Below are 72089 nucleotides of genomic sequence, written 5' to 3'. Positions count from 1 at the left end.
GGTTTCCTTCATTTCTAGAATTATTGTTTGATTTTTTTTATAATCTCTATCTCCTGATAAAGATGCTTAACTTCTTCTTTTATCTGTTTATGTAATTCAATTTCAATGTGTTCTTTCACTGTTTGAACTCACTGTCTCATATCCTCTTTAAGGTTCCAATCCATCTGTCTAAGGTATTCCTTGAGTTCTTTATATGACCGTTTTTCTGATGACTCTAGGTCCTCCTGAATATTTAGGCTGTCCTGCATTGTTTGTACTCCTTTTCTGCCTTGCTTTTTCATGCTGCTCATGTTACTTCTTGTTCTGTTTGACTGCTGAGTTACTGTTTACTCCTATAAATTTATTTGATGCTTGGGAGGAAAGGTATTAGAAGGGAAGGGAAGAAGTCACTGTTGCCACTGGTTTCAATGAAGTTATCCCCTCCGCCGCATTCTGGTGACGTCAGTTCTCTGCCATGGTTGTATCCCATGCAAATGGCGACAGTTCGTTTCCCTTTGCCGGGTGACCAGTGCAACGGGTGGGTCCTGACTGGCTCTCCCATACTCATGGAGTATGCAGGTCTTACTCTTCATGATATTTTTGTTGCTTTACGTGATCATTGTATCTGGAAATATTGTCATTGTGACCTTAATCATCACTGACCCTCATCTCCATTCCCCCATGTATTTCTTTTGGGGCAACCTGTCCTTTGTGATATGTGGCTTTTCTCAGTCACCACTCCTAAGATGATCACAGACTTTCTCAGGGAGAGCAAAACCATTTCCTTTGCAGATTGCATGTGCCAAATCTTATTTGCCCATTTCATTGCTGCAAGTGAGATGGTGCTTCTAGTGTCCATGGCCTATGACCACTATGTGGCCATCTGCAAACCACTTCATTACTCCACCATTATGAGCCTGCAAAGGTGCACTGGGCTGGTGGTTTATTCCTGGACTACTGGCTTTGTGCATGCCATGAGTCACCTGGCTGTGATAGTGCAGTTGTTCTGTGGCCCCAGGGGAACAGACAGCTTCTTCTGTGATATGCCTCTGGTGATCAAGCTGGCCTGCATGGATTCCTATAATTTAGACATTTTAATGAATGTTGACTGTGGGTTTGTGGCTGTAACCTGCTTTATCCTCTTGCTGATAATCTACACATATATTCTTCTCAGTGTCTGCCAGAGATCTAAAACTGGTGCATGTAAAGCCCTGTCCACCTGCAGTGCCCACATCACAGTTGTGGTTATCTATTTTGTGCCCTGTATCTTCATTTATGTGTGGCCACTCAACATCACCTGGTTGGACAAACTTCTTGCTGTGTTTTATTCTGTTTTTACACATCTCCTCAATCCTGCATTTTTACATTAAGAAATAAAGAGGTAAAAAAAGGCTTTGAAAAGACTCAGGAGTTATTATGTAGGTTCCCAGGAAAAGGCTTAATGCCCAGAAATTCATTGCATGTAGTTTAAATTGACAATACACTGACCTTATAATATAGATTAAAATTCAAGGGATATAGTTTACAGCTATAAATAGTTCCAGTTTCCATATACATCTGTAGATTTGAGGCAATGCAGAGATCTTAAATTTTACTAATCAGCCAATGTTGTGAATTATTTCCCTGAAATCCATACAAGAACAATCCTTCGTTATGGAAAAATTATCTTTTCAGTCTTTCCACACCACTAATAATATGAAAAAGAACCTGCAAGCAAGCATAGTGACTTTAGTGTTCATCCCCACTGCGGCATGTATCAGTACAGGACACCAAATAAAACCTCATTGTATGTGAACCACATTAGGCATGTCTGCTAAAATGGTGTGGATTTTTCTTGGTGGGACATGAAAGCATTCTAAAATAAGATTCTCATATTTGTTCATAGCTGTGTGAATATACCACTTTCAACTTACACACATTTATAAGTGAGTTTTATGGTATGGTAATTCTATCTCAACAAGATTATTCTTTAAAAATCCAATTCTAAGAGTACTCCCATGGAACTTTTCAAAACATGAAAGCTATTACTTTCAATTTATTTGGTGTGTAGGCTTTTTCTTCGTTTGTCAGGCCTAGCATGGCCCAGGGGTGTCACTGGGACTTTAGTAATCCTCTTGGAGAGGAAGTCAGGTGCGAATAAAAAGGTCTTCTGTTGGCTGAAGCTTCTTTGAGCAGTGTGAGGTTCTGGTTCTTCTAAGGTAGGGAGACTGCTGGGGTAAATCTTTCATGAGCAACATCCAGTTGTTCCCACACTTTGGACTTCTAGGTTTTGTCTGCCAGGGCCCTGATCTGAACATAACACCTGTTGGGAGTTTCCCTGAGGATTCCTTGGGAGGTTGGCAAGGGCGGCAGGGGGAGGTCGATAAGGAGGGGGTTCATCTGCAGGATCAAGAAGAGGTTCTGAAAGCTCAGGAGGGGAAGGTTTGGAAAGGGGGGAATGGGGGGAATGTTTACAAGCTAAAAGTACCTGGTGAGGATTACAGGAGGAACATAGTTCGGGGGGGAGCGGAGGAGGGAAATAGCCTCTATGTAAGGGATCTCCTTCCACTTTTTTGAGCACTTGCAGAAGTTATAAAGGTCACTAAGAATTTAAGGATATAGAGACCCCTCTGGGGGCCATTGGTTTTGATTGTCTAATTGGTAATATGGCCAATTCTTGCATACAGAATTTGATGAGAAGTTTTGGTTTGATGTCTGGAGTGAGGGACAACTGGTTGAGGTTAGCCAGAAGGCATTTGAGAGGGGAATCAGCAGGGAGGGAAGAAGAGGCTCCCATAATGACTCTTGACAAGAAGAAAAGTGGTGAATGGCCTGGACTGGAACAGATTTTGGTTGAGTTTCCTACAGGCATCCCTGAAAGAGAAGTCAACCAAAGAGACTCGGGAGAGTCGGGCCGGGATGGCAAATGAGTCATTACCCAAGAGCCCAATCGGTGAGACCTTCTGAAGGCCGGGAGTCACAGGCCACCTGACGTCAGGGCTTTTCCCAGGAGAGGAGAAGGAGAATTTGGAAGCAGAGAGTCAGAGAGCACTTATTCTTCCGTTCCTATAACTTGTCATCTATGAAATGGGTATCCAGTGAGTCCACAGTAACTGTGAAAGTCGTGGTGGGGTGCGTTCTCTCCTCCAAACTAAGTGTCAAGGGCCTTGCTTGAAGATCACAGCCAAAGCCTTTGCATATAGCCATTTGGAGATGGACTCCCAAAAAGGGGATGGGGAACTCACTGATTGTCGATCAGAAGGAATCACCTATTGGAGAGCTGATGTTGGGTGGAATGTAGCAGCGCTCAAAAAGGTGAAGGAGGAGGGCAAACCTTGAGAGAGGGGGTCCTCAGAATGAGGAAACTCCCCCTCCCGGGTTTCAGCACCAGATGAAAAGTCAATGCTCGTCATCCGAGATTAAAATGCACACACAGAGATAGCAATGACAAAAATGAAGCACTTTATTGCAAGCTGCTGCCAGCTTATATAGGGAAATGAAAGTCAGTTATCCTAAAACAGGAACCCCCTGGGACCAATCATAGTAAAGGTCAGGTCATCATCTGTGGTGCATGGGATTCATGGGGGTCAGGAGCTGTTCACAAGCCCAGGTGGGTGAATCAACTGAAAAATGTTTAAAATAACGTGTTATCCGCCCATTGGCAATTTGCCTGCCGCCATGTTACATTCATGGACCCATTATGAGAAAAACCCAAGGAATCCTCAGGGGAATCTCCCAACAACACCCATATCTGGACTAAGTGCTTATACATTTCTGGAGCTGTGTTATTGCATTAGATGTTAAATGTAGGTCAATACTGTCCCTTCACCACAGGAAATAAGCTTCTGGTTTTTTTCCTACCAAATATTTCTTCAGGCCCTTACACTGGATCTTTAAGTACTTGTTTATAGCCTTCTGTTCACTATCCCTCTGAAGGGATTCCTACAGTTTAGCAATGAGTAAACAACTCCCCTATAGGAATGGAGTAGCTATTCCTAGTCTTTGAACACTTGAATCACTTCCCACAGGGGTGTTCATTTCCAAATGAATATTTTTTTCCAGTGAGTTTTGGTGGCAGGCTAAGGCAGGAGGATTGTGGTTTCAAGGCCAGACTGGGCAAGTGGAAAGAAACTAAATTTAAAAACAAGACTAAAAACAAAGACCATTTTTTTTTTCCCCCCAGGATCATCAGTGAAAACTTTTATCAATCAGGAATCTTCTTCCAGAATTGGAATCCATATAGTCCCTGGGACTGAGTCTTACTTTTCCACCAAGTTGCTCAGTGAATCAGCCACAAATCCACATTTACCACCTACTTTCCCAAGCTATTCTCCTACCTAGTTGTGTAAGCTTGGCTAATCCGAGAGGCAGACATAAAGCTGGATTCCAGTATACTCACACAGGGAAAACAGCAAGATAAACAGAATTGATACATGAACAGTATAGAGATATGTCTAAAACATTATTTATATTGATAAGGAGATATTTTAAACAAGTGTAAATCCTGTCAAAGTTTTATTTAATAGGAATAAACAAATAGAGAAATGAATATTTAATGATAGAAATAAGAATAGTCATTCTTTCTAGTGATACTAACTGCAAAGTGGATTAAGGAAACTTTTAACATTGAGAAAAATATGTGGTAGTTGATAAGTGTGGTAATTTCAGATACATTTATGTGGGGAAAATTTTAATCTTTTCATTTAAGAGTTTGCACCTTAATATCTGCAAATTAATTTTCATATAATAACAGGAATTAAGAATGGCAAAACAAAAAAGTACTGGTTTAAAATAGTTTAAAATGTTCAGGGTAGATATTTTCAATATACGGGTCAAAAAAATTTAGATATAGTATTAATTATTAAAAAGCAGTGTCTTTATTTCATTATCATAACCTCTTTTTAAAAATCTCCCCTGAGGTACTTTTTAGCCAACTCTATATTATGATAGTCAGTGACTCATTATATTCTCCAAGGTCAAAGGAGGCAATTGGGAATGGAATTCCTGTTTTCTGGGCTTAGGGAACATCTTGTTATTTATTTGTAGTTTTTCATTTTCGTCCTTTGTCTTAACTTGTATTAAGTTAAGACAAAGGACGAAAATGAATGTAATTTGTATGTAATTGTGTCTTATGTGTTAAATTTAATCCACCAATGTATTTTAATTGATAGTGTTTTCTAATTTACTATTTCTTAAAATTTTCTCCATATTATTTTTAATGGTTGAGAATAATTCATCGTAGGTGTGTTTCCTAATCTAGTTAAATAATAAACAATGGAGTAAAGAATACTCTTGCAATCAAATTATTACACACATCCTATTTCCCTCATTTTAAGCCCCTGGTGCTGGACATTAAACCTAGGGCTTCTCACTTGCCAGGTAAACACTCTCACCAAGTCACATCCCAGCCTTGTCCTTAATTTTTTCTTTTATTCATTTAATTGATTTTATTTTTTTAAATACACGACAGCGAATGCATTACAATTCTTATTAAAAATATAGAGCACAATTTTTCATATCTTTGTATATAAAGTATGTTCAAGCCAACTTTATTTTGTTTTCTTTTTGCATTACAATTCTTATTACACATATATACCACATTTTTTCATATCTCTGTTTGTGTATAAAGTAGATTGACACCCAATTCATGTCTTCATACATGTACTTTGGATAATGGTGTCCATCATATGCAATCATCCTTGCTAATTCCTTGCCTCCTCCCTTTCCCTCCCACCCCTCTTCCCTACCTAGAATTCATCTATTCCTCCCATGCTCCCCCACCCTATCCCACTTTGAGTCAGCCTCCTTATATCAGAGAAAACATTTGGCATTTGTTTTTTTTTTTTTGGGGGGGGATTAGCTAACTTCACTTAATAATTTGTTATTTCTTTGCAATGAACTTAATTTCATTGCACCAATAAATTAAATTTTTATGTAATCTTTGTCTTTACTGGCACAAAAGTTTGAATAAATTATCATTCATTTTGATTTAGACCAAATTCATTATGGTTTAAAACACATAACTTTTCATCTATGTCTGTGTATGTATATCAAATTTCTTCCCAATCTAAGACACAGAGTCATTAAGGAGAGAAATCCTTTCCTGTAACTAGATAAAGCCACAGTCTTCTTATTTGACCAGTTGATGTGTTCAGCAGCTCAAGAAATTGGGTTACAGCAATTTCATTGTGAATGAACAAAGATGAATGGGTAACAGAAGCAAGACCAGAGGTTCAATTTATCTAAAGATGTACTGATGTTCCATTAAAAATAGAGGTTGCACCTCATGTTCCAATGTGGAAAGGCGGTAGACATGGCTGCTTCTTTGAGATTCAAATGTCTCCTACAATCATCTATGTGGTTCCATCTTCACTACTAAGGTGACTTTTAATTTTAGAACTTAAAGACTGGTTTTGAGTTATAATTCTTAGGTCTGGAATAGAGTTTTCTTTTAAAAAATGATTTAACAATACACTTTTTCATAGGATCAAACATCCACCTAACAGAAATAAAACAGAAAAAAATGAAAAAATACGTAATACATATCTAAATAATGTTATGGATCCTAAAAGAAACAAACGATCATTGTAAAACAATGAAGTATGGCTAACTTCAAAACCACATTAGAATTTAAGAACTAAAGTAGAAAGAAAGTTTCAGAAAGCATAGAGCTAACTTGAACTGTGGAGGACATGCTATAGTGGGGCTCAGAGAAGACAGGTGCATGGGAGAGAGAGGTAGAACAGAACCTCCTAGCTAAGCCTTTGATGTGCATTGCTGCCTCTGCTTCAGCCAGCCAACATCAAATTCACACCTGAACCAACAGCATCTGCTCAGCTTTACCAATGTGAATTTGGGCTTTCTGGGTTTCTTTCCTATTTATATCTCGCCCTCTTCCAGCTTAGGTGGTGGAAACGGGGTTCCCCTTGGTGGAATGGGCTGGGTGAGAAATAAAAGCTAAGAGAAATAAAACAGCAAAAAATCACAGAACACAGAAAGTAATTTCAAGAGTGGGGGCAGGACGGGCAATTCGATCATACAGATCAAGCTTCTATACTGACAAAATGGAGCCCGCGCCTGCTTTATTTATATTAGGAAATAGCAAAGGCCTTCCATAGAATGTTCTTCATCAAAAAAGGTTAAAGATAGGTTGTCCAGTTCCCAACAGGTTACACCCATCTCCTGAGCTACTATGGGGGGACTTCCTAGCAGAGCAGAGATAGAAGTCAGGCACTTTGGGCAATCTATTGGGAGGGCCACGAGTAGTTGAATAGTTCACAATACCAAACCAAAATCTCCCTGGCCACCATACCTGGAGATGACTCTCATGTAAATCGCAGATGGCTTCCTCCACTTACATCCCCTTCAAACTCCTGGGTATCAACTGCTTTTAATATTAGTAATTTATTATTACATAAAAGAAGATTTTGAGTCACCCATTCTGTTACACTATCAAAAACTCTCTGACTTTACAAAAATATTCGATTCAACTTGTCCCATTTATACCTCATTTGCTTTCCTGAGTAAAAGAGTCTGTTTGCTATATATCTGAAAAAGATGGAAGTGATATTTATTAAAATTAACTGCAGCTACTGGTTCTTAAATTACAAACTGAAATAACTCATTTTACTAAAATTAAAAATGTGAAATATATAAATTACAAAATAATCACCCTGATAAAGAAGTTCTTCATTAGACTTGTAAGCTCTACTGTTCTAATTGGGTAGGAATATAGTTGGTCAGCCATATATAGCTCCAGAAGATGATTTATTTATCATTAAGAAAATGGAAGTGGCACTGAAGCAAAACTTTGACAAGTTTTAGAGGAGAACACCTGACCCAAGGATTTCATATTTAGGTAAACTGCCAGCGATGGTCTGGGTATTTGTAGTCTCCTTAACTCAGGTTGAAATTAATTCTCAAAGCTATATAGTATTTTGCAGTGGGGCTTTTTGGAGGTAGGTAGACCAGGTCATGAGGGTGGGGCCCCCATGACTGCATTATAATAATAGGGAGAGAGACCCAAGGTAGAAAGCTTGTTCTATATCACATGCAGACAGCCCACAGAGCAAGAAGGACCTCACTAGAGGCAGCTGCCTGATCTTGCACATCTCCATTTCAGAACTGTGAGCCAAATAAGACATCATTACTCAGGAGAAGATCAGAGAGAAGAAAGTTGGGAAAAAGAATAAAAGCATGTAACTTTCAAAGCAACAAGGGATAGAGTGAAAACATCAAGTGACCCCTGTTATACTTTGACTATATTCATAGGAATTGTTCATTTATTTTACATAAATTAAAACCTGATAAATTTCAGAAAAAAATAAGAGGAAGATGCAGGTATGCACACTAATGCTGACCTTTAACTTTCATTTCTGAACTTTATTCTTCACACACACACACACGTACATATTTTGTTTTAAGATGAACCCAGCCTAATTCCATTTTAAGATTGAGAACCATCTCATCACAAAGTCATGAAAAATTAATTTCTGTTTTACTATAAATTACTGAGATTTCTAAACTTGTATGGAATTCCTGCCCATGCCTTGAACTCACCCATGCCTGGCTCTCCCTGACCAGATAACAACCCTGTCTGAAACCTAGTGTCCCCTTAGAAATTCTAATGTTGGGATCTAAATTTACTCCCTACCTTGAAATATCATGCCATTTAGATCATTAACCTACTATCTGCCTTTATATTATGGTTGTCAAATTCCTTTTAGCTGTAACTTTTCAAGACACCCCTCTTTTGCAACTTTTTGTGCTATAAAATCTTTTTCCTGGGGAGCTGGGGTGCTGGTCTCTAGTCTGGTGTTTTCAGGAGAGACAGTTGCTGGCCAGCTTTTGTGTACACAAATACAAGCTTGCTTTAATTTGATTTAACGCAAAAATCAAACAGTGGTCTTTTCTTTGTATCATGGTTCAACATTTAGTTAGAAGAACAATAATCAATAATATAAGTAATAATAAATACTGGTAAGGATATGGGGAAAAAGATATACTCATACAAGTTGATGGGGCTACAAATTACTACAATGACTTTGAAGAGCTGTATGGAAATTTTTCAAAGATTAGGAATAAAATCACCATATAGCTTAGCTATCACATTCCTTAGTATTTATCGAGAAGATTTTAAATCAGCATGCTATATGATACAGGCACATCAATGTTTATAGCAATACAACTTACAACTGCAAAGTTTTGGAACCATCCCAGGTGCTGTTCAACAGATTAATGAATAAAGAAAATGTGATACACATGCACAATGGAGTTTTATTCAACCATAAAGAATGAAATTATAGCATTTGTTGGGAAAAAGGTTAGGTAGGAGCTCAGGGACATCAGGATGTTGGTGACAAAGTATTAGACAAAGAAGGAAAGGACACCCTTGTCTGGAGACCTGTGGAGAAGACACAAAAAAAGAACAATCAAAGATACAAAAGAGTAAGTAGACAGACAGGATGGAGTAGAGAGAGTGAAGTGAAGTGTAAATGAGAAGTGCAGAAGTGAAGTGTCTGTTCCTCCTGGCCTGGGAGTTTGTTAACTCAAAGAACACATACCTCCATTATCATGACTATATTCTAATTAGTATTTCTTTAACCCAAGTGCTAGCTAACTGACGTAAGGTCCAGGTTAGTACAAACATGGAGCCCCTTCTCTCCAAGGACTTTGCTAAAGAAACCAGGCAGGGCCTGCATAGTTGCCTCAGAGGGAGGAGGCTAGGCATTCTGATTGTGGGAATCAGGGCTCCAGTTATCCGCTGGGAGTTTGCTCACTGGGGGAAAGCTCCCCTGACTAATTCCACTGTCAGAATACTTACAGTGTCTGATCCCTGTTTATAATAAATCTCATTACCATGAAAACTCCTCCCACTGAGGACATCACCATGACAATTCCCATCAATGAGGAATTATGACCATGACAACTGCCCCCCACGAGTTCAAATTTTAACATGACCAAAAGAAGTAAAATGTGTAGTATTCTAATTAGGTTTTCTAACCTAACCAATGGTGGGAGGAAATTGAAAATTATTCTAATCAGATATCATAAGATAACCAACAGGACAAAATATTTTTAGTTCTTCAATCACAACCATATAGGAAATAGACCACTCCAGAGTTCAGGATATGTGACCCTAATTTCCAAACTTTGGGGCCTTGAGCCTCTCTCTCTTGCTTGGGCCATCCCTTTCTATCTATTTCCTCCGCGTGTTTCACTCAATTCTTTGTATGAGACACCAAGGACCTATACTGTTACTAGACATCCCAATGGTAACAAAAGGGTGGAATTGCAGAATATAATGCTAAGTGAAGTAAACCAGATTCAAAAGGTCAAGGTTCAATGTTTTCACTCAAAGTGGAAGTAAGAGCAAAGTCAGCAAAAAGCTCCCATTTAAAAGTAATGAGTTTTCTCCACACAGAAAAGATGAGGTTTGAGGAGGTAATTGTTTCACCTGATGTAATCATTACAGAAGATATACATCTATCAATGTTACTTGGTGTTCCATTCATATGTACAAAGTTATATTTTTATGTACTGGTTAAGTGACAAGTGGGATTACACCAAATTTAAAAGCTTCTGAAGCACAATGAAGAGAATAATTTATAGAGAGAAGAGACTACTTAAAAATGGGGGAAAATCTTTGGCAACAATTTTCTGACAGAGAATTAATATCTACAACATAGGAAACACAAACATCAATAAAATAAGCATTTCAGTTAAAAATAGGCAAATGACTTGTGTAGACACTTCTCATAAGAAATAAAAACAGCCAGTAAATAATTATATGAAAAAAAAATCCTAGTGCAATGGTGCACACCTGTAATCCCTGAGGCTCAGGATCCTGAGGCAGGAGGATCTCAAATACAGCCTAAGCAAAAGTGAGATGCTAATCGACTCAGTGAAGCCCTGTCTCTAAATCAAATATGAAATAGGGCTGGCAATATGATTCAGTGGTCAAGTGACCCTGGGTTCAATCCCTGGTACAAATTATATAGAGTGTTAACTTAGCATGTGTGAGCCCCTGGGTTTATCCTCAGCACCACATTTAAAAAAATTTAAAATAAAGATACTGTGTCCATCTACAACTAAATATGAATTTAAAACAAAAGAAAAACTATGCAGAATTTTGAATAATTAAATATTTTCTTCTATTTAATTTTCTTAACTGAGAAATGGAATGTAACAAAGCATATATGCTTTGTTACATATATATATTTAGCCATCAGTGAAATTGAAGTCAAAGGTAAAATGACATTCCATCTCATCCTAGGTAGAATTGCTACCATCAAAAGAACAACAGCAGCAACAACAACAACAAGATAGAAAATAATAGATGCTTTGAAGAATGTGGGGGAAAAAAGCAACACACTATTGGTTAGAATTTGAGTTAATACAGCTGCAATGGAAGAGTATAGAGCTTCATCAAAAATGTAAAAATGGAACTTCCATATGATCCATTTATTCAATTCCTAGGTATATATCCTTAAGAAATGTAGTAAGAGATACTGGCAGATCCACATTTATATCAATACTGTTCACAAACTATTTACAATAGATAAGACATGCAATCATTCTATGGGCCCATCAACAGCTGAATGGATAAAGGGAATGTGGTCTTTATGCCAGGGATTGTGATTCAGCCATAAAGCAGAATGACATCCTATCATTTGTAGTAAAATGAATGGGAACAAGTGAGCAGCATGGCACACAGACAAGTAGAGCATACTTTCTTTCACATGTAGAAACATAAGCAGAAAAAGCTGAAAACAGGAGAGAAACAATTAGTGATTGATAAAGAGGCAAAGGGAAGAAAGCAGAAGGATGAGGGGAGAGGGTAGAAAAGGAGATGGACATGATCAATAGTCAATGTATATTCATGTATAGAAATACCACAATAAGTATCACTAATGTGTATCATTAGTATTAGTAATTCTAAAAGGTAATTTTTAAAAACTTACACATGAATGCACACTGAAGTATATCTTTATAATGTTATAAAATTGCCTAACATGAAAAAGTTTCTCAGAGGTAGAGATTCTTTTGGACTAGTAAAGCTTTAAGATACTACTTTTAACTAATTCTAATGTACTATGTTATACACTGAGAAATGGGAGCCAAAGAAAGTCTGTAATTATATAAAAAAGGAAAGAAAAACTCCACAAAAATCCAAAATTAAGAGAAAGACTTTGTCTTTCCAAGGATGCTCCCTGGCTCCCTCTCCCTCTCTCTTCAGGCTCCTTCCCTTCTGTCATCATGACTTTCTGAGTTCACCCATCTCTTTGGGCATCATCACTCTTTCTTTTCCTCTTTACTTCTATATTTTCATATGTATTTTTGTTTATTTGTTTCTTCTGTGCTTTCTTTTCCAGATTCTGATATGTTTAACTTTTACTACTGAGGATCTACTCTACAGATATATTTTTCTTGCAAGATTACTTATATATATTCAAAGTTATTAGCAGCATAGACTCTAATAGGAAAGAAATCCCTACAAATATCATCTTCCTTCCTTTACCTCTTTTATTCACTTTTCATCATCTCCTATTTCCTTTCTGTCTGAACTTGACAAACATTTGAATGAAAGAATACTTGACTGAATATTGTATTTACTTTGTAAAATTAAAGTTCCTTATTTTAGTTTTAATGTTGTTCAGAATAATGCCATAGTTCTTTTTCATGTATAAGAAAAACTAGGTAGTGATGGGATAGTGGCTGAGCGGTAGAATGCTCACCTAGCACATGTGAGGCCCTGGATTCCATCGTCAGCACCACATTTAAAAAAATTTAAAATAAAGATACTGTGTCCAACTATAACTAAAAAATAAATTTAAAACAAAAGAAAAACTAGGCAGAATTTTGAATGATTAAATATTTTCTTCTATTTCATTTCATTAATTGAGAAATGGAATGTTACAAAGCACATTTTTAGAAAAAAATCTATAACTATCAATACAAAACGTGCAATAGATTATTATTTTATTTGAGAGGACAAAAACCTAAAGGCATTGATCTCCAAGACACCATGAAGGTCTTTAGATAAGCATAATTCGTTATTTCTTATTCATTATTTAGAAACCTAATGTATTCTCTTCATCTTACTCTTTTGCACCAAAAATATGCGGATACTATGATATTTATTATTGATTCAGGACCACTATTTAACTTCCTAGATGAGATCTATGACTTCTTATCCCAGATATGAGTTACATATCTAAAATAACCTGTCTAGGCTTACTGCTTTCATTATGCCTGATTAACATCTGACATTCTATTATCACTGCCACTAACAAATTGTCAAATACTACACAGATACATGTAATCCTGTTCTTGTAGCAGCACAATCAAAATAGCCAAGTTATAGAACAAGCCTAGATATCCATCAACACATGAACGGATGAAGAAAGTATGGTGTATATACACAAATGCGTTTTATTTAGTTATAAAGAACAAAATTATGTCATTTAGAGGATGGAACTAGAGATCATAATGTTGAGTGAAATGATGCAGACTCAAAATCAAGGGTCAAATGTAATCTCACATATGTGGATACAGGAGAGAAACAACAATGAGAAAAAGAGATTACAACAAAATCAGACAGACTAGTAGAGAAGAAGGTGATCAGAGGGATGAGTACAGGGAAAGGACAGGTACTAAGAAATGAAATTTACCACAGTATGTTATGTGCGTGTAGAAATACACCATAATGAAACCTACTATTTGTATATAATTAGACACTAATTACAAAAATAAAAGTGAAAACATAAATGTGGGAACCTTAATGGGCACATACTTTGATTATTTATTATTAAACATATTCTTATGATTTTCCTTGTATGCTTCTAGATGGCATTCCACTAATTCCCACTGGTAGTACTCTACAGGATGAAAGTTGTTATAAAACCGAGAGCACATTCTGTATTGCATCATAAATTAGAAGTGCATATTTTGGAATCTATGATATACAAACATGAGAACATATTTAAAGAAACTATTTAGAATGTTCTTTGAACTTCCCCTTCAGTAGGTGGAAGAGGATAGCTGTTTGAGGGTAGGATTGGATTCCTGACAAAGTGAAATTTTCATCTTTTGTACTTGAAATAGAAAAAAGAAATGCAAAAAAAATCATGCATTTATCTGGGACATCTGCTGCCTTCAAATTTATGAGAAGAGAAAAATGCTGCAGAAATAGATTAAAGGTGAGCACTTTCTACCCTGAAACTGAAATGAAGCCCATTTTATATTTAATTCCTTATTTGAAAGAGATTAAAATAAGGGGAAATGCCAAGAACTTTTGGAGATTAATTATTTGGATATTAATTTGGGTGTAATACAAATGACTGATTCCAACCTTCCCACCCCCAGAAACAAAGGTAAAGTGGAAAAAGGAATAAGAAATCCCAATGAGTCAGAAAATGTAGGCAGAGTCTCAAGACAAACTTCATTGACTTCACAAGCATGCAACAGGTATGCATATCCAACTGACATGCTCTGCCTGTGCATCTTCAATGCCAGAGGAGTTTGTGTCAGGTAAAATGTCAAGGAAGGCTAGAGGTGGTGAAAGCCTTTGGGCTCCTCTTTAGCCTACACTAACAACATTTCTTTGTCTTCCCTGCCTGAATACTCACTTGAACCTGTGACACCCTCTTGTGCAGGAACTCTTTTTGTGCAGAGGAATGTCCATCTCAGACACAGCTGTCCTCAGTCTCTGTAATGAGCACAATTTGAGACTGTCTGGAACAGAGTACAGAAATGAGACTAGAAGAGGGCAGGAAGTGAACCAAAGACTTGGGGTGATATGGAATTCCATCTGTTGGGTGACAGGGAATAGACACAGTAGAAAATGAAAAAGGAAGAATGAGAGAAACTGTGACTATCAGGTGCTACCTGTGTCTTGACATCCTGAACCTGAAGTAGCACAGGAGCCCAACCCAGGGGAGCAGTGGATGAACCATGTGTAAGTACAGGAGGGGAGCTCCAAGGCTCACTGTCCTGGGAGCAGATTCTGCAGACAGTAGGAAGTATGGATATGGAGGTCAACTGGGTTAAGTGGGTTCAGAGAAAGGAGCTCTCCAGCTACTTCTAAGGACATCAAAGACATTTTGTTGAATTTCAGATCTCTTAGACTCAGTATGTTTGTGCTAATGCATGTGGGACTATGTATTTGTGCATTCATCAAATATGAGCTCCTGTATTTTAACTATTTATTCTATAACAATATAACATTCTTGCACAGCTACTGTGCAAGAATCAGCATGATATAACTCTAAAACCTTTTCATCAGGATAAATATATCCTCATGTACATTATGTAAATTTCTACTGTACCTATCAGCCTCTAACAGTTTCCTTGTGTGGATATTTTACACAACTGTTTTGTGCTGTCTTTTTTCTTTCATACAGTATAGTGTTTTTGAGGTTCCTTCCTATTGTAACATGTATCAATCAATATTTCACTGCTTTTCTTTTCTTTTCTTTTTGGCCAAATTGTATTTGTCTATTTCACAGCACTTTTGAAAAGTATTACATGTAACTAAAAATCAAACCAGCATCTGTATATTTCACATTGCAGAATTGGTTCTAATCAGTAGTCATTTCTCTTCCATATAATCCACTACAACAGTGAACTATGTAGTCTCAAAGTATTAATTATGTATTTGTAAAATGTTTTTATATTAGACTAATACAAATACATGATTTTTAAAAACATCTGTAGTAAAAGAGAGAAATTCCACTGATTTCAGCACTCCAACAGATTACCTTGCTACCCTCCATCCTAGAATGAATACTCTCTACATTAGAGACTAGTATAGAGACTAAATATTATGTCTCAATTTCTCCAACATGATTGCAACTCTTATTTAGACAAAGATTTAGACAGAAAAGGTGACTTATTTTTGGGTACTGGAATTGAACTCAGGGGCACTCGACCACTGAGTGACATCCCTAGCACTATTTTGTGTATTAGTTAGAGACAGGGTCTCAATGATTTGCTTAGTGCCTCACAGTGCTGAGCTGGCTGTGAACTCACAATTGTCCTGTCTCAGCCTCCTAAGCTTTTTGGATTACGGGCATGCACCACCTCACCTGGCAAAAATGGGAATTATTAAGTCAAACAAAGTCATGATTTGTCATTTAATGCCTTGATGAAATATTGTCAGTTAATGAAATACCAATACTTTCCTAATTAGTTTTGACAGAGGTATATACACTCATTTAATCACTTGCTAATGGTAACAAAGAAGGAAATACATTGCAGAAAAAAGTTAACTGCAATTTAATTTAATTGTCTCCTAAATGAATATATTATATGTTGTATATGGCCAATACCAATGCACTCTGCTTTAATTATATTACTTAGGATAGTCAAATTCCTTTTTGTATTATTAAAAAATATCTGTGAGAAGGATACTATTTGGCTACCATTCTGGCATTCGGAGAAGAAGATTTTAGGTATATGGTAAGCAAATAAAGGACTACTAATTAGAATTTAGGAACAGGACATAGTGCCTAAACAGGATCGGCACCTGGTCATGTATATAACCAGGGTAATACTTCTAAGTCAAGCTAAAGGTACAGATCTTGTTTTAAGAGCCTGATGACCAGTTTAGATTGAGAATTCATAAGGCTATCTATGCAGAGCATGACATCAGAATTATCATTGCAATTCAGAAAACAAACAGAAAGATAACAAGCAGGGACTTGGGCTTCTGTAGGACTTGAAAAAGCACTTTGTTATGTGTCAATAAGAAGCAGGGACCCACACTTTGCCCATATTCTGATAATCAGAAACAGTGAATTACCATTAACAACAAAGATTAGTCATCAATAACCCCCAAACAGAGAATCTTGCTAAAGTTTATGTTGTGTGTTAGTGAATAAATTCTTAAGACATTGTAAGCAAAATAGCCTCGAGTCCTACAGAAGCACAGTTATATAGAAATTCATGGTTAAATGGAATGAAAGTGTAGTTAGAAGACCCAAGTCTTGGTGAGGAATGAGTAGAATGAAAGAAGGGTGAGCTCAGGGTTCAGGGGAATTATAGGGCATACGTTGCTTTCAGCTATGCTAATTTCGGATGTAGCAAATATTCTTTTTACTAGGAGAGGATCTATTGAGCAGAAAAAGGTTGGTCATAACAGGTAACAATTTGCTTTTTGTGATTCTCCAGATTAGAAAAAGATGGACGCAGGAAACAGCACAGTGGTGACAGAATTCATCCTCCTTGGTTTGACCCAATCTCTAGATGCCCAAATCCTGCTCTTTGTGCTAGTCTCAATGTTCTACCTCATAATCCTCCCTGGCAATGTTCTTATCATTCTTACTATAAGATCAGATCCTGGACTTAATGCTCCCCTCTATTTCTTCTTGGGAAACTTGGCCTTCCTGGATGCCTCCTACTCCTTCATTGTGTCTCCCAGGATGCTGGTGGACTTCTTCTCTGAGAAGAAAGTAATTTCCTACAATTGCTGCATCACCCAGCTGTTTTTCTTGCACTTCCTTGGTGTAGGGAAGATGTTCCATCTTGTTATCATGGCCTTTGACCGCTACATTGCCATATGTCGGCCTCTACACTATGTAACAGTCATGAGCCCCAGGGCCTGCTATGCATTGCTGTTGGCTCTGTGGCTTGGGGCCTTTGCCCACTCCATTGTGCAAGTGGCCCCTATCCTGCACTTGCCATCCTGTGGCCCAAACCAGCTGGACAACTTCTTCTGTGATGTGCCACAGGTCATCAAGCTGGCCTGCACTGACACCTTTGTGGTGGAGCTCCTGATGGTCTCCAACAGTGGCCTGCTCACCCTGCGGTGCTTCCTGGGCCTTCTGGCTTCCAATGCTGTCATCCTCTGCAGAGTAAAGGGACACTCCTCAGAAGGGAAGAGCAAGTCTATCTCCACTTGCACCACCCACATTATCATTGTGTTCCTCATGTTTGGACCTGCTGTTTTTATCTACACCCACCACTTCAGGGTTTTCCCAGCTGACAAAGTGTTTTCTCTCTTCCATACAGTCATCTTCCCTTTGCTGAACCCTGTAATTTATACACTTCACAATCAGGAAGTGAAAGCCTCCATGATAAAGCTGTTATGTCAGCACACAGTGTTCTAAATGGAGTAGAAACATGAGTAAATCAACAGTGGAGAAAGTCCAATAAAAATGAAATAAATTATTTCTTCATGCACTGAACAATGATTCATTAGGTAAACATACTGTTTTCAATCACTTTCAATTTTGGGGCTGTGTGGCATATGAAAGAGATAAACAATATCCAGGTGTCCTAGGATTATATTCAAGTGAATAAATACAGGTGAAACTTTTAAATCAGAAAAAAATGTTAACAGCAGTGCTACACTGTAGATTGACTGGGGAGGTGCTAAATACCTTGCTTTTGATTGTCAATAAGGTATTCTGACACAAACCAGCTGGTCCTTGGGATTCAGCTGATACAAGATGATCTGAAAGAAGTAACCACACAATTACCTGAGATATTCTAGGCAGAAAGGATGACTAATACAAGGATCCACAATTTTATAAGTATGATACATTTGAAGACCACAACAACAATGTAGCTTAGTGGAGTTGAAGCATTTGAAAGTGGCAAGAATCGAAAAGAAAAGAGTTTGGCAGGTAAAAATCTCCTGAAGTATTTCAAGCAATGAAAAAAAGTTCATGCCATTTAAAACTCAAATGAGGTCATAAAAGGCATGAAACTGGAGAGTATTAATGTTTTCTACTTGCCTTAAGGAAAAAGCCTCAAGACTCTGGAGGAATATGGGAAATAAAATTTCATTAAGTAGAAAAAATTCATACTGTTAAGTAATTTTATTAGAGCCTTAATTAGTTATTTTTTTCCTAAATTTGAAAAGTGTTGTGATTTCCCTCACTGTTGTGTTAATCTTGGAGAAGAGTTTGAGTTCCCTTCAAATGATTTCATCCTGAATGTAATTATGTTGGCTATTTGTTGTGTTAATCTTTATTTAGTTATAGATGACTAAACCACTTCAATTTCTTTGTTTATTTGTTTGCNTATATATATATATATATATATATATATATATATATATTCATATATATATTCATCACGACTTTAAAATTGATTAAACACAGGAAACTACAAAAAAGTTATCTAGAAATACAGTGAATAAAAAATTTCAAATGAAATGCAAATTGGATAAAAAGGAAAATAAGGAAAGGGTATTATAAATATGTAAGATACAATGGAAATGTCCTACCTATGTATAGTTGACACCCAAGTAGTGTGGGAAAAAGAGAAAATGGGAAAGATGCAATATTTGTAGAGAACTTCTACAAAGTGATAAAGGGCATCACCATGGACCACATGGACCACAAGTCTTTGGTCCATAAGCAGAATAAAGTTTTGAGAAAGAAGACCCAAACACATGAATGTAAAGCAGATAAAAGTCAATGATACAGAGACTCTTAGAAGCCACTGATAGAAGGAAGCACATATTGACTTGAAAGAATAAACAGTAAGGACAGCTTTTCCCCATAAAACAAACATGTAAATCAGAGTACAATGATACCTTGAAATTGCTGAAAGATGACAAAACAAGTCAAATTATTGTTATTAGAAAAAGAAAACCGTTTAATGTTAAGAGAAAGACATTATTTACACAGAAAATCTGTTTTCTGAAAATTTGTACTAAATCAGTATTGGGAGTAGTTCTTCAATAAAGAGACCCTAATCCTGAAAGGAAACAATAAATTAAATGAAAGAATAAAGAATACATTAACTGTCAAGTTGATACATGTAAGTATAGACTGACTATTGACTGTACAAACAGTAGTGTATTTTAAAGGTTTTATCATACATATGTACAGTACATACATACAGCATATATGTAATTATACATAATATACATATTGTGTGTATGTGCACATGACAAGAGTCATGATCAATGAAAGAAACAATAAACAAGGAATTTAAGTGTTCTATGATTCTAATATATTAAAATATTTGGTCAAACTAATACTTTGAGTAGAATCTCTGGATATATGTTTAATCTTTATGAAATCCTGTGAAATACTAATAAGAAGTCTTCTAACTGTAAAATTAAGGACAAGTTTTGAAAAAGGATTATTTGGCTAAAAACAGCTAGAAAGGAGAAAGAAAGAGTTTATGAAATAAGAAAAAACAGAAAAGTAAATATACTACAAAAATAAACATTAAAAGCTTCATTTAAATTCTGGAATTGCTAAACTTCAAGCATGAATGCTTTCCATATTTAATTAATAGGTAGAAAAAAGTTGAAATAAAAGGAAAGTTTGAAATAAAATAAATACAGTTGTTGTTTGTTGTTCATGGGTTCCATATTTGTTTATTTGCCTACTCAGGATATTTATCTGAAACTCCAAGTCAACATCTGTTATGCTTTTGGAGTGATTTGAGGACATGCAGAGAACAACAGAAACAAAAACAAAAATCCTTGAATCACCCTGTGTGGGCACTCCCAGCTAAGGTGGCACAAAGTGACACTGAGTTTTCTTTCAGATCTCTTCCTGTAACAAGTGTCCTTTTCACAGTCTGTTCACAGCACTGTTTTCCATGTATTTACAGTTATTGTTGGTGATTCTGCTGTTTAAAGGGCCCCCATCAGAGTGCTAAGTATATTCCAAAACACAAGGATTCTGTGATATGCCTTAGGGACCAATGCTTGTGTTAGTTAAGCTTCATTCAATCAGAAGTGATGCTAGTGGCAGCGAGGTCATTTTAAAATAGAAGTCTCTCTCTTTTTTTTTTTTTAAAGAAACACAGATAAAAAAAATAATGTATTGATTGTTTGATGAAAATGTTGAGACCAGAGATTTGTAGAAAGATATGTTGCATTATTTCCTAAATTATTGTCAATTTATTAAAAATTAATTATAATGTTATATTATATAATATAAATAAAAGTTTCTTTTAGGCTGCCTTTTTTAAAGATAGATAAATAATAAGACTGTAAGGATAAAATACATTAAAAAATCACAGAATGTTACCACAATAAAATACTGATGATCTCATTACAATCGTTAGAACTTAAGAGGAGCAACAGATGAGAAAATTTAATCTTCCTGAATACAGTAAAAAAAAATGGGTAAGTACTTAAACACTCATTAATCAAGAAATATTTAAATAGTGAGACACTGTCTTTACAGTCTCATGAACTTCTGTAAGTCTACATTCTTTTTTGTACAATATGTTTTTCAGAGATACAGAAAATCCAGAGGCAACAGCTGAACCTTTAAAACTTCTAGAACACAGAAATAAAGAAAATGCTATGATATCACTCTGGCCAATATTTTTTTGAATATGACCACAGGAAAACAAACAGAAAAAAAAAAAACAGAAATAGAAAGGATTGATCCAAATTAAAAGATTCTGCAAAGCAAAGAATTCAAGTAAGAAAGCATTCCAGAGTGTGAAAAAATATTGGCAACACATACATATCTGATAAAATATATAAAAATCTCAAACAACTCAATGTTAAGAAAAAAATAGTTCAAAAATTGGCAGTAGATCTGAGTAGAAATTTCTCAAAAGAAGGATAAAAATAATAGCCAATGTATATGAAAATATCCTTTATCATTAGTCATCAGGATTCACTCAAATGAGATGTCTCCTCACACCTGTTACAAAGGTTGCTATCAAAAAGATGAGAGTAACATGGAGAAAAGGGAACTCTTATTCACAATTAATGGAAAATACTGAGGGAATGTAAATTAGTAAACCTAAATGGGAAAAAAAAGTATGGGGGTTTTCTCAAAATTCAAAATAGAGCTGCACATAGTCCAGTTACCTATCTACTAACTATGTATTCAAAGAGCAATATCTGAAGATTTTTCTGCCCTCCCATGTGTATTTGGCACTATTCACAATAGCCAAGATACAGAATCAACATCAGTGTTTATCAAAAAATGAATAAAGAAATGTGGGTATATATGCACAGTGAAATAATATTTAGAATTAAAATGGGTGAAATTTTGTCATTTGTTACAACATGGATGAACCTGGAAGATATCATGTTAAATGTGGTAAGTCAGGCATAGCAAGACAAATACCACATGATCTCACTTATATGTGGAAAGAAAAAAGTCAACCAAATAGAAATATAGAGTAGAAAGTGGTTACTAGAGGCTGAGATGAAGGTAGTTTAATTAAAGAACACAGAATGTTGTTATAAAAGAGGAATAAATTTTAAAAGTTTATTATACATCAAGGAGACCATAGTTAAAAATTTATATTATGATCTTAAAAATTTCTTACTGACTGTATTTTAAGTGTTCTCACCACAAAAATAATCACATTTTCTGAAATGGCAAAAGGATATTTTAAAAATCCCCAGTGTATTTTTAACACTAGTCTCTGAGGGGTCTAATAACTATCAAATTTGTTTTCTCTTATATGTCCCTTACCAATGGATACTTTTAAATACTGTACTCTTTTCAATCCAGAGCAGACAAGTTCACTGGATGATGAAGACTAAGCATTTCAGGATTTCATAAAGTTGTTACTTCCAAAGTCCAAGGGCAACCTGGTAGGTTTCCTGACTCTGACACATTACCCTACCTTTAAACTACATACGCCACACTTTTTGAAGTTACAAATGAAATGTGTATCTAAATAATAAATACAAATGTCAAATTTCTAAAAGAATGAAGGGATTGAAAAGAGCTAACTAAATGGAAATAAATTTGAGTTTGTTTCAAATTGAAAAAATATTAAAAATACATCTTATATTGGATGCTAAGAAATTAATTTAATACTCCTAGCTGAATAAGTCATGTTTAAAAAAGAGATGTTGCATTTAAATTGTTTGCCCACACTGATCAGATTGAATGGTTTTATATTATCACATGATATAAGAATCTTTACCTACTCTCTTTAAGGCATGCAGTAATTTTTAAAAGTGGATAAATAACAAGACTGCAAGCATAAAATACCTGATCCATAGCTTAGATAGTCACAACATGTTACCACACATGATACTATTGTTATATTCATTAGAATTTAAGAGGAATGACATAAGAGAAAATCTAACATCTCTAAGAAACAGTCTAAAAATGGGTAAATATTTAAACACTAATTCAACTGGAAAACAATCAATAGTTTGGAGGTTCATGTGCTCCTGCAAGTATATTACTTAATACCTCCTAGAAATATACTGTCCAGAGGAAATAACTACACCTGATAGTCTTACTGCAAGAGTACAAGCACAATCAACAAGTCCTGGTGGCCAGTGAGAATAATCAGACGTTTCCACTTTCAAATTCTGCTCATTTAATTTTTACATAACTCTGGAAGATGGAGTCAAATATAATGGTTGGTATATGGGACACTTCTGATAAGATATTTGCCTTAATGCTAGCTATGCAAGGGAAGGGTATGTAATTGCATGCTTTTTGTGGTTAGCTAGAGACACACTGTATTTTCACATTTAAATCATGTGACTTACAGGTTAAAATTTACAAAAAAACCCCATTCCCACATATCTAATTTTCTTTTTTAATAATCATTATTGGCTCTGGTTATAAGATTCTGATACACACAAGAAAAGTTCTAGAAATAATTCGCAGGCCTCTAATAAGAATTGCACTGCAGCCCTACATCAAGGGAAAGGGGAGGCTCTGCACTTCATGGCTTAAAGTAGATCAAGTCCTGACCTCATTAAATGTAAGCCCTTTTTTTTTTTAAATTCACTTAGCTGAGTCCGCCTCAGTCAGTGTCACAATGTCTTTGATTTAATTCATCCTCAAAAATCTTAAGTTTAAATAAGCCTTTTTGAAAATAATTGAGAAGAAACAATGATCCAAAGGGGACAATAACTTTCATGAGACTGTACATAGACTGCATCTACATTTTTGTGGTATTGTCTGTTTTTTTCTTTTAATAAACAAAAATTAATGGTTCATCTCTCTTATTTTTTTTTCTCAAATTCTTTGAGAAAAGTTGAGTAACATAATAATGGTGAACTTTGGTACATCCTAGTCTTATGGAGGTGATTTTGAAAGTTCTGTGTATGGTTGATGTATGAAGACTCATGCACTATATAGAAATATCACATTCAGATTTTGAATCCAGTTTTGTAAAACACTTGCAAGCAAATATTTTGTTGGATAAATAAGCTGAATAACATTAATGTTATAGAGGCAATAGGAATCATTCCAATCTAAAACCTCTGTCTTTCTTGACATACTGACTTTAATTTCAATTAACAATGTAACTGTATTAACATTAAACAGTACATTAATGATATGAGTATTCTCTCATATACTTCCTTTCAGTAATATACAATGCATATTTTGTTTGAACACTGCTTTTTAATGTGACAATGACAAAACTTTTTAGTACATACTGAAGATAGGATATGAATGTTTTAGTCAATGAACTTCTGCAAAACTCAAAGATAAAATGTACTTCATTATTCATTTTCAAAGTCCTTCTTTATGTTCATAATAAACTAAGAATTCAACCACGGTCTGATCTGGAGCCAAACATGAAGACAGACTTAAGGGTTGATGCTCTGAATAAATAATAAACTGAAAGGCAGAATTATAGAATAGGAACACTGTCTTATTTTTCTCTGTGATTTTCTGTGTTTTCTTCTCTTTTAGACAACTTCTGACAGACTCACAAAAGTAGATATATGGATATCCTAAGTAAAAACACAAGTATTTCTGAGTTTATCCTGCTTGGACTTTCTCATTCCCAAGAAATTCAAATATTCTTTTTTGTTATCTTCTTTCATGTCTATGTAGCCATTGTAGTGGGGAACCTCCTCATTGTAATCTCTGTGATATTTGATAACCATCTTCACTCACCAATGTACTTCTTTCTGGCAAATCTATCATTTTTTGACCTATGTCTTTCCTCTGTTGGAACTCCCAAAGTGATTGCAGACTTCCTTAGAAAACGCAAAACCATCTCATTGTGGGGCTGCATGGTCCAGATGTACTTTATGCACTTCTTTGGGGGTGGTGAGATGTCTCTCTTGATAGCTATGGCCATTGACAGGTATGTGGCCATATGTAAGCCCTTGCACTACCAGACCATCATGAACTGCAGGATGCTCATTGGGCTTCTGGTGCTGTCATGGGCAGTTGGATTCATTCATACCACAAGCCAAATGGTTTTCACAGTGGGTTTACCTTTCTGTGGTCCCAATGTTGTGGACAGCATCTTCTGTGACCTCCCTCTGGTCATCAAGCTGGCCTGCACTGACACCTATGTCCTGGAGCTCCTGGTGATTGCAGACAGTGGGCTCCTGTCCCTGGTGTGCTTCATCCTCTTGGTCATATCCTACATCATCATGTTCGTCACCCTCTGGCAGCACTCCTCCAGGGCCTCCTCCAAGGCTGTGTCCACACTCTCTGCTCACATCACTGTAGTGACCCTCTTCTTTGGCCCCGCTATCTTCATCTATGCTTTTCCATTCAATAGTTATTCTGTAGATAAGTTTCTGTCTGTGTTTTACTCTATAATCACCCCCTTCCTTAATCCAATTATTTATACTTTGAGGAATCAGGAGATGAAGGCAGCCATTAAGAGACTGAGCAGTCAACAGATTGGTTCCTGTGTTTTCTCTTAGATATTGTTTGTGTCCTTGCTTATTTGTCTGCCTTCTACTGTTTTAGAGACTTGAGTCTTAAGTACTTAATCAAGTGGCTGAAATAAAAATACTAAATGATGTCAGTTAAATTCCTGCCATATTCTATATATTAAGGTATTTTAAATGTTTTGATTTAAAGTGTTCATAACAGAGATACAGTTCCTGGAAAAACAAACATTTTATAACATGAGTCTTAAGTTATCAAAAATATGTAAACAGTTTGTTTCCTTATAAAATCTTTGTAATATTTTGGTTAATGAAATTGCAAACTATTTACTTTTAGTAAGAATATCAAAGATGGTGTCAAATTTTTACTTCTACCATTGTGTTCTTTAACTTAATATTCTTAAAAATATCTTCCATTATATATAAATATTATGAAGGTTTCTTAGTGGTATTAAATTAGAATTTATAAAAACTTCCTTCAGTTCTATGGCCTCAGGAGTGTAATTATACTAATGGTATAAAAATTAGGAAAATATTTTCAAACACTTCTTTGTGCTCTGAATTCATTTCCTAAAATTCAAAATCAATGGCAGTAATAACAACTAAAACTTTTTCTGTGTCAATATATTTTTTATACTAAATAACAAGTGTTGTTCAATGTTTCTTTATATTAATTGAAGTGTTTGCAAAGCAACCTTTTTTATAGTTACTAAGAACCAGACTCTTTTTCAAGCAATATAATACATTGTTAGTGATATATGTCTAGTTCCTGTCCCAGAGCGGATTATAAGGTTGAAGTGGGGTGAGAGATCTATGTTTGTCATAGTGATCTCAGAAAACCACTGTGAGAATGAGATATTTAAACCAAGGATATAAACATTAAGAAAATTGCATAATAGGACATTAGAGAGAGGAAGAGATTTTCAGACAGAAATGTCAGTCTATATAGCTATTGTGGAGTCAAAAAGAACGGTGTCTACTGAAGATAGACCTTTATGAAGAAGTTCTATGAATTAAAGGTGGCAAGTTTAATACTGAGATTGAATACAGGTGAAGACTCCAGAATATGTAAATGGTAAATCCTCTTGTTTAATAAAAATTATGAATAAAGGAATTTTAATGGGAGGGATTAGAGATAGTAACCTTTGATTTTAATCAGCTCTGTCTTCTTAAGTGGATAAGTGAAAAAGGGAGGTGAGCAGGCTCTTCTTCTTATACTGAAACTGTTAAATGATAGTAAATTTATTGAAACTGTACAATAAAGCCTTCTAAAGGTAAATAAAAATCTAAAGTTATTAAAAAAATCTAACAGACCATTTCCAGGGTGATGTCCAATACCTGGAAATCAAGCTTACATATCTTCCCTTTTTACCCCTTTATTGTTCCCTTTTTCAATTTGGCCCTAGACCATGTCTTTTAAATTGTTTATCTTTATTTAATAACTAATACTTGATCGTAGATATAAGAATAGTTATTGTATCTACTGATACTGATTGCAAAGTGTATAAAGGAAAATTTAACTTTGAGAAAAATATTTGATAGTTGATAAATGTGATAATTTTAGGTACATTTATGAGGGGAAAAATTTCCATCTTATCATTTAAAAGTTTGAACTTTAGTATCTGCAAATCAATTCTCATATAATAGGAATTAAAATTCAATTGGTAAGAAAAAGAATAGCAAAGCCAAAAGAATGTACTGGTTTAAAATAGTGTTCAGGGTAGATCTTTTCAACATACAGGCAACAACAACAACAAAAAAATGGCACATGGTAAATACCCTATCAGTTATCAAAAAGCAGTGTATTTTTGCATTATCATAAACCTCTTTTTTAAAAATCTCACCTTAGGTAATTTCTAGCCAACTCTGCATTCTGATAGCCAGTGGCTAATTATGTTCCCCAAAGGCAAAGCAGGTAAAGGGGAAAGAAATTCTTGTTTGCTGGGCTTAAGGCACATCTTATTATTTATTTGTATTTTTTTCATTCTCCTCTTTGCCTTAATTTGTAATTTGTCTGTAAGTTTGTCTTATGTGTTAAATTTAAATCACTAATGTGTTTTAATGGATTGTGTTTTCTAATTCACTATTTCTTTGCAACAAAATAAATTTCAATACACCAATAAATTATTCTTTCTGTAAACTTTGCCTTTACTGGAACTAAGGTTTTAATAAATGACCATTCATTATGATTTAGACCACAGCTTAAAACATATGACTTTTCTGTGTATGTATATCAAATTTTCTCCAGAACTAAGAAACTGAGTCATCAAAGGAAGAAGTCCTTTCCTGTAACTTGATTAAGCCATAGTCTTCCTGCTAGAAAGAAGTTGATGTGTTTAGCAGCTCAGGGAAGTGGAATTCTACAATTTCCTTGTGAATGAACAAAAATGAATGAATGAATAACAGAAAATGGATCAGAGGTTCAATTTATCTAAAGATACGTTAATTTTCCACTAAGAATAGTTTTCAGTTATGATCCAATGTGGACTTGGGAAAGACATGACTGTTTTTTTTAGATTGAATTTTGTTTTGCAATCATCTGCTTCCTTCTTCAGTACTGTTAGGGTAGCTGACACATCTCTGAGTTCAAGGAAAAGTTCATTGACTGAGAATATCTTCCAGGCTGTCCTTCTGCAATGTGAGGCAGCCTGCCAAACTACATAGTCAAGTACAATGGAGTAGTTAAAAAATAGTCTGTTTGATTTTGAGATTGTTACTTGATTTCTTGGCTGTGGTTTTGGTAGTGAGGGACTCTTTCAGGTTGGCTCTAATGGGATGGTTCTGCCTGGGTGGACAGGTGGTGATTCTCAAAATGGAGTTACTTTGGCCTAAGGACCTAACAAATACTAGGGTGACTTTTATTTTAAACACTTAAAGACTGGTTTTGAGTATGATTCTTAGATCTTGAATAGAGTTCGTTTTACCCAGAAATGATGAAACAATAGATTTTTTTTCATATGATCAAACATCTACCTAAAAAGAAATGAAAACAGGAAAAAAATGAAGTAAAGGTATAGATATTATATATGTAAATATTATTATGGATCCTATTTTCTACCTTATGTCTTATTACCATAATATCACATCTCTAACTCTAGAATACCTAAAATTTTACTTGTTTAGCCACACAATATTTCATAAATTTTAGTTAGAGAAAATTCTCTGGAAAAAGACTGTGGCCTGATATAAAACAAATAGTTTTACAGAATACAGAACTCTCTGGTTTATCTAAAATATTAGGGTCTATATGCCACTTATTTATGTCTTATTAGCTATTGCGAACAAAACACACTGTTATACTTTTTATAAAAATGGAAATAATTTATGTATCAGAATTGGAGATAGTTTCTTAAATTACACACTAAAATAGTTAATTTTCCTAAAATAAAAAATATGAAACATAAATTACAAAAAAATTCTCAGAGAAAGGATTTTTATTAACAGCATTCAGAGAGGTGTAGTCTCTACAGTTCTCATTGGGAGGCAAAATAGTTGGTCCCTCATGTATTGCTCTAGAAAACACTTAACTATCTTTTAAAAAGGGAAGTGACACTGAAACAAAACCTTTGTTCAAGTTTGGATGTGAGGTATCACCCAAAAGCTTACACATGATACAATGCAAGAAGGTTCAGAGGAGAAATGGTAGGGTTGTGAGACTCTTAACCCAATTAATGAATTAACCCCCTGATAGGGATTAACTGGTAACTGAAGTGGTTGGATGTGGCTGGAGGATGTAGAAATTGGGGGTGTGGCTTTGGAGTATATATTTGTATCTGGTAAGTAGAGACCTGTCTCTCTGCTTTCTGATCACGAAGTGAGCTGTTTTCTTCTACCACTCTCTTCTGCCATGATGTTCTACCTCACCTTGAGCCCTATGGAATGGAATCTGCTGTCAATGGATTGTGATCTCTAAAACTGTAACCCTCCAAATAAGCCTTTCCTCCTCTACAATTGGTCTCGTCAGATATTTTAGTCATAGGAGCACAAAAAAGCTGACTAAATCAACCTTCAAGATTTATAGAGAAAAAAGAAACAAAATCCAATAACTTTACAGGAGGGAAAACTCAGCTATGCTGTGGGTGTTGTACTCTCTTTAATTCATGTCAAAATGTAATCCCTAAAGTTGGATGTTTATGGTGTATTGCAGTGGTACTTTAGGGAGATAATTAAATGAGCTCATTAGAGTGGGGCCCGTATGACTGTAGTAGTGACTTTATGATAATAGAGAGACAGTGCAGTGACCAGCATCACCTTAGGACTCTGCAGAGTCCACAGCAGGAAGAAGGACCTCACTAGGTGCTGCCACCCAATCTTGAATACCTCAGCCTTCAGAAACAAAAGCTGAATGGTCCTTGTTTCTTCATAGATTTTTCAGGTCTATGATATTCAGTTCTAACAGCAGAAACTGCCACTCAAAAAAATAGACAATTTTTTTTTAAAAATAGAATAACTCAATGAGAATTTTTTGTAAGAAATCTCTTAGAAGGAATCAAGAATAAACCCTATCTAGGAGGAATGATTTGGGGAAAAAAAGTGTTCACCCCTCCTTGAGGTTATTCCCACCAAGGGATAGATTTGTTTTCACCAACCCTTTCATGTGGATTGTTTTGAATTTGGCCAGTGTAATTCAACAAAAATGTTTTGTACCACAAATCTTTTCTTTCTTTGTCTGAATTTGTCTTTCCAAAGTGGCATTGCCATTTAAAATTATTATTTTGTGCTGCTGTCATATTGCAATATGCATAGAGCTATAAAAATTGTAATGGAAATAGGTACCAGTATTGGGATGCTACTAAAACAAAAATTAAAACATATGGCATTGTATTTGTGGTCAAGCAACAAAGGCTGGAAGGCTAGTGTTATGGTTTATATCTTAGATGTCTCCCAAAAGTTCATGTGTGAGACAATGAAAGAAAACTTAGAGGTGAAATGATTGGGTTATGAAATCCGTTACCTAGTTAGTGCATTCATCTACTACTAATGATTTACTGAAAGCAGGTTGTGGATGGAGAAGGTGGGTCATCATTGGTTTGCCTTTGAGATATTTATTTTGTCACTGAAGAATGGGTCTCTCTCTCTCTCTCTCTCTCTCTCTCTCTCTCTCTCTCTCTTTCTCTTTTTCTGTCCTTCTTGATGGCCATGTCCTGAGCCATTTTATTCTGCCACATTTTTGCCTCATCTCAGGTCCCAAAGAATGGAGTCATCCATCTATGGACTAAGACCTCTAAAACTGGGATCCCTCAAAAAACTTTTCCTCCTCTAAAATTTTTCTTGTCATGTCTTTTGGTCTCAGTAGCAAAGAAGGTAACTAAAAACAGCCATGAGTAAATGACTAGTGATTCTTCAACAGCAGTAAGGACAGTAATATTGGAAGATGGAAAGCTCTGGACCTCTTACATCATAATAAAGTGTTAGGCAACATTCTCTCCAAATTTAATATGTCATATGAAAACATGCACATGCACTTAAAGATAAGGCTCGGCCATTTTTAAACAAGTTCATAGTATGAGGTGAAGGAAATATTATGAATCATAATCTTCATTGTGCTCATATGTTTATTCATATTAAAAATAATTTTTGCTGTTTATTTAATGTTTATTTTTATAACTGTACATAAATTATAATGGTAAAAGTCAGAAATATTCCCGGCACACACCTATACAAACACTAACAATGACCCTCAAATTACATTTCTAGAAATATATTCTTCACATACATATAGAAATTTAGGTTGAATTATTATAAAATAGAGTGGGATAGATAAAAAAGTAGATAGCCTATATATTTCTAATAAAGACACAATTTTTTTTTATCTTATACAACTACAAATTGAATTGTAATCTGGCATATAAGGATCTGTGAAACTGAATGTTAAGGGAAACATTCAAGAAATATTGTAAGTAAAAATATTAGGTAAAATATGGTATGTAAATTGTTTTTCAAGTATACGTTTAAAAAGGTGAAAATGCTTTTTTTGCACTTATTGAAATAATCATGTGATTTTTATCCTTTGTTCTTTTAAAATATGTATCTAATAGAAGAAAACTTACATGGATTGGGCAAAATTATTTTGAATTTGACTTTAAAAGGACATGAAATGAAAGTAAAAATTAGACAATTGGAATTACATCTATCTATCTGCCAAATGAATTAGACCAGACATTGAACCCTTGAGGCTGCACATCATCTTTAATAACAGCTCGATTTATGGATGTTCCTTCTGGTAATTCTCCAGCCTCCTTAGCAGACAAAAGCAGATGAGGTAGAAGCCTGTACCAACCAGTGAGACCAAACTTCTGAAAACAAGCAAGGTGCCCAGGTTGCAGGGCAGCACAGGGCCAGGGGTTGTCCTGACCTTAGAGTACCCAGCACTCTCTGAAACCTTGCTCCTGCTGTAATTGCCAATTTTTAATATTTTAGATTTATTTTTTGTTTCCATATCCATTTTTTCCATCACAATTTGATGAAAATCTATTTTCTGCATTTTTAATGTCTTATGATCTTTGGCTGTTTTTTTATCAGTATGTTAATGTGTTTAATTCATTATCCTAAAAGATCATTATGATTACTGTTCTTCTACTTGGTCCACTCTGTCATCATTTTCTTTGCATATATACCCAGTAGTGAGATTGATGGACATGATCATTCAACTAATTTTTTTTAATGAAATCCCATATGGTTTCCATAATGACTGGACTAATTCACATTTTGAAAATGTAATGTGTGCAACAGTTCCTTTTTCTCCATATCCTCACCAGCATTTTTATCTTCAGTTTTTTTTTTCTTTTTTAAGTAGCCATTATTATTACAGGGAGTTGATATCTCATTGTGGTTTAATTTGCATTTGCCTGATGGCTAGTGATGTTGAACAGTTTTTCTAAGTACGTTGGCCATTTGTATATCTTCTTGTGAGATAAGTCTATTGTCTGTCTTTTAATCTGTTAGTTTTTTTAATTTTATTGAGTGCTTGGAGTTCCTTATATATTCTGGATATTAAACCATTATCAGATTTATAGTTTGCAAATACTTTTTCCGGTTCATTAGGTTATCTCTTCACTCTGTCAATTGTTTCCCTTGATGTACAGAAGCTCTTTAGTCTAAAGAAATCACATCTGTCTAGTTTTCTTTTGTTCTCTGTGTTTTTGAATTATGTTGAAAAACCCAAAGGAATGAAAAAGCTTGGCCACATTCATGGTGTGAGTCATCTCTTCTTTCTCTCCACAGCTCACCCAAGAGCAGGCAACATGGCAGAGTCCTTGGAACTTTTAAATCAGTCTTCAAGGATGCAGAGATTATTCCCTTTGCATTCTTCTTAGCTATCTATGTTGTAACTGTACTAGGTAACCTTCTCATAATGGTTACAGTGTTTTTTACCCCAAACTTGAACACCCCCATGTACTTCTTCCTAGGAAATCTCTCTTTTATGGATATGATCTTTGCTTCCTTTGCCACCCCTAAAATGATCATGAACTTGGTTAAAAAAAAAGATTATTTTCTTTTCCTGTTGTTTCACTCAAACATTTCTTCTTCATGTGATGGGTGATGTTGAATGGTACTGTTTGTTTCCATGGCCTATGATAGATATGTGGTCATTTGCAAGCCCCTACACTATATGACCATCATGAACAAGACACTGTGTACTTTGCTTTTAGTGATGTCATGGTGCTCAGGTATCATTCATATAGGACTTCAGTTAGTCTTTGCAGTAAACTTGCCTTTCTGTGGTCCCAATGTGGTGCACAGCATTTTCTGTGATCTCCCTCTAGTTAGCAAACTAACATGCACAGACACATATTTTATACAGATAGTCATTGTTGCCAACAGTGGCATACTCTCCATGGGTTGTTTCCTTATTTTGCTTATTTCCTATTGTGACCCTCATAACCATCAGGAGATGCTCTTCTACTGGGCAGTCCAAAGCCTGTTCCACTATGACATCTCATATCACTGTAGTCATTCTCTTCTTTGGTCCATGCATCTTTATCTATGTCTCGCCCTTTAGCAGACACTCCATGGATAAGTTCCTTGCTGTATTTTATACCATTATCACCCTTATCTTCAATCCACTTATCTACACTCTAGGAAACTAAGAAATGAAGACAGCCATGAGGAAACTCTGGAGAGCTTTGGTGAATTCCAGATTAAAAATATAATTGAAGAGAAATAGTATTTTTCAAATCTTTAAAAGTTTCTTTACAAGAGAGTCACTAGAGTCATATAGAAGTAAGCAAATGAAGAAAAATAATGAAAGTCAGATATTCTATCACATTTTGATCTATATAATATTAATATATAAATGGTTATTAATTTTAAAAATGATGTTGACTGAATTATAATAATTGTCAAAGACTTACTTGTTCTTCAGAGCAGATTGGTATATATATATATATATATATATATATATATATATATATATTTTTTTTTTTTTCCCTAGTATTCTGATGGCTCTAGATGGATGGGAAATAAAGGTAATCCTTTGAATGTTTTTCTGTACAGTTTTAGTAAGTGGCACTCGCTGTGGGCCTAAGTTTGGTTTTCTGTCATGGCTACCTGAAAACAGATCTATAGTAAGGCAGCACCTGCCCATGCTTCTTTCCTCAGTTCCACCCTTTTCCAAGAACTTTTCTAAGAGTCTCAAGATCTCAGGTAAGAAACAAAGAATCTCAGAGAACATCAACTGTTTCCACCATGGCAAACACCTAAATTGTTAGCCATCAAAGATCCCTGCTCCACTCTTCAATGATCCCATGCTAGCCAGGACAGTTTCACCCTTTTCAGTCATTTCTTTTACAAACCCATACAGAGTAAGATCTTTTCCCACATAAATAACCCTATAAAGTCTAAAAGTGCTGAGTGGTCCAATAAATGCACAGAAATCTACTTAAGACAACAAGAAACATGAAAAACCATGAAGACTTCCCTCTACCTAACGAAAACAAAATTTTCCTCAGTAGTAGACTCCAAAGAAATGGAGACCTATGGACAACCAGGCAAAGAATTTCCAATTACAGTTTTATGGAAGCTGAGCAAACTTACTTATAGAAAGAAATGATTAAACAATGATAAAAATTTCAGAAAATCAATAAACAAAATTTGAAATACCAAAGAATTGTTGAAATCATATAAAACATATAAAAACTTTTTGAAGGACTAACATAAAAGAAAATATAAAATACATAAGTAAAACATTTTATATCTTTTATATTTCCTAGAAGAAATATGGGAAGTTATAGAGTAAAAGTACACTTTCTTATATGAAAAAGTTAAATATTTACTCACTTAAAAAAGTATTATGAGATGTGTGCAAATGAAACCAGAGAGCAAGGGTGGTTAAGCTTATATAAGTTAAAAAAAATTACATACACAAAGTACAAAGAAACACAGGAGGTGATTATATAATTGCAAAATGATTAAGTAATGAAACCCTAACACTTTTTAATATATGTATACTAACATTGAGGGAAAGATTTTGCAAAGAGAGATAGAATGTTATACAGTGATGATTAAGGACTTCAGTACTACAATTTCAACAACGTACATATCATGCAGACACAAAAATCTATAAAGAAATATCTGCCTTAGTCTACAATGACAGCAAATGGACCTAAAAAGCACACAATCCAACAGCGTCCAACAGCAACAGAGCACACATTCTCTCAAGGGCAGGTAGCACATTCTCCAGGATAGACCAGATATAGACCACAAATCAAGTCCTGTAAAATTTTACCTTCAAATCATTTCAGGTGTCTATGCTGACCACATTGGTATGAAATCAGGAGTCAATAGCTAAGAATTTTAAGATAATTTACAAAAGTATGAAAAGTAAATACCACAATTCTAAACAAACAATGGGACAAAGAAGAAATCCAAATGAAAATTTAAAAACATGTGAACAAATGAAATGAACACATATCACACCAAAACTAAAGGGAAGCAGCAAATATAGGTCTAAGAAGTTTATAGCAAAAAATATTAGAGAGAGAGAGAGAGACAGAGAGAGAGAGAGAAAGGGAGAGAGAGAGACAGAGAGAGCACATCTATCTCCTACAGACTTCAGCAGAAAAGAATTGTAGTAAACAAATCTATTAAAGTTGTGGGATAAATAATCAATATACCAAATCTAGTTGTATTTCTACTTACTACCTTTAGAATATATAAGGTAATCCTCAAACTACCTCATTATTAATAGATGCAGAAAATGAAATACTTACAAATAAAGATTTAAGATCTTTTTTGAAAATAATTGAACATAACAGATGGAAAGATACCAAACATTTATGAATTTTAGGCATCAATCTTGCTAAAATGTCCATGTTTTGCAAAGCAATCTATCAATTCATGAATGTGTAGTAGTAAAATCTGCTATGAATGTGTAGTAGTAAAAAACATGGGTTTTGACATAAAAATATATTCACCTCAATGGGACACAATAGTGAGTACAGAAAGAATTCTGTGCCTTTTTGATCAATTTGTTTTCAAGAAAGTTGCTAACAATGGGCTGGGGATGTGGCTCAATAGGTAGCGCACTCTCCTGGCATGTTCAGGGCGCTGGGTTCCATCCTCAGCACAATATAAAAATAAAGATGTTGTGTCCACCGAAAACTAAAAAATAAATATTAAAAAATTCTCTCGTTCTCTTCCTCTCTCTCTTTAAAAAGAAAGAAAGAAAGAAAGAGAGAAAGAAAGAAAAAAAGTTGCTAACAAGTTTATTTAAGTTCTATCAATGTTCAGTATCAGTGAAAATATATTACATACCAAACATGTTGCACCACAGTTATTTCTAGTGGCCTTGTCTTTCAGATTGCATAGATTTGTGATAAAACACAATTTAACCTTTAATTTTTGGAACGTTCTTTTTATGGAAAATGTCAAGCATATATTAGAATAAAATAATGTAATGACCCCACCCCCCAAAAAAATAAGAAAGTTGCCAACGACATACAATGGGAAAAATACAGTCTCTTTAATAAAAACAAAATAAAATTTGGAGGATAAAAATATATGCAATGTTAATACAAATCAAAAGAAAATATCAATATATATTTTAATAACATGAATATTATAGTGTACAACAAAGTTAATAATATAAAATGACAATCATCTCACATAAAGAAAGTGGTCAATTAATTAGAATGAAACAATAATTTCAATTATGTTTGTCTCTAATTATAGATCATTACAATATGTGAAAAAACTAAGAAAAGTACAAGGAGAAAGAGGCACACTCAAAATACCATGATTTAAAAATGTTCAAATCTCATTCTCAATAACTTAGAGAAGCAGACAATAATTCACCAGGGATTAATTAGATATAATTGATATTTTCAGAATACCTTGAACAAAATATGAGAATACGCCTTTTTAAAATGTTTAAAAATTTTTAAATTAGACAATTTCTGGGCCATTAAAAAAGTCTCAATAACTTTTCAACTGTCACTCATATTTGTACACAAATGTTCAAAGGTTATTTGGAATAGCTAATAAAGCAGAAACAATACAAAGTTCCTTCAGGATATAAATGGGTAACAAATTACAATAGAATATTACCCAGCAATGAAGAGGAATGCTCTATTGATATAAACAACATGTTGAATATCAAAAACCATTATGATGAGTAAAATAAGTCAGATTTTTAAATGAGTACATGCTACTTCACTTTATTCGCATGAAGCTCTGGCATATGCAAAGTTAGCATATGAGTGGAGGTTGGTGGTTGTCTGTGGAGAGAGAATGTGTACAAGGACTGTAAAGAGATTCTGAGGGATAAAGGAGCTCTGAGGGTAGAGGCACATGTGACTATCTAGATTGTGGTGACCATTTCATGGCTGTATCCATGTATCCACACTCATAAAATTGTACATTTTTAAAATGAGCAATTTATTATATGTTAATCTACTACAATAAAGTTATTTTCAAACCTAGCAGGTCAAAATAAATTTACTTTAAAATTGCATCAATGTCCTTTAAAAAAATACCCTAAAAATGTTTTAGCAATTTGGCATAAAATACACACCAGTCAATATCTCATGTAATCATAGAATAAACTGACTCAGATCTAGTCATTTGACCAAGATTCCCTATTGATTCAGACAATCTTGATATGTGTTAGAGCACTGTATCACTTTGTTTGTGGTCATGTATCACATATGACCTTTCTGGCAATTGGAAATAAATTTTTTGTTTAAATATGATTATGTCTATATAGTTATAGATCAAGATCACAGTGATATCTCCTAAGTACTTATTGATCCAATGAATAACATTTAAAACTTCAATAATTTTTAACATTGGGCTGATTTGCATGAATTTTTATTTGTCCGACTTCAAGAGTATATGCAACACTTGGTATCACTCTTAGAAAGAAGATCCCAAGAGTTTTCCAGGTAACTGTTTCCATGTGTGTTTTCTGAGCATAAAGTAGAAAAATTTGGGGATGGCTTCAGGTGGTGAATACAGGTCATGCTCAGGGAGAGCACATCCACAGACACTGTCACAAGCACACTTCAGAAGAAGACAGAATCTGCTCTAAGAGAAAACTGTGTGTTTAGTAAATCATCTCATTTATTTGATTTTCTTTAGGAAAATTCTGAAAGTATTTTCATGCCTTTATTGTAAGGATGGCCCCTATGCCTAGAGATGAGAATGGCTTCATTAGCTTCTGACAATTTGAGAATCCACAGATTTTCTCCTCCTATTCTGTTCCTAGTAAAATTTCTATGGTCTTAACAACAATGTACACAACTTTAATTTGCAGTGCCTCAGAGATGCTCTTAGCAACATCTTTATAATTAAAGGTGAATAACAGATGTTCACTACTTAAGGTTTAACTTCACATTCACTCAGCACTAACTATTTGAAGATACATTTTACTTACACATTGATGTAATTTATTCTAATCTTACAAATAATATGTATCTGTGTGTGTAAAGAGACTGATTTTATTTTTCATAGTCAAAAGACAAATATTTCAAACTCTATGTATTTTACAGCATCTAATGAAAAATTTTAAGGCAAATGTTTTCATATAACTTTGTTATATGAAACTTTCAGAGCTCGCTGTATTTTAATCTAAGTTTGAACTGGTATACACTTTGGTTAATCCACGTCTATGTGACTGTACATTGATTATTATTACTTAAGAATCTGTTTATTAAATACATTCTCTTATATGTTGAAATTGATGATAAATTATGTTCCTGGTTTTGCATGCATCATAGCAAATGTATTAAAAGGTTGGCTCAATTTTTATTTTACAGGGATAAATTAAAACTTTAATCTTACGATATCTTAACAAGATGTTCCAACAAGACTTGAAGGAATCATTATATATAGGACCAAGAAATGATAGAATCCTGTCACTGCAGTATCAGTCACCATCATATGAAGTACATTATTTAATTTTTGTTATAAAATGGAATGATCAGGAGTTTCACACTCAGATATTTTTTCACTTACTAGTGCATGTAACCTATATTCCAGGTGAAACCATAATCATTGTTTAACCTTTCACCTTACTTCTCTGTTGTCCTCACTCCTTTCTTATCAGAGCACTTGCTCAGCAAACCATTTGCATTACAATTCTATCTAATGTCCAGTAAAGTCAGTTAGCTTCTTTTGGGAACATAATGGCATTCATGATTAACCAAGATTTCTCCTTGTAATCTGCCTTTTAATGTTAGAATAGAATTTCTATTAGAATGTGTTAGAATAGAACAGAATTTCAATGTGAATATCAAATTCTCAAAATTAAGTCTCCTTCTCCTCCCACTAACTGCTAATCTACTTTCTCTAGGTTATTTCAGGGAACACACTGAATAAAATGGATGAAGGAAAATAGTCCACAATGTCATAATTCATACTTGTGGGACTTGGCCACTCATGGAGTATGCAGGTCCTACTCTTCATGATATTTTTATTACTTTACCTGATCACTGTATCTGGAAATATTGTAACTGTGACCTTAATCATCACTGACCCTCATCTCCATCCCCCCATGTACTTCTTTTTGGCCAAACTGTTCTTTGTTGATATTTGGCTGTCCTCAATCACCACTCCTAAGATAACCACCAACTTTCTCAGGGAGAAGAAGACCATTTCCTTTGCAGGTTGCATGTGTCAAATCTTCTTCGCCCATTTCACTGCAGCCTTTGAGATGGTGCTCCTGGTGTCCATGGCCTATGACTGCTATGTGGCCGTCTGTAAACCACTCCACTGCTCCACCAATATGAACCTGCAAAGGTGCACTGGAATAGTGTTTTTTTCCTAGACTACTGACTTTGTGCATGCCGTGAGTACCTGGCTGTGATTGTGTAGCCTTTCTGTGGCCCCAGGGAAATAGGTAGCTTCTTCTGTGATATGCCACTGGTGATCTAGTTGGCCTGCATGGATTCTCCTGACTTGGGAATATCAATGAATGTTAAATGTGTGACTGTGGCTGTAACTGTTTTTTCCTCTTGCTGGTGTCCTAAATGTATATTCTTTTCAGTGTTTGCCAGAGATCTAAAATTGGTGCATCTAAGGCCCTGTACACCTGCAGTACCCATGTGTCACAGTGGTGGTGATCTTTTTTGTGCCTTGTATGTTCATCTATGTGTGGCCCCTCAACATCACCAGGTTGAGTAAATTTCTTGCTGTGTTTTATTCTGTTTTTATAACTCTTTTCAATCCAGCCATTTATACACTAAGAAATAAAGAGATGAAAAGGTTCTGAGAGATTCAGGAGCTATTACCTGTGTTCTAAGGAAAAGACTTTTGCTAGAAACTCATTGCATGTACTTCAAATTGAAAATACACTGACCTTATAGTATAGTTTGAAAATCAGATAATTTAGTGAAGAACTACAAATTGTTCCATTCTCTAGACACAAGTATACATTTAAGACAATTCACGGATTTTTCTTTTTTTACATTTGCACACCACACAGCTTAATGTTGTGAATTATTTCCTTAAAACCCAAACAAGAATGATTCTTCATTATGGGGAAATCAGCTGGTCATTCTTCTTATTCCATTAATGATGTGAGAAGAACCTAAATATGAACACTCATGTGTTCATCCTAATGAATAATTTTAATGAATGTGTCTTGAGTATTGTCTTAATTCCATTAAAATACTTTATCTGGTATTTTAACATTTCCCTGCCATTCTTTCATTTTACTCTTTGTGAAAATGTAACTTCTTATTATTTTTGTAGCAATATTCTACCAGGGAAAACAGAACAGAGAAAAATAAAGAAAGAAGAAACAAAATTGAATAACAATTATAACATTAGACTTTACCATGGTTTGGGTTTCATTAGCTCAAGTGAAATAAAATTAAATAATAAATTTAAAATTAATAAATAAAAATTATTCTGTTATGGGCTGGGGATGTGGCTCAAGCGGTAGCGCGCTCGTCTGGCAAGTGTGCGGCCCGGGTTCGATCCTCAGCACCACATACAAAGATGTTGTGTCCACCGAGACCTAAAAAATAAATATTAAAAAATTCTCTCTCTCTCTCTCTCTCTCTCTCTCAAAAAAAATTATTCTGTTATCTTTTCAGTTTTTCAATCATAAGGACTAAATATATATTATTTCAATTATTATTTACCATTGGCCTAGAATCCTAATATATAATATCCTTGAGGCGAGTGACCATGTCTTGGCATGTTAATTCTTTTTTTTCCCTTTAATCAACCTTATCATTTTTTAAAGTACATTACCACCCAACCAAAATGCCATCAAGATCCAATCACCTTCCTTAAAAACCCTCCTTTTAACATCTTGGCATTGGTGACCAAGCTTTCAACACAAGAGTCTTTGAGGAATGTTTCATAAACATACTACAATATCTGTTACCTAGAATTTCCAATTATATATTCCTCCCCCAAATGAAATTCAATGCTCACACTCAAAATTGCCGGTGAATAATAGCAACTTTAATCATAAATGCTCAGAAGTAAAAACAGCACAAAATACTTATTACCTGGTGAATGAATAAATAAAATGTGATGTATCTATACAAAGGGTGTTATTTGGCATAAAAATAATCAGATACTGATGTATACTAAAACATGTATGAATCATGAAAATGTCAGGCTCCTTGAAAGTCCGAAAGACATAAATCCGTTTGTATCCAATGTCCATAATAACTAAAACTTAGGGGCAGAAAGTAGAATAATGATTGTCCAGAGCTGTGGAAGTGTGGTAAAATGTAATCTTTTGTGACTGTATCATTTAGTTTTGCTTTTATTCTGCAGAATGAGAAGTGATGGAGAGAGGGAATAGCACAGTGGTGACAGAATTTATCCTCCTTGGTTTGACCCAATCTCAAGATGCTGAGCTCCTGGTCTTTGTGCTAGTCTCACTTTTCTACATTGTAATTCTCCCTGGAAATTTTCTTATCATTTTGACCATAAAATCAGATCCTGAACTTACAGCCCCCCTCTACTTCTTACTGGGCAACTTGGCCTTCCTGGATGCCTCCTACTCCTTCATTGTGTCTCCCAGGATGCTGGTGGACTTCTTCTCTGAGAAGAAGGTGATCTCCTACAGAGGCTGCATCACCCAGCTGTTTTTCTTGCACTTCCTTGGAGCAGGAGAGATGTTCCTCCTTGTTGTCATGGCCTTTGACCGCTACATTGCCATATGTCGGCCTCTACACTATGCAACAGTCATGAGCCCCAGGGTCTGCTATGCATTGCTGTTGGCTCTGCGGCTTGGGGGTTTTGCTCATTCCATTGTGCAAGTGGCCCTTATCCTGCACTTGCCCTTCTGTGGCCCAAACCAGCTGGACAACTTCTTCTGTGATGTGCCACAGGTCATCAAGCTGGCCTGCACTGACACCTTTGTGGTGGAGCTCCTGATGGTCTCCAACAGTGGCCTGCTCACCCTGCTGTGCTTCCTGGGCCTTCTGGCTTCCTATGCTGTCATCCTCTGCAGAGTAAAGGGACACTCCTCAGAAGGGAAGAGCAAGGCTATCTCCACTTGCACCACCCACATTATCATTGTGTTCCTCATGTTTTCCCCATTTTTATCTACACCCCCCCTTCAGGGCTTTCCCAGCTGACAAAGTGGTTTCTCTCTTCTGAACTGTCATCTTTCCTTTGCTGAACCCTGTAATTTATACACTTGGCAAGCAGGAAGTAAAGGCTTCCATGATAAAGTTGTTAAGTCAGTATGTGGTTTGCTGAATAATATAATAAGCAAAACAAAAAGAAGAAAACGCAGTTTGAATCAATTAAATCACGTCCTCATTCATGTGCTGAATCTATCATTTAGCAAAAACTATATTATGCTCTTCCAATTTTCTTACATTATTCTAGGCACATTGATGAGACAGGTAAGATTCTAGGTTTCTTGAGTTGCATTCAAGTGTATAAAGACAAGTAAATCTATTAAATTTATCAGAGAACTATCTAAGAAACTACTGTCATAATAATAAATTACTATTCTCATAGCAATTATGGATGTGGTTAACGCAGAAATCATTTAACTGCATTCTCCAGTATTCTTCAACCATAGCTTAAGATCATGAAAATAATCCAGAGGTATCCTAGCACTACTAAATATCATGGCAAAAAATGGAAATTTTGTATTCTGTAATCTCTGCCCACTCCCCTCATTTCTCAATATAAATCTTGTATAAGTAAATTAGAAGTCTTTAGAATATGTCATGGTCTTTTTTAAAATCCTGGAACTTAATAGATAAATCCAATGTAGACTAAATCTTATGAAGGCTAAATAGCAGCTTTAAACCACCAAACCTCTCTGTTTAGAGTAAGGCAGAGTTTGTCGGTTTGACTCTATTCTCATTTAGGGCCACACAATTTCATGTGATCTGTAAATTCTTTTGCAGTTCCTTGATGTCTACTTACTGTAAGGTACTTGTAGTATATTAATCACTGTAACAACAAAAATTATCTCTGCAGATCCAGACATATTAATGTAAGACACATAAAAATCAAAAATAAAGAAAAAATCGCAGGAAAAACTTAGATGAGGAAACACAAAGAAGCCACAGCAAGATTGACTCCTTTATCCACAACAGGAACATGAAAGCCAGAGATGGGGTGACATCTTTAGGTTGCTGAAAGAAGATAATACTCAGATAGGTATGTTCAAGAGATTTTTAAAAATTCTTTAAATGAGGGTTAAGTAAAGATATTTTCTTGTTGATAAGTGAATGTTCCTTGCAGATTATGTAAGACATATGTGGCTTAACATGCATCAAAAGAAACTACAATTCATTACCAAAAGAACTTTCAATTACATATTTCACATACTCTTTAACTGTGATTTAGTGACATTTGTCTATTTCTTTATGTATTTTTCTACTTATTTTATTAATTTTTACCACTTTTCACTAATGAGATTTTTAATTAAATTTATTTTTATCTGATATAGAAAAGCTTACAGATAGTATACATTAAGAGTGTACCATGGGATTGTTTGATACGTGTATACATTGTGTTATTTTTAACTCACAGTAAAGGTATCTATATATTTTTAAAAATATTTAAATTGATTTTATTTTTTAAATACATGACATCAGAATGCATTGCAATTCTTATTACACATATAGAGCATAATTTTTATATCTCTATGTATAAAGTATGTTCACACTAATTCATGTCTTCATACATAATGATGTCTATCACATTCAACCATCATTGCTAGCCCCCTGCCCCCTCCCTTCCCCTTCCAACCCCTCTGCCCTATCTAGAGTTCATTTATTCCTCCCATGCTCCCCCTCCCTACCCCATTATGGGTCAGTCACCTTATATCAGACAAAACATTTGGTATTTGTTTTTTCCCTATATTCTTATTTGTCATTTCTTCATAGTAAAACTTTCAAAATAATTTCTTCCAGCTTTTTGAAATGTAGAGTACATTTTTGTTATCTAGAGTCATACTATGGTTCAAGAGCACAACAAAACATCTTGCTTCTATCTCACTATAATATACTACCCCTTATCAACCTTTTCCCATTCCTCTTAACCCTACTCTCCCCAGCCTCTGGAACCATCATTCTACCGTTTTCTCTTTCCTGATGTTAGAAAAAAATGTTTTCAGTGTTTTTTTCAATCAGCATGATGTTGGCTATTATGGGTTTGTAATATAGCCTTTATTGTGTTGAGACATATTCTATGTAGATATAATATTTTTGAGGGTTTATTTTTATCATATTGAATTTTACCAAATGCTTTTCTGCATGTATGAGATACTCATATGGCTTTTGCCTTAAGTCTAATGATACATTTACAGAATTTTGTGTGTTCTACCATGAATAATCAAGAAACATACAATTCATCATGGATTCAGATGTGCTGTTGGATTGTGTTTACTGGAATTTTCTTGAAAATTTTTGAATCTGTGTTCATTACGGATATTGTTCTAAGTGTCCTTTTTGTTATATTTTTTTTCTTAGTATTGCTATCAAGGGAGACTAGTTTCATAGAATTAGCTCAAAAGAGTTCCTTCTTTTTCTACTTTTGTCTTACAGTTTGAGATAGTTGATATCAGCTCTTCTTTAAGATTTTGTATAATTCAGCAGTGAAACCATCCAGTCTTAGGAGTTTGCTTGTTTTAATCCTATTACTAATTCAATCTTGGCTTTTTTTTTTTTTTTACATTTCTATATCACTATGATTATTGGATTTGTTCATTTTCTATGTCTTTTCAGTTCAATATCACTATGTTATATGTATGTAAAAATTCATACATTTCTTCTGGATTTTTAAATTTATTGACAAATACCTATTCATAGCAGTCCATAATTCTCCTTTGTGCTTATTTGCATTTGTTTTAGTATCTTTATTTTTAGGTGATCTCTTTTTTATCTTGATTCATCTAGCTAAAAATTGTGCTTTTTAAAATGTATTATAAAAGGAGCTCTCCACTTTGATAACTTTTGTATTCTTTTTGGTCTCTCATATGTCTCTCCTCTGATCTTTGTTAATTTATTTTCTTTTTATGAATTTTGGGCTTTTTTTTTCTTTTCAACATTAGATTGTTTACTTGAACAGTTTACCTTTTTGACATATATGCTTATTGTTTTGAAAGTTATTCTTAGTACTGCATTTGCATTATCTTGTGTTTTGATATGCTGTGCTTCCTTTTATTTAGATTTTTTAGGAAATACTTAATTTTAAAAATATTTTCATGTGTCATTGTTCATTCAAGAGCAAGTCACTTAATTTTCATGTATTTGTACTATTTGAAAATTATGTGTTGTTGATATCTAGCTATTTGGACAGATTCCATTGTGGTTAGAGAAGATATATGATATGATTTCAAGATTTTTTAATTTATTAAGATTAGTTTTGTGACCTAACATATTGACCATGCTGGAGAAAGTCCTAGTTGCTGATCCGAATATATATTCTGCAGCTATTGGTGAAATATTCTGCAAATATACATTAGGTCCACTTGATCTACCATATAGTTTATCTACAATGTTCCTTTGTTGATTTTTTTTCCTGAACAATCTTTTCATTGATGAATGTATGGTCATTAACTGTGTTGAAACATATCTGTCTTCTTAGATATAATAATCTTTTCTCCTTAGATCTAAAAATCTTTTCTTCATAAAATTGGGTATTCCATTATTGGAGATATGTGTGTGTGTTTATATATATATATATAAAATTTCTTTTTTGTATTTGATTCCTTATCATTATATAGACATTCTATTTTGACATTTTTTGATTTCAAATCTGTATTGTTTGATGTAGGTGTAGTTATTCCTGCTAACGTTTTATTTCCGTTTGCATGGAAATAAAATCCCTCACATCCCTTTGTTTCAGTTTATGTACGTCTTTACTGGTGAATTATTTCTTATAAACAGCATAGGATGTTCTTAAGTTTGGTGTAAGGATAGTCTGGTGGTGAATCCTCTCCAGTTCTGCATGTGTGAGAAAGAATTTATTTCTCCTTGATGTCAGAAGGTTAGCTTTGTTGGGTATAATATTTTTGGTTTCAGTTACTTCTTTCAGAATTTTTAATATACCAGACCATTTTCTCCTGACCTATAAAGTTTCCACAGAAAAATTTCATCTTAGTCTAATGAAGATTCCATTAAAGATCACTTGAAACTTTCTCTATTTTTAGATTTCTGCCTTTGCTTTTTATTTTTGACAGTTTGAGTATACTAAGCCTTGCAGTTGACCACTTTGGTCAAATATATTCTGGATCCATTAAGTTCTTTTGATATGGATATTTCTATCTTTTCCAAAATTAGGGAATTTTTTAGGTATAATTTTATTAAATAATTTTTCACTTCATTTCTTCTCTTCCTTTTTTTAGAATCTCCATAATTCAGTTGTTTGTATATCATGTTTCATATCTCAAAAATCTTCCAAGTTTTTTTAGTTCTCTTTTTCTTTCTTCTAATTAATTTTTTTCTCCGAGGTTTTTTTAAATCTAACTAGATTATTTTAAAAAAAAAAACTCCTCTCTTTAAGCTTACAAATTCTTTATTCTGTTTGACCCAGTCTTTTGTTAAGGTTCCCAATCCTATTTTTTGTTTTATTTTATTTTATTTATTCTTTAGCTCCAAGGGTTTGGGGTTCTTTTTTATGATCACTAGCTTTTTTAAATCATTAATTATTTTTCTAATTTCTTGGAATTATCTCTCCATATTCTCTTGTATTTCATTGATTTTTCTTAAAATGAATATTTTCCAGTATTAAGCAATTCACTGATTCCTTTTGCTTTTGGGTCTATAACTGGACTATTATCGGGTATCACGTTATCTTTCTTTTTCATGCTTCTTGTTTATCTATATTGATATTTGCCTTTACTAATGTTATAGTGTTAGAGTCTGTAAACAAGTCAAAATAACACCTGGCATTTTGCCAGGGGAATGTTAGAGTTCATAAACAAGTCTGGATGGAGCACTATTAAGGCTTATTTCAAATGTAAAAAGACCTTGAGATACTGTACTAAATTGTTCAGAAGTTTGTTTTCGTAGTTGAATGCTACAGGATTTTGTTTAGCCATCCAGAGTTCCTGCCTTCGTCCCAGTGCCAGTGAAGACCAAGGTGGAAGAATTTCCAGTGTTGCTGAAAACCGGACGAGACTTCGGCTGAGAAACGGACGAAACTTTGGATCAAGCTAGCTGCCTGCAGAACTTACCTGGACTGTGATTTAAGCTAGCTGCCTGCAGAACTTACCTGGACTGTGATTTACCTGGACTGTGAGTTAATCTATTGAGACACTACTTTACCTGGACTGAGACAACAAACTGTAATCTACAACAAATTGTAACTCGGTATCTTTGCTAACGGTGTCATTGCTGGTATAATTTTTCCAAGGGCTTCTTGCATGGAGCCATCAACTGGCTTGGTATTGTGACATTTTGTATCCTCCCCTTCTGCTTGTAGCAGATTGTTTGTGGTGTTTGTGTAAAAACCACTATGGTCATTATTTAAATTAAACAAAAGGGGGAAATGTTAGAGTCTGTAAACAAGTTAAAATAACACCTGGCATTTTGCCAGGGGAATGTTAGAGTTCGTAAACAAGTCTGGATGGTGCCTGGCAAAATGCCAGAGGGAGTGGTTTGAGAAGTAACAAAAGCAAGCCATTAAGTGTGGAGATTCCTTATTGGTTGACTGATGTATCTAGTTTATGCTAATTAGATAAGCTGTGTGGAATGTATAAATACTGCTCCTGTCCTGCAATAAATGGCTCCTACTTCTGCTGTATCAATCTGCACAAGTGGTTCGTCACCCCCCGGTTATTTTGCTGCAGCCGGACTACGGCATTATAGAGTTACTTTTGTAGTAAAACACTTTAGGCTGGTGATGCGTTCTATAATGTCAATTGGGAAGCAATATAAACTTTGGTTCAAAGTGTGAACAGAACTGTGATTTTCATGTAGCTTCTCCTTTTGTAATTAATGTTGGTGATAACAGTAAGCATCTGGTCTAGGGTGAGATGTGGATTTCTTCTACAAAATGGATTCCTCTCTGTGTGTTGTATGAGATGGTTGTGGGTAGGGGGCACTCAACAATTTTCCAGGTTCATGTGGTGTGATGTCCACTTCCTTAGGCCCCAGCAGACAAGGAAAAACTGGTATAATAATAGAGGCAATGCAGTTCTCAGATTTCAAGGTTTTAATGGGGGTGGGTATGATGAGGTAGTCCAAGTACACATAGTTCAGTGGTCCCAACAGTGGTGATGGGGCACTTGTCAGTATCTGATGGCCATGCAATGACTGAGCTGCATGAGTGTACCCAGGTGGAGTATCCATCTGTGTCTGAAGACTGTGCAGACTTCATGAAACTCAGCAGCTCAATCCATTCATGGTAGGCTGTCCAGCTGCTTCCTGAAGATGTGAGTTGTTTGGGTAAGATCTTCAGCTGTTTAATAGGAGGCAGAGAAAGGTGGGTGGGTTTACTTAGCAACTTCTTCAGGTTAGTGTGGTCTCAGGATGGCACCATGAGCAGAATACTGGATGGGGTGGCACCATGTGAACTGGGATCTTTCATGCGTTAATGCAGTAGATTCCAAAACTGAGCTCAGTGTTGTAAGGGTCACAATGTTGTCCACGGTAAATTCTTTATTGGTCCATGGGAATAGTGGGAATTGCTGGGGGACTCTTGCTTATTCTTTCCTTGCCATGTGATGGCCTTCTGGGTTTATGGTTCTATTGCGGGGCAGCCAGCACCCAGCCAGGGTAGTTTCTTGCTCAGAAGGTGTAAGACACCTGCTGAAAAGAGTTTGAAAGAATTAATAAAGATTAAGACTCAGTCAGAAATTAGATCAAAGAGGAAGCAGAGTGCCTGATAGATCCTCATAGGAGCTGGAACTGAACAACCAGAAAATGGCTCCAGTTCTTTATTTAAGGGCGAGTACATCAAAGGCAGGGATAAGGTTTCAGCCGGAGAAGTCTTGTTTCTCCATGTGGCAAGGGTCTTGCAGCAAACAGGCTGATTGTCATCTTGGAAAGCCACATCCATCTCTGAGAGGCTATGTGGCTGTGTGGCTCCAGCAGGTCACCCCATCTCAGGTACTGTGTTGAACCTGATAGAGCTGGGTAGGCAGTCCCATGTAGTGGGCAGTCTCAAACCAGCAAGATTGCTGCTTAAACTTCACAGATACCAGACTTTCCTATCCATTGGCTTCTATGCCGATTTGGTTCATGCACAGTTTACAGATGGCTCCCAGCATGGTTAATCTTAACTGAGAAGAACGGGTTGGTAGATACCATGTGCTTCATTACCTTCTTCATAAGTCCATACTAGTTCTCCATGCATGCCACTCTGTGGAATCTCTCTCATATCCCTACTGCACTCCTGCACTCTAACTTTCAAGTAGAGTAATACTGTTTTTCTTCTGTTGAGGTCCTGTGTGTGTGTGTGTGTGTGTGTGTGTACGCATGTGAAAATATGCACATATATAATAGAAAACATTAATTGTAAGCAATAATTTGAATTTTATACAACATTTACTATGTCTGCTAGAGAAAGCATGAGTAGTAGAATTTATATGCCATAGGAGAGAGGCACAAATAGATCAAGCATCAATGGATTATAGAGAGAGATAATAACTGGGCTTTTCCCAGAGCCAAAAGAATCTTCTTATTGAGTATTCAGTAATATATAACTATTACTGACTGAGTCTACACCCAGTCCTTGATGATGTCATTCCAATATAGGATATTGTGTAAAACATGATATTTTTACCTCTGTCTATAAATGACTATTCTATTGTGCTGTTAACTCAGTATATTCTGTTATATAGAACGTGAAAGGACAAGTACATTCATGATAACTGACCAATTGTTGCATTTCCTTTTCAGGAAATAGGCTGCTTTGATTTGGTGGTACTAGAAGGACTCTCTTTTATCATATGACCTTAGATATTGTTTATAACATAAAAGACTATGGACATGAAAGAGAAGCATAGCGAGTCATACCCTGATTCCTGTGAAGATAAATGATTGTCTCAACTAAAATGCAATGGGCTAATGTAACTTGCTTATTTTTTGGTGGCTTGTCAGTCTCTTCAAGGAATGCTGCCATACAGGTGGTGTGGGTTGGTGTTTGCTGGTAATCAGTTGAATGCTTGTTGGGCCAAAAGCAAGATCAGTCATGGTGAGTAGGGATTATACATATCTTCTCTTTCTGCCACTATGGCTGTTATAATCATAGCAGGTGATGTCAACTAACCCAATCACTCTGTCTCCTTGGCTATTTAACAGCCTGTTTGTGATGCTCTCTAATGGATACTGCGGCCACAGAACCCAGATCATGTTGGAAAGCTCTGATCCTATGATAATCTATAGTCAAATGGTAGGGATACTAGAGCATAATAGATACCTAGGTGATGATTGTCAAATCATCTATAATTCTCTGCTGTATATAGTGTGGTCAGGCTACATAATCCTATGGATCTACACTGGAATTCTACTAGTAGGATTTGTCAAAATTTATGTGGTGCATTTATCAGGAAAGATAACTTTAGTATCATAGGTTTTCCATAGACATATGGGTATAATGGTAAGGTTACTTTTACTGTGTAATAAGACTTCTAAGGTTATTTTCCTGAATTAAGTTCCAGTAAAACTTGGACCTCCAGTCCAATAAAAGGGTTAAAATCAATATTCCCAGACTGGAATATACTGCCTCCAGTTCATAAAGAGTGCCACCAGACATCATAACTTCTTCTTAACAGTGGAGCAATTGAAGTGCAAAATATGATACTTTGCCCTTAATGTTTAGGGTGAGTTCCCAGCACATTTGCTGTGAATGGACTGCAAAAAAACTTCATAAATGTGGAAAGATCCTGCATTTTGGTGGGTTTTTTTTTTGTTGTTGTTTTTGTTTATTTTAAATGAAGTTTTTTGTCCTCAAACTTGATGGTTTACAATGACCTAATGCTGGAAGAGAAAATACTGCTTTTCTTCCATCTCATATAAGGCAGTATTGGAAACTCAAATTACCTACATTTTAGGTGACTGTGTCTCACACATCCATAACCAGAATCATATTCATGCCTGTTATTCTGCTATTAATAAACTCAGATTATGGTTATAAATAAATTAGAATTATTTCTTAGTGTGAAACAAATCCATATAATTCCAGTGTTTGTATTATAGACGCAGAAAATCATCAAAGACTGATAACTCCTTTTTTCTTTTTCCTCATAGCATGTATCTTCTATTCTCAATGTCACAAAATGCCTGTAGGAATTTCACATCTTTAATTTATATTCTAGATATAATGAAAAATAAAAGAACTGTTTAATGTCTGAAATCATTTGTCTTCCAGCCCATTATTTTCATTGTTTCATTTTATCAGCTTTGCTCTGTTACAGGATGCTTTTGTCCATGAAGACTGAATTTCCAGTGCCTAGTCGGACTCTGGTTTTCTGATAGTCACAATTGGGAGTCATGGGATGATTAATAAAGGGAGTTAGTAAGGGAGGAAGAAGTATCTCCTTCCCTGCACCTCTCACCTCCTCTGGAGCACACTGCCTCTGAAGAAGTAGTTGTATCAGGTCCATGGCTGCAGTTCTTATGTGGAAAGAATTACCATATTTTTGACTCTTCACATAAACTGTTTTAAGCAGAATAATAACTTCACAAAGTTCATATTCTAATCCCCAAACCTATGGATATTTTACATTACAATGCAAAAATAATTTTCTGATGTGATTAAGTTTATAACTTTGATTTAAGGAAATTATCCTGGAATAGTACACCCAATGTAATCACATGTCTTCAGAAGGAGGTTATGGTAAAGCTACTTCTCTTCCCACTCCAATTTAAAAATGGAGAGGCTATCAGATGGTAAACTTTGAATACCCTATACATACCCTGTTTATAATCTCATTTTATCAGCTTAGTAACAAAATTTTTTCATTTTAAATATGTGCAGTGATTTTGCTTTCACTAAGTAGCCCTCAGAGAATTGTGGAGCTGGAGGGAAATAAAGTCTCTGTGAGTCTCTACCAAGCCAGGCCCTATAATGAAGTTTCACTAAATAGCCACTCAAAAATATTGCTTTCAAGTAATCTGCCATTTTTAATTCCAAGGAACATGGTAAAATATGTTCTAAATGAATTCAGATGTCTGTTACTAAGGGGGGATTGGCAAGGAGGCACTCAGCAGTATAACTCTGACACATGGTCTATGTGCATTGCTAACCTGGTCTCTTGTGAGAAAATGGAAGTGCTGTGATTGGTCTAACTGGATACATGGCTCTTTTGGGAGAGGGTTTGAGACCACACCAAAGTCTATAGTTCATTGATTCCAAATAAATTGGTTTCAATTATCAAGGAAGAAGGACAAATCATGATTGGAAAACTAGCAATTTCTGCCATAAAGAATTAACCATCACAGTTATTCGATTTGTTTTCTATAACTTCCAGTTAATTGAATAAAGCAATGAGAAAATAAAGTGAAAGTTATTTTAATATTTGTAGATTGCTTTATATTTAACATAAAAACACAATGACCCATTGGACTTTTTGATACTTACTCACATGGTAGCATATGCCTGAAATTCTAGCCACTCTATAAGCAAGAGGATCACTTGAGCTCAGAAATTGGAGAGCACCCAGGGCAAAATAGTAAGAACTCATGCCCACCCCACAGAAAAGGAGAGAGAGATTTTTATAATTTTTGTACTTAACCCTTAAGTATATGAATAATTGCATTTGCAGATAACATAAATTACATTAAGGAATAGCATTAAATATAACAACAGAATAAAAATATACCAAATTTTATTTATGAGAAAACTATAATGACAAAACTTCTGTGAAGTATAAAGAAGATAAGTATTTAAAAACCAATAAAATGTTTTCCGGATGAAAAACTCAATTTTTCAGTTGTTCATTTTCCCTTCACTTATTGTAAGTCTAATGCTATAACGATTGAAAATCTTAAGAAATGACATATAAAAATAACTTTATTCATTAAGAAATACTGAGATATATAAGAAAAATTTAAATGACTAGATCAATATGTGAGCATTGAAGTTTCCTGATGTTGACATTTGCTCTGAAATACAATGACTAAGAATGAAATACATAGTAGTTTATTTAAAAAAAAGAAAGAAAAGAAAAGAAAGAAAGAAAGATTGAAATAGACCAAAAATAGAAGAAAATTGATAAACTCAAAGAAGATCCTTGTCTATCAGTAAATTTAAAAAATTATAAAGTAAATATTGCATAATTTTAGAGGAATCAATTAATTACAGTAATGAAAAGATACCTCATTAATTTATAAGTTATTTATTTATAAATTTCAGAAAAATTAGTTTAAATGTGAAAAATTCACTTTTGATAAAATTTAGAATGAAAATAATCTATAAGAAATCATTTATCTTGTATTAGTGTAACAATTATTGATACTTATTGTAAAAAATAAAATAATAGCCACCATACAAAATCTTATTATTTGCCTCAAGTGATACTTTTCCAACACCCCCTGAGTATTGATTTTTGCCTTTAGTGAATTACCAATTTGATAGGGGAGAAATGGTGCCTCATTTTCTGTAATGTCGAATGGTCTATTTTAACAATCCCCATTGCTTTCTTACTGCCATTCTCTGAGGAATCTAATGGCAATCAAATGAGATTCCTCCTTCATGCCTTCTATCCAGGTATACATTTATATACTGTTGCCCTTTGCAAGTCCAGAGTAGAAAATAAAGATGATGAAGATTGAGCATCCCGATTTCATAATGATTCTCCTTTGCAGTCCAACTTCAAACTGGTAAGTTACAAAATCCTCATCTATGTGACTCAACCTGCTTACTACATCTATCACACTATGTGCAGTGTTAAATATGTCCATAAATAAGAAAGATTAAAATGCTGAAATCAGGACTTATAGAAGAGATGAAATGAGGAAATTCAAATGAAATGAATTTTATCTTGCTAATATCAGGGAAAAATATGAAAATCATCATAACAATGTATATGCGAATTGAGAAATTATCAATTCAGACCAAATAAGTCTTGCTTTTAGAGATGAGAGATCTATGTATGTTTGACTTATTCAGCAATACTGATTATATTGAATTATTTTATTTTTTGGATAATTATATGATATAGAGAAAGTAACTTTGTTGTCTTTAGGGATACATCATTTCAAGAGAGATAAATAATAAAACCACAAAGATACAATGCCAGATCCATGGCTTAAAAAATCATAGTATATTACCATACATAAAATATTGATGCTATCATTACATTTATTAAACTGTCTCATATATATATATATTTATATTTATATGTCTCATATATATATATATATATATATATATTTCTATGGTATAACGAATCCCAATGTTATGTGTAATTACAATGCACAGATTTTGAAAAATTAAAAAAAAATGATAGAGAGGAATACATGAAGAACTTTAATTTTCCTATGACAACAATCTAAAAATGCCCAACATTTAAAACCCTGTTAAGGGGCTGGGGTTGTAGCTCAGTGGTAGAGCACTTGCCTGGCATGTGTAAGACACTGAGTTTGATCCTCAGCCCCACCCAAGAAAGTAAATTAAAAAAATTAAGATATTTTGTCCACCTACAACTAAAAATATGTTTTTGAAAAACATATTAAGCTGTCAAGAATATGAAGAAAGATCAAGTCTAGGACTTGATCTTTGCCAGATCCATTTGCACCTGCAAATTAACTTACTTGCATACTTAATTATAAAAAACTTCAGAAGGTATAATTCAAAGAACACAATTGTCTTAGTATGAGAGCACAAAGCAGAGTAAAAATTCTCAGCTGTGAGAAAGAACTATTGAAAGATTTCTCTTTTCAAATTCTATTACTTTAGAAGTTCTCAAGCTACTTTAAAGGTGGTTTCACAAACATGGTTTAAAAAATGGTTAGAATGCAGGTCATTTTTAATGATACAATATTTGCCTCATGATATTAACTATCATGGAAAAATATACATGGTTAAATGTTCATTTCAGTAGCAAAAATTATGATACTCTAAAAATCTAAACTGTATTTTAAAGGTTAAAATGTCTAAAAGCATACATGCATTTGATTTGATTTTTATGATATTTCATTAGGTTTGTGTCTAGACCCTGACAGAATAAAGGTATACAGCTGAGCAACAATAAGAATGAGACTCGGGAAACAGAGCAACCAGGGGCCAAAAGAGGAATGCCCTGAACTAATTGGACTGATATAGGTTGTTCATTGACCTGGTCTCTTAAATGTAAGTGTTCATATGTTTTTAAATTCATTTAGCTTAGCTGAGTCCTCCTCAGTTAGTAACACAATGTTTATTATTTATATCCATGCCAGAAAATGTTGAAATCTTAAGAAAGTTAAAATAAAATCATTGTGCTAATAGTTGGTACAAAGAGAACAAGTACCAATAGATATCACATAGGTGAAAGTACACATCTTATACTTTATATCTGTTTTGGGTTTAACTTAGCAAACTTTAATGATTTGTCTCACTCTATAACTTCCTTGTTGGAGAAAATTTTAACAGGACTATTGGAGTCAACTTCACTACATTCTGGTCTTAATGACCATGATTTTTCTTTTTCTTTGCAAACACGACATGGAAAAACGTGTTAAACAGGGATATCAGATACAAATGGTCTTTAATCCAATTTTACAACAATTGCATAAGAAGAACAGACAACATACACTTACTTTACTGGATACACAAACTAAAGAGCTAGGAATATGTGGGATAAGCTAATATACTTTTAAGAATCAGAGTGTTTCAGTCTAAGACCTTAATCTTTCACAGCAATATGGTTTGATCTCAATTTACTGTAACTCTATCAAAGTTTTTCTTTATATCAACAATACGGGGATAGCAAGTTATTAGTTCTCTCCATGGAACTATAGTGCATATTGTAGATTTTTTTTTTACAATTTCCTTTCTTCTTATAAAACTATAGAGGTGGAAAATTCAGCTTTATTTAGCAGTACTAAAAGTAGTAATCAATGGTTTCCTCATTATTTGAAGGTAAAATAGATAACATATCTATATGAAAATTGTGATTTGATTATGTTCCTATTTTTGAATTCAGGAAAAAGGAAAACTTTAAAAAATATAACAAAAATTTTAAAAGGGTAAGTTAAAGGAATATTGTAGGATTACATATATAAAAATGTATTCCTCTGATTCTTCTCAAACGCATCCTGTATCATTTTAAACTAAGCATTCATTCACAGTCTGCCTGGAACTGAACATGAAAACAGACAAGGTTTAAGCATGTTCTTCTGACTTTGTCTCATATTAACCAAAGGACAAATTTGATCTATGTGGAGTGGTATCCACCACAGTTTCTACTCACTTTCTACCCTGTGAAATATCTCAGACTACAAAATACCAAGGAACACCTACAAAGCAGTCACCTTACCAATAGGGTTGGCTTCCTAAATAACAAATAAGATGTTTAAGTAAAGATAAGTCTTGGTGTCTTGTTAGTCCCTGTCATTTTTTATGTTTTTTTCCACCTTCCAGATGACATCTAAGAATCTCATGAAAATTGATAAATGGCTATCCTAAACAAAAATTCAAGTATTTCTGAATTCATCTTGCTGGGACTTTCCATTTCTCAAGAACTTCAGTTACTTTTCCTTGCCATCTTCATTCTTGTCTATGTAGCCATTGTAGTGGGGAACCTTCTCATTGTAATCTCTGTGATATTTGATAACCATCTTCACTCACCCATGTACTTCCTTCTGGCAAATCTATCATTTTTTGACCTATGTTTTTCCTCTGCTGCAACTCCAAAAGTGACTGCAGACTTCCTCAGAAAACGCAAAACCATCTCATTGTGGGGCTGCATGGTCCAGATGTACTTTATGCACTTCTTTGGGGGTGGTGAGATGTCTCTCTTGATAGCTATGGCCATTGACAGGTATGTGGCCATATGCAAGCCCTTGCACTACCAGACCATCATGAACCGCAGGATGCTCATTGGGTTTATGGTGCTGTCATGGGTGGTTGGATTCATTCATACCACAAGCCAAATAGTTTTCATGGTGGGTTTACCTTTCTGTGGTCCCAATGTTGTGGACAGCATCTTCTGTGACCTCCCTCTGGTCATCAAGCTGGCCTGCACTGACACCTATATCCCGGAGCTCCTGGTGATTGTGGACAGTGGGCTCCTGTCCCTGGTCTGCTTCATCCTCTTGGTCATATCCTACATCATCATGTTTGTCACCCTCTGGCAGCACTCCTCCAGGGCCTCCTCCAAGGCTGTGTCCACACTCTCTGCTCACATCACTGTAGTGATCCTCTTCTTTGGCCCCGCTATCTTCATCTATTCTTTTCCATTCAATAGTTATTCTGTAGATAAGTTTCTGTCTGTGTTTTACACTATAATTACCCCCTTTCTTAATCCAATGATTTATACTCTGAGGAATCAGGAAATGAAGGGAGCCATTAAGAGACTGTGCAGTCAGAATAGTGTTTTCTCTCTGGACAGGTAAATATTGCTTGTGATCTCTAATTTTTGTGTATTTCTTCTGCTATTTTTTAGGTTTTCATTATTGTATACTTGTTCAAATAATTAAAATTAAAATGTAAAATATTATCAATATTATTCTCTCCAAAGTACTGGAATTTTTACGATATTTTTCTTTAAGATTTAAATGGAAATGTTCATAATACAGACATAATGCCTAGATATGAATATATTTTTCATGTACCTGCTTGACTTAAAATGTTTGCAATATATAAACATAATGTCTCCATGTTAAAACTGTATGATATTTCAATGTATTAAAATGTAAAACTAGCACACTTTTAATATAACACAGAAGACAGTTTTAGGCATCTATTTTTTTTTTAAATCATGTTTTTTTAACGTGCAATGTTTAGAAAGTTTTTTATCACTCTATGTTAACTTTGTGGAGGTTATTTGGTAAAGTTCAGGATTGAAATTAGTGAAATTTTTTTTATTCTCTGGTTCAAATAACTATCCATTCTTATAAAACATATGAACTTATTTAGAAATTAATACTTCAAACGTTTGCTCTTTGTTGGGGCACACACCTGTAATCCCAGTGGCTCAGGAGGCTAAGGAGGCAAATCGGAAGTTCAAAGCAAGATTCAGTAATTTAGAGAGGCCCTAAGGGAAAAAAAAATCAAAAGTTTGCTTGACTTCACAAATAGTTCTCTAAGAATATCCAATCAATTTAAATTTAAAATGATGTCTCTTTACCCTTTCATGTTCTACCAAAAAACATGACTTTTTTAAAAAATTCAATTCAATTTTGAAACATTTTGCTTTTAAATATTTATTATGTACCACACTGTTTTCTAAGCAATAGATAAATTGTTAATGATATATTTCTGGTCCTACCCTGTGGAAGATGATCTAACAGAGTTACCTGTGTTAAGTATAGTGAACTCAGAAGAGGAGATGGATAAGCCCAGGCATTTTAAAAGCTGATAATTAGACCTCTATACCTTCCTGTATCCCAATGACTCTTAAGTTTGGTTTCTTTATGTTATCCCACATTTCTTGGATGTTCTGCTCATGGTTTCTTAACAGTCTTGCGGAGCTGTCTATGTTCTTTTCAAGTTGAAATACTTTGTCTTCATTGTCTGATGTTCTATCTTCTAAGTGTTCTACTCTGCTGGTAGTATTCTCAATTGAGTTTTTAAGTTGGTTTAGAAAGGGTTGTTATCTGGTCAGGGAAACTAGGCATGGGTGATTTCAGAGCATGGGCAAGTATTCCAAACAAATTTAGAAATCGCAGTAATTTATAGTAAAACGGAAATTACCTTTTTATGACTTTGTGAGGAGATGGCTCCCAATCTTAAGATTGAATTTGGTTGGTTCATCACTGAGGATGTGACTCAATGATTAAGTACCCCTGGGTTCAATCCCTGATACCAAAAAAAAAAAAGAAAGAAAGAAAAAAAGAGAAAAAAGATTTTATATACTTTTAAGTTTGATATAGCTCTATCCACTTAAGCAGAAAATGAAAAAAAAATTGACAAAAGGCAAAGCAGAAAGAATAGGTGGTTTGTCAATTTGGCTAATAAGCCTGGACTTGAATTTATGAAGTGAATTGAATAGTAAGTTTACTGAAACTTTACAATAATGAATTATAAAGACAAGTAAAAAACTAAAATTAGATAAAACACCTCCAGAGACTTTCCTGGGGTGACATCTTTTATTTGATGGAATATGTACCTCTAAATTCCAACTTACATATATTCCTTCCTTATCCTCTTCCTTTAAAGTATTTTTACTGTACTTAAGTTTGGCCACAGACCAAACTTAAGTACAGTAAGTCATGTTCCATGCTAATTGAAAAAGCCAAACAGAAAAAACAAACAGTAATTATTGCCACTTGTATGTAGATTCCAAAACATTTGATAATGATTACTAAGTCTGGGGTAGGGTGGGAGAAATGAGGAGTTGATAACCAAAAAGCACACAGCCTCTGGTAGATCAGGGGAATGGTAGACATTTTTCTTTTGATATCTATTGCATAGATTCGTGAGTATAGCTAATAATTAGATTTCATACATTTTAGTATTATTATGAGAGTGAATTCTGAAAGTTCTCATCACAAAGTATGTTAAATACTTACAATAGTACTTATGTTAATTAGCTTGATTCAATCATTCCACATTGAATAAAAGAATCATAATCTTACTTTCTAACCCATAATCCCAAACAACCACAATTTGTCAATATAAAAGAAAAAAAGCAAATAAATAACTCCAAACACAATATGAACAAAAAAAAATTAGCATTATTTTGGAAAAATGCTATGTCTGATACCTTATTTGGTTAATCAACTCTAGACACCAAATTTCAGCACATGCTATATTTCTAATTTCTTTATTAAGGATTTTTTTCCTTTCTTAGAATTGAAGCCAGAATTAGGCAAAGGGAACTCTAGTCAGGTTGGATCCAGGAGGCCAATTTTGAGTGAGTTGGGGAAGTTGGAGACAGTCCCCCAAGGATTGAAATGTTAATTCCTTCAGAGCCCTTCCTCCACCCTTATCAAGAAACTGTCCCTGCTCCAACCTGTTGCCAAGGTAACCTGTCCCAGGAATTGCCCCTGCCTACAGTGAGTTATAAGGTTGTTAATGTGCCCTCACCTGCACCATCCTGCCCTTCCCCCTTCAGCCCACCAGTTCCCATCTTTTGTCCATCCCAACAAGGATTTCCCAGGCCTAATCAAGTACTCAGGAAGGAGACAGACCAGGGTAGAGGGAAGGAGAACAAAGGAAGCCTAGGGAATATAAACAGAGGAGAAGCCTAGCTTCTTAGGATACCAGGATACCAGCTGTGGCCCACTTTTCCCTCCCAGGAGAAGCCTATGTTACCCCTTTTTAAATAAACCCTGCTTTATATACTTTCTTAGGCCTGCTTCTCTAATGTTCAAACTTCAACATGTGAGGAAGCAGGATTTGTCACCAATAACCAGTGGTATCAGAATGACCTCTTCAAAAAGGAATGTGACACTAAAAAGTGGCATATATATTCAGAGCAAATAAAAATTTAATATATTATTTTTTATAGCACTACTGATTGTTAGTGTCTAGTTGGGTATGACCAGTTTTGCTGACAATTAGCAATACTGAGTATTTCCTTGTAGGACTCATGGCCATTTGTATGTCTTTTTTTGAGAAATGTCTGGTAAGTTTTATAGCACATTTTTAAATGGGATTATTATTATTATTATTATCATTGAGTTGTTTTGGTTCCTTATATATTTTGAATGCAATCCCTTGTCAGATTATAGTTTAGAAATAATTTATCCTATTCTAGAAATTGTCTGCTTGACAGGACAGGAAAGTCTGGACATCTGAGGAATTTTCAGGAAGGATGTTTTTGACTGAAGGGTCCAGAGGGCAACTATGGCCTAAAACATTCTCTGGACAAAGAATCTAGAAATTCCCTGAACTTTATATCAGTGGGAGGAGGGGCTTGAAGATTTACATGACAAGTGTTTTTTGTTCTATCTTTTTTTAGACTAGACAGAGGCATTTACATGTCTTTCTTGGTATTGCTTTTTTTTTTCTGCAAACCTGACATTTACATTAAACAGGAAACTACCAACCATAATGCCCTTCTACATAAGTTTTTACTGACACCCTATGTAAAAATCTTTCCAACAAGACTAAGAGGAACATACACCTTACTCTCTGGCTTGCTTCATGTTCACTCTAATGATTGTGTTGCTATGCAAAAGACTTTCAGTTCGCTGTAATCCCATTGTCTATGTTGAACCACAATGCAAAAAAAGACCACTGACTCAGTTTTAAATCAAATAACAGCAACCTTGTATTGTGTACACAAAAGCTGGCCAGCAACTGTCTCTCCCAAAACACGGTCAGAGAATAGCCCCCCAGCGCTCCAGGAAAAGTTTTCAAAGCCGAAAAAATTGTAAAAGGGGGTTGTCTTGATAATTTACAGCTAACAGGATTTTGACAAGCATAATACAAAGGCAGATAGTAGGTTAATGATCTACATGGCATAATATTTTAAGGTAGGGAATAAATTCAGATCCCAACATAAGAATTTATGAGGCACCACTGAGGTTTCAGAGAGACTTGTTACCTGGTCAGGGAATCCCAGGCATGAGTGAGTTCAGAGCATGGGCAAGAATTTCAAACAAGTTTAGAAATCTCAGTAATTTATAGTAAAACAGAAATTAACTTCTCATGACTTCATGATAAGATGGCTCCCAATCTTAAAATGAATTAGGCTGGGTTCATTAGTGTACTTTTGCTTTTTTTCTTGTACTTTGGAGATATTATTTAAAATATTCTGTTCAATTCAATGTCCTGAAGTATTTCACATTTTTTTCTTCCTCCTTTACCTTCTTAGATTTAGGTCATACATTTAATGATTTAACCAATTTTTACTTATATAATGATTAAAGACAGTGTCTAGTTTTATTCTTCAGCAAAGGGATATAAAGTCTTCACACCATCATTAATTGAAGAGAATGTCCTTTTACCAATGTGTTTTGAACACCTTTGTCAAAGACCAGATGGATGTGAGTGTATGGGCTTACTTTATTTTCTTAATTTTGAACCATTGGTTTATGTATCTATTTATATGTCCAAATCATGTTATTTTGAATTACTATATTTTAAAGTCAATTACTGTGATGTCTACAATTTGTCATTTTTCTCAACATTGCTTTGTCTATTTAGAATTGTTGGGGTTCCATATGCATTTTAGGATTATTTTTCTAGTTTTGTGAAGGATTTCATTGATACTTTGATAAAGAGTTCCAATGAACCTGTAGATTGCTTAAAATAATATGGACATTTTAACAATATTGATACTTCCAATTCATGAACACAGGATGTCTTTCCATTTTGTATGTCTTCTCTAATTTTTTATCGAAATTATTTAGTTTTCATTATAGAGATAGTTCAAGTCAAGTGAGATACCCATTCATTTCAGTAAGAATGGCTATTATCAAAAAGGCAAAAGATAATAGGTCCTGGTAAAGATGTGGAGAACTGGGAACATTTCCACATTGTTCATGGGCATATCCATAAGGAAAACAATGTGGAGTTTCCTCAAAACATTAAAAAAATTAACCTGTTATATGATCCAGGGATCCCCCTAGCTGGTATATATCTAAAGGAAATGAAACAAATACATTATAAGACAACTGTGCTCCCATGCTCACTAAAGCACTATTTACAGTACCAAAGACATGGAATCAAATTATGTGTCCATTAATGGAATGATGAATAAAAAGAAGGTGGAATAGATACACAATGGAATACTAATCAGCCATAAAAATAATGTAATCTCTGATCTGCCACAACAGGGATAGAACTGGAACATATTAGGTTAAGTGAAATAAGCCAGTCACAGAAAAACACTGCATGATCTCACTCATAAATTAGTTTAAAAAATGTCAATCTCATAGAAATGGAGTTTTGAATGTTGCTTAACAAGATCTGGGGAAGTTACAGGAATGGAGAAATGGGGAAAGGTTGGCCAACTGGTACAAAGTTACAGTTAAATAAGAAACATAAGTTCTGGTGTGCTATTGTAAACTAGCATGAGTTGGCATAGCAAAAATGTAGAATAAAATTCTAAAAGCTATAATAAAAGATTTTTAATGTTTTCACCATAGGTAAATGGTAAGTATTTCAGGAGAATAAATATGTTAACCTGATTTGAACAATACACAATGTATGTATGTATTAATACATTCATGGTGTCCCATAAATAAATACAACTTTGTGTATCAAATAATTATCAATAAAAATCTGAGGCTTCACCAAAGTGAGAAATTTGTTAGCAGGGTCTGCTCTCAGTTTTAAAATTGAGCGTGGAATGCATTTTTGTAAATATGTTTTCCACCTTAATTTCTTTCTATTATTTTCCAGAAAACTATAATTATTGGAGAATCACAGTGGGATTACATATAAAAATAAACAGAAAAATTTATTTAACAAATGAAATCATCTTGTAGCATGTATTGTTAGCCTCTTGAATTTTATCTGTTAATTACTTAGTTGTATGATAAAGTTATACTACAGTCACTTCCATGATATTCTTCTAATGTTCTTAAGGCATTATGAAATTTGGCATAATTGTTAAGAACTTATGAAAGTTATAAATTTTTGGAATGATTCACTGCTGACATCTATTAATTTATTGATTATCACTAATTAATAAAGGTCAGCCAAGAAAAGTTATTTAGGAATATGAACTTCTGCCCACCCTCAATTATCTTGCATGGTAAAAGGAGATTTTTCTCTATGTTAAAAAAATGGTTAGAGCCGGGGATGTGGTTCAGTGCTAGAGGCACTAGAATGCTGAGGCACTGGATTTGATCCTCAGCACCACATAAAAATAAATAAGTAATTAAAGTTATATCCATCTACAACTAAAAAAAAATTTAAAAAATGGTCAATTGTTTGTGAGTTTTTTATAAGCCTTACTCAGTGTAGATGGCATATTTTTAAATTTTACTTGGATAAAACACTCAATTTTTATACTGATTATTACCCTTCATATTTATGAAATAAAATTAAGATAATTATATTTCCTCAAGTCCCTCATCTATGACAGGTTTATTTTCTGTGAATGTGCCAAAGGTACATTAATCAAACAACTTCAATTAGTGTTTTCCAGAGAAACCACTTTCTAGAGAAATTTCACATGATTCATAAACTTGGTGACTTCATGATCCACTTAAATAATAGGAAAGAAGTCCTTGCTCATAACTCAAGGGAAAACTAACATGTTTATTTTCATATTTTCCCCTGGGGGTGGGTCACCAGTCTGCCCTTTTATGTACATGTCTTTGAAGGAGTGACTCCTCAGAATAATTGGTAGGTTTAATAGCAGTGCTGAAGACACCTTACAATTATGGGCTTTAGTAAAAGAGGAGATATTTTACCTAGAGCTTGCAACTGAATGAAAACCATATTATTCTGATCATGAGGGAAAGAATGAAAGGCAAGTTAGATCCACTAGTATCTGGATGAATGTATCTGGTTGCAACAGGAATTTAAAAGCCTCTACACTCTCTCTGAGAAATAGCCTCCCAATCCTTGGGGTCATTTTTATAGTCTTAGTTTTAATTTTCAGAATATAAACTTGCATTAGTTTAATCTACAGGAGACAAAAGGAGAAAATAATTTACAACATGCTAAATAATGGTAAATTAAGTTCTTTCTTGGCTTAGTTATCATCTATAATAAATCTAACATTTCATCTAATAATATCTCAAGAAAGTTGAGAATTATTGACTCATTTTGCTCTATTAGTAATTTACTTACCTGTGTTTTTAGTTTCCTTCATTATTTATTTTAATTGCAAAAACAGTTATAGATACATGTGAGGTAATTAATTCAAATCAATTTTTTAAAAATTTTCTCAACTCTACACCTCTTTTCTTGATTGTTCATATAATATTTTCATAGATACAAATGTCTAATTCTACTGCTAATATATGCATTTTAAAACATTTATTTTCTTACTTTATTAACTCTATTAATATTTGAAAATGAAGCCTTTTTGCACTAATAATATGGAGCCTCTTTTATTAAGTATACAAGTGTATTATTTTAATAAGGAAAAATACTCATAGTGATAATTTCCCAGTATATTTGACTTTTCACTTTCCCCAAATTTTATTAGTATTAAATGAATATTACCTTTGTATTATCTTATTTGTTTATAACTTAACAATTTCATGAAAAGGTAACATAGTGAAACCACATGATCAATATAAAACTTATAATACATATTCTAATAAAAAAACTTGTCTTTTACACATTTCCATATACACTAATTGTTCTACATAAGTGCTTCTGTGGAAACGTATTAGCTACTGAACACAGGCAAACAGCACTGGAGACTCCATAGCTTTTGTTTTGTAAGAAAGAGATTATAGTTGAAAACAGTGAGTCAATTGTCCAGTTTTTACCCATGTGAAAGACATTGAATGAGCTTGCCCCTCCAGTCCCACCATAATAAGTCATTTACCCCATTCTCAGATGTAGTTTCTGCCAGAGCAAAGCCAAACATTTTTTGACCCAATTTTATCATTTCACACCTTTTTAGTTTACTCATGTTTGTATAACACATACTACTCAAAACTTTAAATTTTCCATCTTAGGTTTAGCAGTGGCTTTAGTTAGGAAGGTCTGGTTTTTTTTTCTATTTTAACTTTATCTAGGAGTANTGTGTGTGTGTATATATATATATATATATATATATATATATATATATATATATATATACACACCACATTTTAAAATTCATTTATTGGACAGGCACCTGGACTGTTTCCATGACTTGGTTAGTGGGAATTTTACTGCTGTAAACATGGATGAATCCATATCACTATAGTATACTGATTTTAGGTATGGGATAAATATTGAGGATTTGAACAACTGGGTCATGTGGTGGTTTCATTTGTAGTCTTTAGAGGAATTTCCATACTGTTTTCCAAGGTGGTTGTTCTAATTTGGAGTCCCACCAACAACCGTAGAGGGGTGCTTTTTCAGAATACACCATTTTGAAATGCACAAACACTTGCCAAGTTAGATAATATTCTTGGCCATAAAACAAGTCAAATTAACTTTGAAAGTATTCAAGTTACTCAGAGTTGTACACAGATGAGCAAAGAAGGTTTTATTTGTAATAGTCTGAAACTGGAAACAACACAAATATGCCTCAGGACATGAATGTGAACACAATTATGGCTTTAAGTACAATGAAATATTTGGCAATGAAAAGGAATGTTCTATTGATATAAATAGCATGATGAATATAAAAATAATTATGATTAATAAAAGAAAAAAATTGGGGGGGGGGGAGTTACCAAGTATTGAACCCTGGGGACTCAACCACTGAGCCACATCCCCAGTCCTATTTTGTATTTTATTTAGAGACAGGGTCTCACTGAGTTGTTTAGGGCCTCGATTTTGCTGAGACTAGCTTTGAACTCACAATCCTCCTGTATTAGCCTCCTGAGCCACTGAGATTATAGGCATGTGTCACAGCACCCAACCAAGAAAATTTTTAAAAGGATTGCATGCTCTCCAGTTTTTTTACATGAAACCCTAACACATGATAGAGTGTAGACTGATGGTTGTTTGTGGAAGGAGGATATGTGGAAGGACTGGAAGGAGATTATCTAAGAACAACTGAGCTTTGGGGGGTAAGGCACATGACGGTGGTGGTCTTTTTACAGCTGTATGCATGTATCCACACTCATCAAATTGTATATCTTAAATATGAGCCCTGTCTCATATATCAATGTACTATAATAAATTTGGTTTTAAATTTAAGAAGTCAAAATAAATATATTTAGAACTCACATCAAAGTCCTTTTTAAAAACCTGAAAACAGCTTAATAAGTTGACATACAATATGTAACAGTCAGCATCTCATATAATCATAGAATAAACTGAATTACATCAGGTCATTTGACCAAGATTCCCTATCAATTCAGACAATCTTGACATGTGTTACAGCACTGTCTATCACACCTTTCAGCATATGACCTCTCTGGCAATTGGAAATAAAATTGAATTAAATGTGGTACTTATTGTGCTTATTGTCCCATTGAATAAAGTTTAAAATACTCACTGATTTTTAACATTGGGCTGATTTGCGATATTTTTTACTTATCTCCCTTTTCTGACTTCAAGAGGATACAACACTGGTATCACTCTTATAAAGAAGACCTGAAGAGTTATCCAGGTAATTATTTCCATACTTGTGTTCTGAGCATAAAATGGGTTAATTTCCCCCAAGGGATGGCTTCAGGTGGTGAATATAGGTCATGCTGAGGGAGAGCACCTCCGCAGACACTATCTCCACCCATAAATGGATGTAACACAAGCACACTTCAGAAGACAGAATCTGCTCTAAGAGAAAAGTGTGTTTAGTAAGTCATCTGATTTCTTTGATTTTCTTTAAGATAATTCTTAAAATATTTTCATGCCTTTATTTTAAAGAGCCTTGCTACACCTGGTGGGAAGAATGGCTTCATTAGCTTCTGAAAAATTTCAGAAGAGAATCCACAAATTTTCTCCTCCTACCTGTTCCTAGTAGAATTTCTATGGAGTTAACAAGAGTAAACACAACTGTAATATGCCTTGCCTCAGAGATGCTGTCAGATCCAGGTAGGAAGACCATAGTCCTTTCCCCATGAATCAACATGAACAGGTTCTAGTAAACCATTTTCAAGTAGTCCCTGACTTTTAAGAGGATAAAATTATTTTTATTATCAAAGAATGCATAGAATATGATGATAGCTCTTAGCATAAACAAAAAAGTAAACACAGAGAAACGTTATAAACCTGGTTATTACAAAATATGATTAAACTAACAGCCTAAGAATAAAGAGTATAATTATGAACTATAGAATATAACTACATATTTCATCTGTAGATATCACAGAATTAATTAAATCATCTAAGTCCTATATATGCATGCAAAAATGCAAATATTAATCAATAAATCTGTTGTGTATAATTATTCTCCAACATTTTCAAAAATAATAGTTACAAAACTTATTTTTAAGTAGCTATATGAGTTTTTATGGGTCAGTTGTTTCTCTCAAATATGCATAGTTATCTTTTAGTAAATAACTACCTCAAACATATTAGCAATAGTATTTGTGACAACTGTCTATGTAATTTATTCCAGGGGGTATAGAAATATCTTTTGAAAATTTAGCCCAGAAAATATTCTGTAAAAAGAAACTAAATTTTGGTTAAAAGTTCAATTTGTTCAAATTTTGCAATGGGCATAAATCAATTAGTTGTAATATTGATTTATTTTCCTTAGAAATTTGGTAAATCTCTATGACAGAATATAACATCTATTTGCAAGTTATGAGACTATTATTATATATCTCCTTTTCCCTAGCAAATTTTTGTTTGATTTTGCAATTTTTCTCTTTTTAATCTGTACTTCTGTGTCCTCAGTAAAAGGAAAGGGGAAAATAATCACACTAAGGTAATGGATTTTGTTACTCACCTGCTCTCCTTGGTCCAAACTTGACATTTTAAAGGCTAGAAAAAAGATGAGAAAAACAATGCCAAGAAATAATCATGGCGGAGGGAAATTATGGTCCCACCATCCAGCTTGAGCATAAAATGCCTGAGGGAAGTATTGTCATTTGCTAAGAGCTTGAGAGTATCGTCCAGCTTGAGAAGTGTTGTCGTTTGCTAAGAGATCAAGCTAAGCAATATTGGTGTTTACTACTGAAGGTTTAATTTTACATTCATTCAGTACTAATATTCCAAAGGTGCAATTTACTTACACATGTATGCAAATGCAATTTAGTCCCAATTTATAAATATATATATATATATATATATATATATATACATATACATATATATATACACACACACATATATACACACATATACATGCATACGTATATGTATATATATTTATGTAGAAAGCAATAAAAATGTTGTAACTATTATATGTATATGTAAACATATAAATGTATGTATATATGTATATATACATATATAGAGAGATGGATACATAAAGAGAGAGAGAAAAAAAAACAGAAGAGAGAGAGAGAGAGATTTGTATTTCTGATGGTCAAGAAATTAATGTTTCAAAGCCTATGATTTTCTAGCATCCACTGATACAATTTAAGGCAAATGTATTTTGTCGATAACCTTAAGATATCTGGAACATCACAGCTCATTATATTTGAATCTAAGTTTGAGTTCCCATCGACTTTGGTTCATTCACTTCTATGTGACTCTATAGTGAACATATTTTTTTTCCTAACCCACTCACCTTACAAAATACATTCTATCTTCTGATAGATTTTAAATGCTGTTAAATTTTATGCCTAGTTTTGCATCCAAATTATATGCCTAAGTTTTATTATATGACCCTCAATTCAGCTTCTCCCATGAAGGTTGGCTCAAGACTTGTTTTAGAAAGAGAAGTAAAATTTTAATTTTATCATCTTTTAAGAGGACATTTTATCAGGACTTTAAATTATTAAACATAGGACATAGAAATAGTAAGAGTATGTCAAATCATTTGTGCTGGATTGCAATATCAGTTCTCCATTATCTTCCCCAGCATGATTTAATATTTTTTATATAAAATGTGATGATTCTGAGTTTCAGGCTCAGGTTTTTTTTCACTTAATAGTGTACATAACCACAATACCGGGTGAAACACGGTAAATGCTAAACAATCATTGTTTAGCATTTCACCTTGCTTCTCTGCTTTCCACACTCCTTCTTGTGAGAGAGCTTTCTAGGCAAATCATTTGGATAAAAATTCCAACTAACATGCAGGAAAGTCAGGTTCACAATTAGATTCTTTTGGAGATATGATGCTATTCATATTTAACCAAGATTTCTCCTCACAATCGTACTTTTAATGTTAGATATGAAGAATTTCAATGTGAATATCAAATTCTAAACATTTAGTCTCCTTTCTCCTCCCACTAACTGCTAATCTACTTTCTCCAGGTTATTTTAGAGGGCATACTCAATAAAATGGATGGAGGAAATCAGTCCACAGTGTCAGAATTTGTGCTTCTGGGACTTGGCCACTCATGGAGTATGCAGGTCTTACTCTTCATGATATTTTTGCTGCTTTACGTGATCATTGTATCTAGAAATATTGTCATTGTGACCTTAATCATCACTGACTCTCATCTCCATTCCCCCATGTACTTCTTTTTGGCCAACCTGTCCTTTGTTCATGTTAAGGTCTGTAAACAAGTCAAGGTGGCACCTGGCATTTTGCCAGAGGGAGTGGTTTGTGAAGTAACGCCAGCGAGCCATTAAGTGTGGAGATTCCTTATTGGTTGACTGCTGTATCTAGTTTATGTAATTAAGATAAGCTGTGTGTAATGTATATATACCCCTCCTGTCCTACAATAAACGGTTCCCACTCCTGCTGTATCATTGTACACAAGTTGCTCGTCACCCCCTGGTAGGTTATTTTGCTGCAGCCGGACTGCGGCATGTTGATATGTGGCTTTCCTCAGTCACCACTCCTAAGATGATCACAGAATTTCTCAGAGAGAACAAAACCATTTCCTTTGCAGGTTGCATGTGCCAAATCTTTTTTGCCCATTTCATTGCAGCAAGTGAGATGGTGCTTCTGGTGTCCATGGCCTATGACCGCTATGTGGCCATCTGCAAACCACTTCATTACTCCACCATTATGAGCCTGCAAAGGTGCACTGGGCTGGTGGTTTCTTCCTGGACTACTGGCTTTGTGCATGCCATGAGTCACCTGGCTGTGATAGTTCTGTGGCCCCAGGGGAACAGACAGCTTCTTCTGTGATATGCCTCTGGTGATCAAGCTGGCCTGCATGGATTCCTATAATTTAGACATTTTAATGAATGTTGACTGTGGGTTTGTGGCTGTAACCTGCTTTATCCTCTTGCTGATATCCTACACATATATTCTTCTCAGTGTTTGCCTGTTGGGACTTGTCTGTGCCTTCTTTGGAGCTGTAGCCATTATTGGGCGTTAAGAAAAGTGGCCTCATGGTATCTCTGGGTAAGGCTTCTGTATACGTGACCACACGAAAGCTGGGTATGGTTTCCACATGCATCACAGGGTTAAATTAGAATATGTCTCTGGGGTAACAGGGATGTGCTTGTTCCCTATAGGCTCCCACTACTTCCTCTGCTCTACTTCCTCTTTCCTCTGCTATAAAAATCACCTTAGAGGCAATAAAGATTGAGATTTGCTGTGCCTTCAAGGCTGACACAACTCCTGGCTCAGTGTGGTTTGTTCCCAATCTTGGGTGGGGACTGGGTCGTGACACTTACCCTCTTGCTCAGCCCCTCGAGATGACAGGCTGGTCCTGCCTGTCTCCCACGTACACTTGTCTCAGGGAGCAACATTTGCCAGAGATCTAAAACTGGTGCATCTAAAGCCCTGTCCACCTGCAGTGCCCACATCACAGTTGTGGTGATTTTTTGTGCCCTGTATCTTCATTTATGTGTGGCCACTCAACATCACCTGGTTGGACAAATTTCTTGCTGTATTTTATTCTGTTTTTACACCTCTCCTCAATCTAGCCATTTATACATTAAGAAATAAAGAGATTAAAAAGGCTTTGAAAAGACTCAGGAGTTATTATGTAGGTTCCCAGGAAAA

At 34.6% G+C, this 72089-nt stretch overlaps 4 protein-coding genes and 4 pseudogenes across 4 annotated transcripts; all 8 read left to right on the top strand.

The window, feature by feature from the left end:
• Window positions 1-546: 546 nt before the first annotated feature.
• Window positions 547-2888, top strand: LOC107137704 (olfactory receptor 4K3-like; the record flags this gene model as incomplete). Its single annotated transcript, XM_015480161.1, is given in 4 exon segments — window positions 547-688; window positions 691-1332; window positions 1335-1360; window positions 2646-2888. Coding segments are annotated over 4 exon segments (1053 nt in total), but the record flags the coding sequence as incomplete, so codon positions are not given.
• A 14253-nt stretch (window positions 2889-17141) lies between these two features.
• On the top strand, window positions 17142-18068 carry LOC107137703 (olfactory receptor 4N5-like). Its single transcript, XM_015480160.1, has one exon. It carries the CDS (start codon window positions 17142-17144, stop codon window positions 18066-18068), a length of 927 nt encoding a protein of 308 aa, XP_015335646.1.
• A 6539-nt stretch (window positions 18069-24607) lies between these two features.
• On the top strand, window positions 24608-25549 carry LOC107137702 (olfactory receptor 4K13-like). The gene has a single exon (XM_015480158.1). It carries the CDS (start codon window positions 24608-24610, stop codon window positions 25547-25549), a length of 942 nt encoding a protein of 313 aa, XP_015335644.1.
• A 3583-nt stretch (window positions 25550-29132) lies between these two features.
• Window positions 29133-33669, top strand: LOC107137701 (annotated as a pseudogene).
• Window positions 33670-39359: 5690 nt separating this feature from the next.
• Window positions 39360-40226, top strand: LOC107137700 (annotated as a pseudogene).
• Window positions 40227-41763: 1537 nt separating this feature from the next.
• Window positions 41764-42685, top strand: LOC107137845 (annotated as a pseudogene).
• Window positions 42686-56997: 14312 nt separating this feature from the next.
• On the top strand, window positions 56998-57939 carry LOC107137699 (olfactory receptor 4K13-like). Its single transcript, XM_015480157.1, has one exon. The coding sequence runs from the start codon at window positions 56998-57000 to the stop codon at window positions 57937-57939; it is 942 nt and encodes a 313-aa protein (XP_015335643.1).
• Window positions 57940-70462: 12523 nt separating this feature from the next.
• The window catches only part of LOC107137844, a 1634-nt pseudogene continuing 7 nt past the window's right edge, over window positions 70463-72089 (top strand).

This window comes from Marmota marmota, unplaced genomic scaffold, assembly GCF_001458135.2.
Source record: "Marmota marmota marmota unplaced genomic scaffold, marMar, whole genome shotgun sequence".
Lineage (NCBI taxonomy): Eukaryota > Metazoa > Chordata > Mammalia > Rodentia > Sciuridae > Marmota > Marmota marmota.
This window is presented reverse-complemented; position numbering and strand designations above follow the sequence as displayed.

Coding starts and splice junctions, on each gene's coding strand:
- LOC107137699 (XM_015480157.1), top strand. CDS start 56,998: ATGGCTATCCTAAACAAAAATTCAAGTATTTCTGAATTCATCTTGCTG.
- LOC107137703 (XM_015480160.1), top strand. CDS start 17,142: ATGGACGCAGGAAACAGCACAGTGGTGACAGAATTCATCCTCCTTGGT.
- LOC107137702 (XM_015480158.1), top strand. CDS start 24,608: ATGGATATCCTAAGTAAAAACACAAGTATTTCTGAGTTTATCCTGCTT.